This window comes from Lethenteron reissneri, chromosome 7, assembly GCF_015708825.2.
Source record: "Lethenteron reissneri isolate LAM-NWPU_2019-01 chromosome 7, ASM1570882v1, whole genome shotgun sequence".
Lineage (NCBI taxonomy): Eukaryota > Metazoa > Chordata > Hyperoartia > Petromyzontiformes > Petromyzontidae > Lethenteron > Lethenteron reissneri.
The window spans coordinates 1,073,167-1,128,402 of NC_083785.1; the positions used below are offsets into that span (position 1 = coordinate 1,073,167).

The window sequence follows — 55,236 nt, forward strand, 5'->3', positions numbered from 1 at the left end:
GAAAAAAAAAAACATTTTTCTCTCTGCATACACATTTATTGCTGTCACTCGCCGGATTGTACATATTGTTCTTGCTGTTGTAGTGGGCCTTTGCTGATTTTTGCGGATGGCGGTGTTCGTGTTGTGTTGTGTTGTTATGTTGTTCTTGTGTTACGGGGCACACATGGGGGGGAGGGGGTGTTGTATATTTTTATAGCAGCCGGGTCGGCTGCGAGCTATGTGGTAGGGGGTGATGTAGTGGTGGTGTTGACGTGCGCCGACAGTGATGGATCACGGGGCGGCACGGCGTGCGGGGTTGGGCACGCGATGTGGGCGTGGTTTGGACGCGCGCGCCGGTGGTGAGGCGCGCTGACACGAGGTGGGAAAAGAGGATCGTAGCCAGCGCCCAGTGATTGGTCAAATGGGATGGGTGCTCTCAGCGACGTCCGCAGGAGGTGCTTAAAGGGTGACGCGCGAGAGCACTCGGGGTTGTTGTTAACCAGTTGAAGATCGAAGACGGAGTGGAGGAGGTAGTGGCCCGAGACCCTTAGTCCCGCCGTCCTTGTCAGGACCGGGGCCCTGTGTGGCTCGGAGCCGAGACTGTGGGACCCGTGGTCCGACGCCCGTGTGGGTCGGGACGGTGGGACCCAGAGTCGAGACGGACACCCCGGCCGGGTGTGTTCCGAGAGGCTACGGGGCGTAAGAGCCCGTGTCGGTGTAGCCAGGAGAACCGTGAGGGTTAGGCTGGTGTTAGCCACCCGTGTAACTAAGTAGGTGTTAGTCACCCGTGTAACTATAGTTGGTGAAATAAAAGAGTGTGCTACCCGTGAAGTCGTCTCCCGCCGAGTTACTACTTTACACATGCATGTGGGCATGTAGTTGTGTATGCATGTGGGCATGTAGTTGTGCATGCATGTGGGCATGTAGTTGTGTATGCATGTGGGCATGTAGTTGTGCATGCATGTGGGCATGTAGTTGTGTACGCATGTGGGCATGTAGTTGTGTATGGATGTGGGCATGTAGTTGTGTATGCATGTGGGCATGTAGTTGTGCATGCATGTGGGCATGTAGTTGTGTATGCATGTGGGCATGTAGTTGTGTATGGATGTGGGCATGTAGTTGTGTATGGATGTGGGCATGTAGTTGTGTATGCATGTGGGCATGTAGTTGTGCATGCATGTGGGCATGTAGTTGTGTATGCATGTGGGCATGTAGTTGTGTATGGATGTGGGCATGTAGTTGTGTATGGATGTGGGCATGTAATTGTGTATGCATGTGGGCATATAGTTGTGTATGCATGTGGGCATATAGTTGTGTATGCATGTGGGCATGTAGTTGTGTATGGATGTGGGCATGTAGTTGTGTATGCATGTGGGCATGTAGTTGTGTATGCATGTGGGCATGTAGTTGTGTATGGATGTGGGCATGTAGTTGTGTATGCATGTGGGCATGTAGTTGTGTATGCATGTGGGCATGTAGTTGTGTATGGATGTGGGCATGTAGTTGTGTATGGATGTGGGGTGGAGCCGCAGTGTAGCGGTGAGTGCGCTAAGAACCCGGCGACCCGAGTTCGATTCCCGCTCGCGGCCACCAACACCAGTGACGATTATCTGAACCGGTCCTGGGCCTCCCCCTATTAGGTCGACTCAGCCTCAAATGCGTACCTGGTGCGGTGTGTAAAAACATCGCCACTGGGGAGACAAAGGCGGTCGGGCGTGATGCTGGCCACCCACCCCCTCATGTGCCGTGCCGGCCTTCATATGTGCTCGCTAACAGCACTTGTCCCAACAGTCCGTTAAGGCTATACTGGGGAATCGTTGCATTTGTAGGGTGTGTGTGTGGCACTCATCAGGGGAGGTGAAGGCCTATGGCAGGGTTAACGTTTTCACGCAGCAACTGCGTCCCTCCCCGCTACGTGGCTTGCTCTGGAGTTCCCTCGCGTCGCCGTGGCAGGCACGACGTGGGGGTTACGCTGGAAGCCGTGCCACCACATCCACTCCTAACCCTGTCAGGGTCATGTGACCTCCTGAGCTCTGGTCTCGTCCTCCTGCCATCTGAGGCAGGAGTACGGGAACAGCCATTTGTTATTGTGCAGTCTGTTCTCCTATAATGCGGTAGTTTCCTTCCTGAAGAACACCGCGTTATGGAAAAATCGCGTTCGAAAGCTCAGTCTGCGATTGCACGTGAGATGCGGAGGCAGGATGCGCGTGGGTAGCATCTAGAAGCATCTAGCAGCATCCCAATGCCTCGTGCGATGCTACGCCGAGGCAGCCGTACAACCGCTTTATTCCGACTCGCGCGACGCAGTTCGGTTCACTCGATCGCATTATATCCAATTTGCACCCGCGTTATAATGGAATGTGTGTCCCTAATACATTCATCACGTTACATCTAATTGGCGTTTTGAAAACACGCGGCGCTCTCGCAGAACAGACTAATTACACTTGCATACCAAGCAAAGACGATATCTCAGGAGGCTCCTGCTACGTTTGTTTCAGTAGGGGGCGACGATTGCTATGTGTTCCCCAACAGTGGCGCATCCACCGACGTCAACGCGGCAAAGCGAGATCCGACTGTGGGCCCCCCTCCTTTTCTCCCAGCTCAATTTTTACTGATGTAGCTACTACGGATGTTTTTAGCCCGTATACAATAATATGTTAGGCTACCACTATAGATGTTATTTTAGTTGCACCGTGTATTGGGTTTAGAGGAAGGCAGTCTCCCAGTGACAGTTATTAATAAAAAAAAATGTTTAAAGGTACAATACGACTCACAATTAAGTTATCGTGCGTCTTGCTTTCATGCCGGCCCCATCGGTCTAGGATATCCTCAAAGGGGGTGGATCGTGCAACTTCACGCTGCTCTGTTAACACGATAGTCAGATGCGCTAGTTGGGCTAGGTCCATGGTAGACCGCAGGTCATTTTTTACGAATATTTTTTTCTTAACATGTGTTCACTCGTTTATCTGTTGATTCGGGGGCTCCTTGTGGCCGACTGGGTCCCTATGCATCGCAGGCTTTCACCTCCCCTGAGGAGCGCCACACACATCCTTGAAATACAAAGATTTTTCCGTATAGCCTATTAAGGCCGGCACGATACACGAGGGGGTGTGTGGCCAGCACCACGCCCGACCGCCTTTGTCTCCCCAGTGGCCACATACCATGCAACCATAGCTTCCCATTTACGCGAAGGCGTCTCTCACAGCACGCTCGATGTGCGTTCCTGAAGAACAGCGCGGAAGTCGAATTGTGCCGTATGAAGCCTATTTTCTTACAGAAATTCGACACGTTACACATCGTGTCAACCCATACGGTTTACCAGTATTCTTGTACAGGGAGATTGCGTTTTCAGGTCCATACGGCTTACAGCCGTTTCGATACGGACACAACTTTTTTTTGTCTATTTGTTTGTGTGTTTCTCCCTTGTGATGGGACTTTGTAGGATGAATGTAGAGATTTATAAGAGCACGGGGTGATCAATAAGGTCTGAATTGGTCTGTAATAAGGTCGGCGCTGAAGAAAAATTAAGTATAATTTCAAGTATCAAATTAAGTATCATTTCATTATCTTCGCCCTGGATTTACAATATACGTATACATGTAACACTTAATTATAATATCAAGAACATTACAAAAAAGTATTTAATCGGGAGCTTCATCGCAAGTAATAATAATTAAGATGTAAAAGATGACTTAATAAGGAGTAACTTCAGGGCTTCTTGAGCGCTTCGGTGGGCTGCTTGCAGCAGCAGCATCATCAGGCGTGATGCAGACAAAGTGGACATGCAGTGGGTCCAACTGAGTCGCACACGTTGTTCCTTTTAGAGGCAACACTTTTATTTGTAACACCGTAACACCGTAACACACAGGGGTAACTGCCCCTTTACCAGATTACAGCGAGTTACTGGTAAGAAGGGTCGATCCCTCACTCGGGTCTCCGACCACGTGGTTGCCTCGTGAGAGCTTCCCGCTTGTAGATGTTGAGCTTCCAGCTTGTAGATGTTGAGCTTCCAGCTTGTAGATGTTGAGCTTCCAGCTTGTAGATGTTGAGCTTCCAGCTTGTAGATATAGAGCTTCCAGCTTGTTGAATGCAGCGACCCCGGTCCCTCTCAGGGACCCGCCTTATATCCCTCTCCGGTCGGGGCCGCTCCGCCCTCGGCCCCGCCTGCCTTCCCGAACATTCTCGTTCTTTCTCGATCCTTTTCAAGAGCTCTCCCCGGACACGTGATCACCCACCAGTCCCTCCACTCGGGGCCCCTGTATGGACACTCCGGATCACGTGTCCACGGGGTCAACCAGAGTGCCATGGCCCTGGGCTACCCTGCCCCTGGGCTGACGCTCACCCCCTCCCCCTCGGTGAAGCCCCCACCACACGCTGTGCACGGTGCCCGCACTATCCCAGTGCTCGCCAAGCCCTGCTAGGCCTGGTGTTACACACAGCCACCCACACGGTGCTGTCCACGGCACCATACAGTGACATCCCCGATGTCCCCGATGTCACTACAGACAGATCTAAGACGGCTAAACCCCTGACACTGGGGCGCTGGAACGACGCGATGATGCCATCAGACATATCAGGTTTTTTTGTTACTTTGATTTTTATCATTGACAAATATGTTTTAGTATTTTGTTCGTTCGTTTCTCAATCTGCTTGTCCTGGTGAGGGTCGCGGCTGTATTTGTATTTCGGAAAAGTGAAATTTTACGAAAAAAATTCGTTTCTCGTGGGCGCATAACTGTGAAACGACAAGCGGTGTGTGTCCCTTAAAATATGAATTGCGTAACTGTACATTCACCTAACTGTACATTCACGGTATGGGGGTAGGTGGGGGGGGCGTCACGACGCTTGTAATTGGCGAGTCGCTTTAACACATTTGGCCAAGGTGGAACCTGACGCTTTGCACATAATTGGGCGACTCTTCTTCGACGGACGTCACGGATTCTTTGACATCCACAGGGGAACTTTGAAGCAGTTGGTGCGCAGTGCATAGTTTCATAAACCCCAGCGTGATTAACCAGGGTAGCCTGCCGGTTTCGAACAGCCGTTCGTGAATAGCGAATGGGGTGGTGGTGGGGGATTGGACCATAATTTGTCTGTCCTCAGACAATCTCGAACGATGGGCGGTGACAAACATATGCCGTTAAACGCACATGGATCACTCGCCTAGGCTCGTAAAAAAAGCAGCTACAAATTAATCTTCTGCCATTTCACGGCATGACGTGATCACAAACTTTGAAGGTCAGGATATAACTTTCCAAGAAAATGGTGTAGATTTAATTAGGAAGAGGACGTTTCCATGGGTGGGACACACGTGCACGAGGGAGGACACTCGGAGGTCGGTGGCACTCATGGGTCAGATGCCAAGGGTCATTTGTAATCCGTGTGATGGGATAATGGAAGAACATACTTCGGATGATGGGTTTCGACTTTTAAATGGCTCTGAGATCCAGCAGTGAAAGTGCAGCGATTGCAAGGCACGGTGACATCATTGGCAGTGTCTGAATAATGACGTCGTGACCTTGAACATTTGGATCCTCAACATTTGTATGTGACTGATTAATTCAGCATGGCATTTGGCAATGAAACACCCATGCTGACTTATTCATTACTGCTTTAAGTGTTTAGTTTGTTGTCCTTCCCCGCACCTCCGATTAGCATGGTTGGCTACGTACGGTGCGAAAGAAGGTCAACATACATGACGATCTACGGAGGCTGTTTGTACAACTCTGCAGCACTCTGCTGAACGTGACCAGAGGCTTCACCCCGTGTGCTAATTGCTCTTGTCTGTCACACCGAGCCACTGTCAGGTAATATTTGTGAAATGGCCGACCCCATGCTGATTCGACTTCAAGGTCTCAACTAAAAGAAAATCTGTTTGGAAACATTTGTCCGGAAGGTCCATTTGTCAATGGAACTAAATATTATTATTATTATATAGGGTGGCTCCACAGCCAGGACACTCAGGGTTACTTCATATAATTCCACGACTGGCATTAAAACATGATCATTGTAAATTCCTTTAAAGTTAATATTTGATATATTATCATTATTAATATCTATTTGTCGTATTCCTTTTCAGATCAGATTTAGAAAACTCAACCTAGTACCCTGAATGAATTGATATGAAACGTAATTGATTAATGTTGAAAGATTACACCGATTTTCTCTTTTTTTAAGTCCTATAATTAATTTAAAAATAGAATGAATGCATCATACATTAATGTTAATGAAAAGTCAGTTTGAACATTTTAACGTCTTGGTGGTACACCGGTGGTGAGCGGTATTAAAAAAGTACATTTTTCGCAATATAGTAATTATTCATTTTCCTGCGATTGGCAACCCCGGTCAGAAAATCTTGCGGGGTGGTGGTCATGGTGGTTGTGGTGGTGGTTGGTGGTGGTTGTGGTGGTGGTGATGATGGTGGTTGTGGTAGTGATGGTAGTAACAAACGGCACTTACTGATTGGAGGGAATTCCAAAGTCGAGAAAATAACTGGAACACAACGAATGTATCAGCTAGTGTTGTAACGCGAGTCTATTGTATTGAACACACAGTGGGCGTTACGTAATGCTTCCTGCTGCTGGAGGGGGGTGCTGGGAGGTGGATGGGGTGAAATGGAGCTGTGGGAGAGAGAGAAAGACGTGCGGCTCCACAGTGCCAGGTGGGACATCCATAGGCAGCCTTCCCAATGTACGTGTGGGTATGTTGAACTTCGGATACTCCATCTAAGCTGGACCCCAAAGAGTGACCAACGTAGAAGTAAAGAAAAGTTTGCGCATAGAAGACGACCTCATGGTGCAGGCAGTGGTGAGAAAGAAGCTGCCACCATTTGCACACATATGTAGGATGGACAACAACAGGGAAATTCTAAGTGTGTTGTTCATAAAAATGGAAGGAACGAGAAAGAGAGGAAGACCTCACATAGAATGGCTTAAGAATGACATAATCAGAAATTGGTGCCAGAAAGATGTGGCACTACTTGAGCATATTGGCACAAGACAGAGGGAAGTGGAAACCAGTGACGAAATGTGCAGTGGTCACTTAGGGCTATCTTTATGTGGATCAGTGATGGTGATGTTGAACTGGATTTCCACCGTACATAACCAACCGTGTTTATCTAAGGTGCGGGGGAAGGACAACAAACTAAACAGAAAAATCTGTTCTAAAGAAATACGTTTTCAATTTAGGACGACTCAGAAGCGCAAGGAGGAACCGTAGACAAGCAGGGAAGCAGCGACGTAATGAGCCAATGCCAACAATGGATTGCCCTGGCTCTGCGGTCCGCTATATATTAAGATATCGGTTAAGTTATTTAGTGTTAATATGTCGGTAGCTGTCTCACTCGAATATACTCGACATGTTTCAAATGCCCCATGTCGACCATTGCTCAGTTTTCACAGCGATATTTGATATTTATAATGCTATAGCGGTATAGTATCTAATATCAGTATAGCACAACAATTGCAACTGCACGAGTGAATCGCCTATTATATTTGGTTCTCACTACACACGCATGGAAAGACTCATTCTCCCACACACGCAGAAAATTATCACATTTTGCCAACCACGATTTCATATTTGAAAGAAGTGCAACACACACACACATACACACACGTCCTGAGTAAAGCGATTGTAAATTGACACATTAGAATGGTTACAACGTAGTAAAATCATTTCCGCGAGAGGGAAAAAATGTCCGTTGCATATTCAAGCGCATCGAAATAATAAATTGTAACGACGAGGCGAGAGCCATTGCGCGCTGCGCTGTTCGGTGCGACGATTCACCCGCGACCGGAATTCTCCGCGGCGTTCGCATTTTCTGACGTCAACAGCTGGCAGATTCCCGCAGTATTATTTATGGCACAACACCCACTTTGCCGGCCTTCCAAACAAAGGCACGTGGAACAAAGTGGTCCCGCTGAGTCCCGCGGGGAGACTGGCACGTGTTTCGGTCACTCAACGCTTTTTATTAAGGGAGGGCTGGCGAGGCCCCCCCCCCCACCGCAGAGACAATGCGAGGAGAGCGGCTTATGCCCCGGCAAGTTTAGAGTGAGCCAACCTTCCCAGGCATGTGTTAGGTTAATTTTGTATGCGCGCCCTTCATAGGGGTCACCGTGCTCGATGGGCACTCGAATTCGCGGTGCGTTGGTACAAAGGGGATACTCGTTGGGAGTTTGTACGTACGGACGAACGGTCGTACGTTGAACCTCTTTCGCACCGCACGTAGCCAACTGTGCGAATCGGAGTTTGTTCTGCCTAAATTGACTTTGATTGCAGATACTTTGCTCAGCAAAATTCACTTGTCACCAATATGTGGGTTGTGTATCGACTTTTATCGTAATTGCGACCGCAGTGCTTGCATGTACAGGTGAATGTTGATTGAAATTATTAAAATTTGGCATAATTGAGTTAACTTATCATTTGGAGGTCGCATATGGAATCATGCACTGATTGAAAACCGTTCTCTTCACACACATCGCTATCGTCTGTCTCATGATCAAGATGACTTTTCAAATAGACTACAACATCCTCCTTGTGGTATTTTTATTTTATCGTGCTGTTGGTCTGCCTTCAATAATTGCAAAATATATAGATGTATGTTGAACTTCCTTCGCCCCGTACATAACCAACCGTGTGAATTGGAGGTGCGGGGGAAAGTTAAACAAACTATGGGTCTCTGCTGTGTGAGTCTATGGGTCTCTGCTGTGTGAGTCTATGGGTCTCTGCTGTGTGAGTCTATGGGTCTCTGCTGTGTGAGTCTATGGGTCTCTGCTGTGTGAGTCTATGGGTCTCTGCTGTGTGAGTCTATGGGTCTCTGCTGTGTGAGTCTATGGGTCTCTGCTGTGTGAGTCTATGGGTCTCTGCTGTGTGAGTCTATGGGTCTCTGCTGTGTGAGTCTATGGGTCTCTGCTGTGTGAGTCTATGGGTCTCTGCTGTGTGAGTCTATGGGTCTCTGCTGTGTGAGTCTATGGGTCTCTGCTGTGTGAGTCTATGGGTCTCTGCTGTGTGAGTCTATGGGTCTCTGCTGTGTTGAGTCTATGGGTCTCTGCTGTGTGAGTCTATGGGTCTCTGCTGTGTGAGTCTATGGGTCTCTGCTGTGTGAGTCTATGGGTCTCTGCTGTGTGAGTCTATGGGTCTCTGCTGTGTGAGTCTATGGGTCTCTGCTGTGTGAGTCTATGGGTCTCTGCTGTGTGAGTCTATGGGTCTCTGCTGTGTGAGTCTATGGGTCTCTGCTGTGTGAGTCTATGGGTCTCTGCTGTGTGAGTCTATGGGTCTCTGCTGTGTGAGTCTATGGGTCTCTGCTGTGTGAGTCTATGGGTCTCTGCTGTGTGAGTCTATGGGTCTCTGCTGTGTGAGTCTATGGGTCTCTGCTGTGTGAGTCTATGGGTCTCTGCTGTGTGAGTCTATGGGTCTCTGCTGTGTGAGTCTATGGGTCTCTGCTGTGTGAGTCTATGGGTCTCTGCTGTGTGAGTCTATGGGTCTCTGCTGTGTGAGTCTATGGGTCTCTGCTGTGTGAGTCTATGGGTCTCTGCTGTGTGAGTCTATGGGTCTCTGTTTGAGTCAATGGGTCTCTGCTGTGTGAGTCTATGGGTCTCTGCTGTGTGAGTCTATGGGTCTCTGCTGTGTGAGTCTATGGGTCTCTGCTGTGTGAGTCTATGGGTCTCTGCTGTGTGAGTCTATGGGTCTCTGCTGTGTGAGTCTATGGGTCTCTGCTGTGTGAGTCTATGGGTCTCTGCTGTGTGAGTCTATGGGTCTCTGCTGTGTGAGTCTATGGGTCCTCTGTGTGAGTCTGTGTCTCTGCTGTGTGAGTCTATGGGTCTCTGCTGTGTGAGTCTATGGGTCTCTGCTGTGTGAGTCTATGGGTCTCTGCTGTGTGAGTCTATGGGTCTCTGCTGTGTGAGTCTATGGGTCTCTGCTGTGTGAGTCTATGGGTCTCTGCTGTGTGAGTCTATGGGTCTCTGCTGTGTGAGTCTATGGGTCTCTGCTGTGTGAGTCTATGGGTCTCTGCTGTGTGAGTCTATGGGTCTCTGCTGTGTGAGTCTATGGGTCTCTGCTGTGTGAGTCTATGGGTCTCTGCTGTGTGAGTCTATGGGTCTCTGCTGTGTGAGTCTATGGGTCTCTGCTGTGTGAGTCTATGGGTCTCTGCTGTGTGAGTCTATGGGTCTCTGCTGTGTGAGTCTATGGGTCTCTGCTGTGTGAGTCTATGGGTCTCTGCTGTGTGAGTCTATGGGTCTCTGCTGTGTGAGTCTATGGGTCCTGCTGTGTGAGTCTATGGGTCTCTGCTGTGTGAGTCTGGGTTTCTGTGTGAGTCTATGGGTCTCTGCTGTGTGAGTCTATGGGTCTCTGCTGTGTGAGTCTATGGGTCTCTGGTGGTGAGTCTATGGGTCTCTGCTGTGTGAGTCTATGGGTCTCTGCTGTGTGAGTCTATGGGTCTCTGCTGTGAGTCTATGGGTCTCTGCTGTGTGAGTCTATGGGTCTCTGCTGTGTGAGTCTATGGGTCTGCTGTGTGAGTCTATGGGTCTCTGCTGTGTGAGTCTATGGGTCTCTGCTGTGTGAGTCTATGGGTCTCTGCTGTGTGAGTCTATGGGTCTCTGCTGTGTGAGTCTATGGGTCTCTGCTGTGTGAGTCTATGGGTCTCTGCTGTGTGAGTCTATGGGTCTCTGTGTGAGTCAATATGGGTCTCTGCTGTGTGAGTCTATGGGTCTCTGCTGTGTGAGTCTATGGGTCTGCTGTGGAGTCTATGCTATGGGTCTCGCTGTGTGAGTCTATGGGTCTCTGCTGTGTGAGTCTATGGGGTCTCTGCTGTGTGAGTCTATGGGTCTCTGCTGTGTGAGTCTATGGGTCTCTGCTGTGTGAGTCTATGGGTCTCTGCTGTGTGAGTCTATGGGTCTCTGCTTGTGTCAGAGTCTATGGGTCTCTGCTGTGTGAGTCTATGGGTCGCTGCTGTGTGGTTCTAGGGGTCTCTGCTGTGTGAGGTCTATGGGTCTCTGCTGTGTGAGTCTATGGGTCTCTGCTGTGTGAGTCTATGGGTCTTGCTGTGTGAGTCTATGGGTCTCTGCTGTGTGAGTCTATGGGTCTCTGCTGTGTGAGTCTATGGGTCTCTGCTGTGTGAGTTGGGTCTCTGCTGTGTGAGTCTATGGGTCTCTGCTGTGTGAGTCTATGGGTCTCTGCTGTGTGAGTCTATGGGTCTCTGCTGTGTGAGTCTATGGGTCTCTGCTGTGTGAGTCTATGGGTCTCTGCTGTGTGAGTCTATGGGTCTTCTGCTGTGTGAGTCTATGGGTTCTTGCTGTGTGAGTCTATGGGTCTCTGCTGTGTGAGTCTATGGGTCTCTGCTGTGTGAGTCTATGGGTCTCTGCTGTGTGAGTCTATGGGTCTCTGCTGTGTGAGTCTATGGGTCTCTGCTGTGTGAGTCTATGGGTCTCTGCTGTGTGAGTCTATGGGTCTCTGCTGTGTGAGTCTATGGGTCTCTGCTGTGTGAGTCTATGGGTCTCTGCTGTGTGAGTCTATGGGTCTCTGCTGTGTGAGTCTCATGGGTCTCTGCTGTGTGAGTCTATGGGTCTCTGCTGTGTGAGTCTATGGGTCTCTGCTGTGTGAGTCTATGGGTCTCTGCTGTGTGAGTCTATGGGTCTCTGCTGTGTGAGTCTATGGGTCTCTGCTGTGTGAGTCTATGGGTCTCTGCTGTGTGAGTCTATGGGTCTCTGCTGTGTGAGTCTATGGGTCTCTGCTGTGTGAGTCTATGGGTCTCTGCTGTGTGAGTCTATGGGTCTCTGCTGTGTGAGTCTATGGGTCTCTGCTGTGTGAGTCTATGGGTCTCTGCTGTGTGAGTCTATGGGTCTCTGCTGTGTGAGTCTATGGGTCTCTGCTGTGTGAGTCTATGGGTCTCTGCTGTGTGAGTCTATGGGTCTCTGCTGTGTGAGTCTATGGGTCTCTGCTGTGTGAGTCTATGGGTCTCTGCTGTGTGAGTCTATGGGTCTCTGCTGTGTGAGTCTATGGGTCTCTGCTGTGTGAGTCTATGGGTCTCTGCTGTGTGAGTCTATGGGTCTCTGCTGTGTGAGTCTATGGGTCTCTGCTGTGTGAGTCTATGGGTCTCTGCTGTGTGAGTCTATGGGTCTCTGCTGTGTGAGTCTATGGGTCTCTGCTGTGTGAGTCTATGGGTCTCTGCTGTGTGAGTCTATGGGTCTCTGCTGTGTGAGTCTATGGGTCTCTGCTGTGTGAGTCTATGGGTCTCTGCTGTGTGAGTCTATGGGTCTCTGCTGTGTGAGTCTATGGGTCTCTGCTGTGTGAGTCTATGGGTCTCTGCTGTGTGAGTCTATGGGTCTCTGCTGTGTGAGTCTATGGGTCTCTGCTGTGTGAGTCTATGGGTCTCTGTGTGAGTCTATGGGTCTCTGCTGTGTGAGTCTATGGGTCTCTGCTGTGTGAGTCTATGGGTCTCTGCTGTGTGAGTCTATGGGTCTCTGCTGTGTGAGTCTATGGGTCTCTGCTGTGTGAGTCTATGGGTCTCTGCTGTGTGAGTCTATGGGTCTCTGCTGTGTGAGTCTATGGGTCTCTGCTGTGTGAGTCTATGGGTCTCTGCTGTGTGAGTCTATGGGTCTCTGCTGTGTGAGTCTATGGGTCTCTGCTGTGTGAGTCTATGGGTCTCTGCTGTGTGAGTCTATGGGTCTCTGCTGTGTGAGTCTATGGGTCTCTGCTGTGTGAGTCTATGGGTCTCTGCTGTGTGAGTAGGTCTATGGGTCTATGGGTCTGTGTGTGAGTCTATGGGTCTCTGCTGTGTGAGTCTATGGGTCTCTGCTGTGTGAGTCTATGGGTCTCTGCTGTGTGAGTCTATGGGTCTCTGCTGTGTGAGTCTATGGGTCTCTGGTTGTGTGAGTCTATGGGTCTCTGCTGTGTGAGTCTATGGGTCTCTGCTGTGTGAGTCTATGGGTCTCTGCTGTGTGAGTCTATGGGTCTCTGCTGTGTGAGTCTATGTATGTATGTATGTTGAACTTCTTTCGCACCGTACGTAGCCAACCGTGCGAATCGGTGGTGTGGGGGGAGGACAACAGCACATATCCATGGATGCTGCTGTGTTCTCTCGTTGTGTCCCTCCCAGAACGTAATTTTGCATCGCAGATTATTTCTTGATGCTGCTGCATTGGCAGCGGCGCTCGAGAACAATGCACGCACAATCTCAACGCACAGTGCGGACTTTAAAATAAGAAAAAGAGACAACAGGTGACGTTTTAGGCAAATTAGCCGTCTTCATAGCACACGGAGAGGCTGCAGAGAGCACGTGAATAAGAGTTGGAGATTGCACTAGACTTATTTTACCTTGAATACTAATTAAGTTAATGTCGTAATACACGTTAAGAATTTATCTGCATGTAAATATCTATTTATAGATAACTCTTCATATGCCAATGTAAAACTGTTGATCGGAGAAACATCTTTAATTCAATTCTTTACAGCCCCATGGTATATAGTGCAGTCTCCAACTCTTGTTCAGTATATCTCTTTTGCCGTTCTATCTATATGCTGAAAATAATGACCATTGCCCTAAACATCACCGATTATACATATGTAATGACAGGGTGACCCCTGCCGGCCTGAAGCGGTAACTACGGTTATGGCTGCATTACATAATGCCTTATTATAAGGGGGCCGTATCGGGGGTAACGGTGTAGGTAGGAGTCAGTCGAGAAGTTCCAGGAACCATCCCGAAGGTTCTGGGAAGGGGGCGTGGCCAGAGGTGGAGCTTGGCCGCGCCAGGCAGATATAAGGAGCACCGAACCAGAGCTTCGGGCTGTGAGTGTGGGCTCTGGGTCCTGGCTGCGTCGCTGCCGTCGTTATCTCTTCGTCTTCGACCACGTGGCTGTTCTTCTGCAAGAGCAGCTCCGTCGCGGCCGCTACGCTCATCAACCAGCCAGCGTAGCGCAGGACGGAGAGGGGCTGCGTGTTTGGGTAGCCTGGGATGTAGCCGCGTTACGAAGTATATCTCACCCTGTGTGCTCTTAATAAATAAGAAGCCTTCTACTAGACGTGTGTCGGAATAAAAACGGAAAATTGTGCAAAAAAAGTCAGTGATCTGCTCCAATAAGCATAGTGGTGGCGCTTACCTGCTGGTTGAAACGTAAAACAACGGCAATCATTGCCAAGTCATTATTTCCCAAGGAAAAGCAATACCTGATTAAACCAAGGACATCAAAACCACCAAGACTTTATGGGCTACCAAAAATTCACAAACCTGATGTCCCATTAAGACCCATAGTAAAATAGGCTCTGCCACGTACACATTAGCACAATACGTAACTAAACAAATACAGCCCTTCATTGGTTTTAGTGTGCTTGAAGCAATAGCTTCAAGCACACTAAAACCATCTGCTTGGTTTAGATATGTGGATGACACATTGGTGGTCTGGCTACATGGCAAAGATACAATGAACGCATTTCTAAATCATCTCAACTCGCAAAACCCATCCATCCAGTTCACCATGGAAGTGGAAGCTGACAGAACTCTACCATTTCTGGATATTCTGCTCGGACGGGGTAGAAGTGGTAAAATAACAGACAGTGTTTACCGAAAAACAACGCACCCTGACGCCTATCTGAATGCAGTCACACCATCACCCTGCACAGAAATCTGCTCTTATCAAGACGCTCATTCATTGAGCTAAGAAAATGTCAAATGATGACAGTCTGAGAAGTGAAATTCAACATGTTAAAGAAGCGCTGTAAATGAACTGTTAAAATGATGCACAAATCTACAGGGCATTGAATACCAAACCAAATCAAATAACAAGAGCATTGAAACTGCCCAAGTAATTAAAACGAAAAAAATACCGTACATTGCGGGAGTAGCTGATAAACTAGCCAAATGTTTGGAAAAACAAAACATCCGAGTCAGATTTGGCACGGTACATAAAATACAGAATTTAATATCTGGTACAAAAGATGTATTACCGAAGCTATCAACAGAAGGCATGTACAGGATTAACTGCACGTGTGGTAAATGTGATGTTGGGCAAACAGGACGAATAATCAGCACGAGACTAAAAGAACATCAGAGAAATAGTAAATTCTCCCAAATGCAACTGTCAGCAGTAGCAGAACACGCGTGCCAACAAGGACACTCAATTGATTTTGATAATGTTGAAGTTTTGTGCACAACTGGCTACTACTGGCCAATACTAATTAGATAATCTATCGAAATTGAAAGTAATCAAAATAACGTTAACCGTTCGGATAGCTACCGCCTTAGTGCTGCGTGGAAGCGAATCATCAAATAATACATTATTAAAATGCATTCCTACAAACGGCAGCGTACTTCAATAGGGATTACCGTTGGTACAGCTATTTTATTAAACACAATAGACAGGACGGACAAGTTCAAGGGGCTCGCATAATACACACGCATAATGGACGTTGCCTCAGTAATCCCCCCCCCACCCCCACATTGTGCAAGAGCGCAGAAGGGTGGTCACGATATCTACGCCTCTATATAAAGAACGAAACAGGTGGACTTCTGCACAAATATGGCTGTCGCCTGATGAAGCTGGTTGTAATTACTGGCGAAACGTCGTTCTCAGATTGTAAATGTTGTGGCTTGGCTCTCCAACGCACCGGTGTGCTGTACTAGTGACGAATTGGCATGTTCTGTTTACGTGACAACCCTTACTAGTTGGCTGTGTCGGGTGGTGGTGGGTTTTAATGACACATTTATATCTTGATTTGAAGCTTTCATGACTGCAGGAATCCATACTCTTTGGTTCTTTCGGTAAAGTCACGTAGGTAGAAATAAAATGAAAATAAAACAAATCACGACGTTTGATCACAACACAAGCGGTCGTCATCAGGCAAAAGATGATGGTGACTGCTTGTGTTGTGATCGAAACGTCGTGATTTGTTTTATTTTATTTCTAACTACGTGACTTTACCGAAAGAACCAAAGATTATGGACACATTTATATATTTACGTGATCTAACCCAAAAACCTCTATTATGAAGTTCAAAATACTTACATAAATGTTCATATGGCAGGGGTGAGTATAACCATAGGACCACTGTTGACTTCTTCACAAAGTTTATTTATTTTATCAATCCCAGAAGCATGATGGTCTGAGTGAACCCCCACCCGCAATCTCAACTCGCAACTCTACCATCAAGGCACCTGGCTGCATCAGAAATGATCAAGTGTCATATATCGGTAGTACGGACAATACATTTATAGATAGTGCGTGGGCTGATGACTAAAAATGTGTTTTACCCTATCCGGCAAGAATACAGGAGTGTTAACATGTTCAACCAGCAAATAGACACACATTGCAAGGCATCAAGTCTGCATTCACCACATCATGCTCGTGGTAAAGCAAGCAGACAAATGAGCTTTGATAATGTTTGCATTCTAGATTTGAAGCTTTCGTGACTGCAAGGATTCATATTCTTAGGTTTTTTTCTTTTTTTTTACGTGACTTTACCGAAAAAACCTAAGAAAATGTTTGCATTGTCCTTGAAACTGATTGGCCTACACCAGAGACAGCCTTCTTTATGGCCCTGTCTCTTTTCTGAACAGCCCATGCATACATGATACGTGTATAGGACACGTGACTAGATTACTGAGGAATGAGACTGATGCAGAAATGGCTGCCAGAGGATTGAACATTCCCGTCAGGGCGACTACCAGAGATGGAGCAATGAAATCAGCTGATGGGCAGGGGCGAGATGGATTGTAACGGCGCAGGGCTACGAGGGATGATTCCGGCATGGGGAGGCCTTCATCCAGCAGCGGAGAGATAATGGCTGATAATGAAGATGTCCATGTGCATCTTTTACTAGGTGGCTATATTTATAGTTGCTCATGCACTAATATGGTCCGATCTAAGTTGTGTACGCAATACCCAGGAGAACAAAAAGTCAGAGGATTTGCGGCGTATAAATAGGCAATTTTACGCATGCCCCCATGTCGAGACAGGCATGGCAGCTCAATGTTGGATGGTCATAAATGATTTATTTGTCATCTGCACACACCTGCCATCTCACTCTCCCAGTGCGACAGAATCCCCCGCGAGAACAATAGAGAATGACCTGCCACTGCAGCTGTGGCTGGATATTTGTTATGTTATTAATGTATTATATATTTTTGTTTTGCAGACACAATCATTTTGTAACACGAATCGGGTGTACATTTTTACTATTTAAAAGAACGCCCCGTTAAAACGCAATATATACGACTGCATCGTGCTAACGATAGCCAACGAGTTGGCCATCACAATATTCACGTTTGCAATGGAAGTACATTTCCACACATTGGACCTACACGAAGCATTTTCGGTGCGTGTAGTGATAGCAGGACTGCGTCTGGAAGACCAGGTCAAAGGGACACATCACTTGGCAGCCACCATCTTACTTAATCGCATTCGCTTGACGTCAATGGAACAGTCCTTTTGTAAATGGAAAGTGTAAATGCGAACCGAGGTGGACTGGGTGAGGGCAAGCCAAGGTAAGTGTAACTGTCTGGAGAGTGTAAAGTTACACCCGATACATGCCCAGTTGCCCCCACCTCATTCATTCCACTCATGTCCCTCCCGTACATGTCATCCTGCCTCACTTCGACACCTCTCGGCCCTCTCACCCACATTTATCGTGGAGGGCGAATGGATAAATCATGTCGATTTTAAGTTTGTAAGAAAAAAATAACAAATCCAGGTTTAATTGTAATGTAACAATCGCTTAATGTTTCTCGTGGAAATAAAAGGTTGGCAGCAATGGCGGAGCCAGGATTTTCAAGTCGGGGGGCAACCCCTCCAGCAATGAAAAATTATAGGAGTTGTTAGTAAGATAGGAGATGTTAGTAAGTAAGGAGTTGTTAGTAAGGACTTGTCCCTTGCTTTTTATTCGACGCGTGTGCGGCGATAGCGCAGCCATCGATCGAGGGTCGAATTCAAACCGCGTCGTGTGATCGGCATCGCGCTCGCTGAAGGTGATAGATAGCCTTCAGGGAAGTCGTGGACTCTGTGTACGCAACTGCGCACAATTCTGAGTCACTTTTACTGCTTTGCCGTTACTTATTGCCAATTATGGACTCAGACTATTGTCCTATCATCTCATAGAGTCCCTTGCATGTAATAATATGCTACACAGTGGCAGTGGGGGTCGCGAAATGCCGATTTATTATTAGTAAACCTCAATGATCCGATCTAAATTAGGGATTTCGATCGGATCATTGGGGGGGGAGCATGTGCCGCCCCCACCCCCCCCAATGGCTCCGCCAGTGGTTGGCAGCAGTGCGTGAAACAATGTAAAGTACACGAAGTGAAACTTTGGTTATCAGCGGCGGAAAGGCTGGCAGATAAGAGAGCTCGCAAACAAGTTGCCCCACTCGTGGGACAACTGGTGTAGTTGGAGGGGCTTTGCTGCCAGGCGAGCAGCATGTTTGGGTTGCCCTGCGCGACATCACGCGTCTACCCCCGCACAGAGCGACCACACAACTACATGCATCACCCCGAATGTGTGTGTGTGTTAAACAGTGGCGGCTCCTGCAAAATCTCTCAGGGGGGGCAAATGTCTGGATGATTGATAAGGATAAGGTCCACCCATGCAATGAATAAAATAACAGCTTAAGCATGTAAAGGCAACTTCACTTCTTTAATATTAATGAAAAATAAAGTGACTCTTACAATACATCTTGTTTGTTTATATACTCACTATTAAAACAAACCACTCAAGTTTATTTTATTAAAGATTCCACTAGGTAGCGATAAATTATATTGTTGGATGAAACGTGCTTACGTATGATGACGTAAGCACGTATGATGACGTAAGCACGTAAGGGCTTGCCCTTCCGGAAGCCATAGATAATGCATTGGAGCGCCCCCGTTCGAAAAAAAACATCTTTCAATGTAAGTCTATGGGGCCACTCGGGGCAATTCTCAGCCGGAGTGAAATTGCCCCAAAAGAGGCGGTACTCCACAGAACGTGACATGACGCTGATTGGACTATATCCAGAGGCTGCACAGTGACGGCTAGCGTGATTGTGGTTGAATGACATTGGTGGTGCGTCGCCCAATCGCCCTAATGAAGAAACCGCCCCTGGTGTTAAACTCATTTTGCACCGTACGTATCCAACCGTGCTCATCGGAGGTGCGGGTGAAGGACAAATTAAACACAAAGCAGTTCTAAATAAATTCGTTGTCAATCTACATTTAAAAATGCACAGCTCCAGTGGCTTTCTAATATCGGAAGGGAGAGCTTTCCAGACGGCCGCAGAAACGCTTCTGAAAGCGCGCGATGCGGTGATCGTCTTTGTTCGTTGGGAAGCCAGACGTCGCTGCGAGGATGATCGGAGGTCGCGTGATGGTTTATGTTTCTTGACGAGATCAGCGGGGTATTGTAGTTCATCTGAGGAAAGCACTTTGTGTGTGATGAGTGCGACTGCTCATTTAGGTAGGCATCAGTACACGGCTTCTTACGTCCAACATTGTGTGCTATCTTAACCTTGTGGATTATGTCCAAGCAGACACTGACAATTACCAGTGATTTCTGTCATGTGGCCGAAGCGGTTCCTGCATTCGCTCCTGGCGTGAGACTTAAAATAATATGCAATGTATTGATTATGCATTTTTCTCGTGGGGTTTAGCCCGCCTTCCCCTAAATACCAGCCATGCACCACTCTTAGCTAGCAATTCCATCTCTGACCTCTCATAGCAGTTTCACCAGATATATATTTTACAAAATATGACACTGCATCAGTCGTCATAGTAGCCGCAGTGATCACAGGCATGATCATTTTGGCATAAGAACAGTTATATGTCGAATATTAGCTGGAGGTCATAGCCACCTTTATTGCATCAACAGGATACTGTAGGGCATCGCAGTACTGGGGTTTTTGTTTGTTACAAATAATAAACACGAAGCATGGGTAAGGTGCAGGGGCTCTAGTCATATCATCTCTCCACTTTGTCGCCCATGAGATAACGCAAGTATTGTTACAGCAGTTGCAGAACCTCACGAGTGGCACCCAACTTGCGGGCCACCGCCTCGCACACGAGGTAGCACTCGCACAGTCGCCCTCGCAGGTGCGTGGGGAGACATCGAGTGAGCGAGCCCCAGTGACCCGAGCCCCAGTGACCACAGGCACCCACATAATTACACCACGTGTCCTTTGTTTCAACGCACACTTTTCATCAGCAAGAGGTTTTTGTTGTTGTTGCGTGAGATCGCGTAAATATGTTGTGAAACCCGCCACCACCCGACACAGCTAATGAGTGGCGTTTGTCACGTAAACAAAACGTGCCAATTAGTTACTGGTTCGGGTGGTGGCGGGTCTAACGACACATTTATATTCACGCGATCTAACAGAAAAAAACCTGTTATGGGTATTGGTCGCGAAAGCCCACGACATGTTAAACACGATTTTCATTGTTCGCATTTCCCTTCTACAATTTGTGGCATTATTTTTGCTTACATTGTTTAGACTGCCAATTTCATGTGGTGTGCCACAGTCGAGGATCGTCATGCCCTGAAACACTCAGCAAGCAATCCATCACGGTAGGTGCCCGCTTGCAGGCACCACCCCCCGTGGTGGCGCCCCTCCGTGGTCGCCCCCATCCACCCCTATGATTGCCCCCCCCTGTGGTTGCCCCCCCCCCTGTGGTTGCCCCTCTCCACCACCTGTGGTTGCTCCTCTCATGGTCGCCCCCCCCTTCCCCCCCACTCAAGTCGCTCCTTTCCACCCCCCGTGGTTGGCCCACGTGGTCGCCCCTCTCCCCATGGTCGCCCCCCCTCATGATCGCCCCCCGTGCTCCCCCCTTGTGCTCACCAGCCCCCTCCATCCCCCGTGGTTGCCCCCCCTCCCTACGCCCGTACCACCCCCACACCGTGGCCGCCCCCCCTCGTGATCCATGGATCAAACAAATCGCCCGAGACGCCTTTTCACGGAATCAAGAAGTCGCACGTTTGGTGCAACGCTCCTTCGTCGACGGTGCGCGATGAATGACTGTGTAGTGGCATACAATAGTAATGTAGCAGCATAGCGCTGGCTGCTGGCAGGGAAAGGGGTCTGCGGCTTACGGCAGCCCTGACGTGAGCAGGCCACGTGACACACCAGAGGGGGATCTAGGGGAAGGGTCACAGAAGGGGCACACCAAGAACCCGCTGGCAGGTTCTGGAAAGGGGGCGTGGCCGGGGGCGGAGCGAGGCCAGGCTGAGAGTATAAAAGCGGCCCTTGTCGGGGACCTCAGGGCTGTCGTGTGGAGTGGGAACCCCGCCATGCTGCTGAAGTCTTGGTCACTATTCTTCCCGTCGTTTTCACCCTCCTTCTTGTCATCGTCTCCGTCTTCACCATCTCGGGGCGTCACCAGTCAGGCAGCCTACCAACTGTCCTGAGTAACGTCGCCAACAATAGATGGACGAATCATTAAGAGTGTTAACCCCGACGGTGCTTGTTAATAAAGAAGTGCCTCCAACTCTTATCGTCTCTGAGTTATTCACTACAAACGAATGGTACCCAGAGCCTAGATGGTCTTGGCCGAGCGGCGTTTCTCCATAGCTGCACCACTGCACATTGGCTAAATACGAGCATCATCTAACTTCAAGCATCTTCTCAAGATTCTAGATTTGAAGCTTTCGTGACTGCAAGGATTCATACTCTTAGTTTTTTCGGTAAAGGCACGTAGGTAAAACATGAAATTAAAATAAATAAAATTAAAAAATCACGACGTTTCGGAGGCAACACAAGTCTCCGTCATCAGGTGGGACCGTCACAGCCAGATATGCTGCATCAAGTGAGGCAGGGATTCAAGATGCAAGCTCTTAAATACAAGTTAAGGGGGAGGAGAGGGGGGGGGAGCTTATCAGAATGTGGTAGCCAATGAATGGAACGTATCGGGAGGGGGGGGGGGGGGGCTAAAAGAGGGCACGAGGTGCTCGTGGGCGTGGACGTGTTTGTGCGCAAGTCACTGTTGTTGCTCATAACGTATTGGAAGGGTGGGGGCGGGGCTAAAAGAGAGCACGGGATGCATGTGTACATGGACATGCCTGTGCACAAGCACCTGTTGATGCACATGTTAGAAAAGAACGAAAATGCCCATGTTTATACCAGTGTTGGCTGACAATAAAGAGAGTACTGTTAAACGCTGGGGATGTTAACACTCGGTAAAGTAAAATAGTGCCTGTCAGAAAAGATGGTCCAAAAATGTAAATCTTTTTTGCATGGTTAATAACATCTTTCCAATGATTACTAAGTTTGTACCCATCATCACGGTTGAAATTATGTCTGTGTTTGTATATCTGAATGGCTTCGTGTACAAACCTTTGATGGTAGCCAGAGGGTTTGCAGAGCACCTTAGTCTCGGAAAAAAACAATATCATGAGAGCCCACCGCGTTGTAGCAATGATCGGCAACGGCGGAAGACTCAATTTTGCCGTGTTTCAAATCTGACTTGTGCTCACGGACACGATCAGAGACATGACGTTTCGTTTCCCCAATGTAACAGTCAATACAGCTGCAACTCAGTTTATAGACTCCAGGGTATTGCAAGTCAGGGATGACATCCTTCACAGATGGAATTGGTGCGTTGTCTTTGAACTGTGCGCCTTTTGGCGTTATCTGGTCGAACACCATATGAGACTAGGCTCTAAAGTAAGCTGTCTCTGGTGTGGACCAATCAGTTTCAAAGACAATGCATAAATTATCAGAGTATTGTTTTTTGTTTGCATTTGACTGCAAGTATTGTGGTTAATGTAAGCATGATTCCTTGCAAAAGGTGTCAATTTTGTTGCCAGAAAAAGGGGAAAAACCCTATTAGTAGATGGAATTAGATCACGGATTTTATGTACTGTACTGAATCGGACTTGGATCTTATTTTTGTTCAGAATTTTGGAGATCTTTTTGGTCACGCCTGCTATGTATGGCAACGTGATAGTTTTTATTGGAGTTTCAAGTGGCTGTTTCTGTATGGTGGGAGAAACAGCTTGGCGGATGGTGCGTTCAGAGTATCCGTTCATCCTGAGGGCCCGATGTACATGTCTTAATTTACTGGCCAGGTGGTGTTGGTCAGAAATGCCATGAGCTCTGTCGTATAGCGTTTTGATGAGAGAATTCTTTTGAGATGGGTGGTGGTGAGAATCCGGTTTCAAGTAGGAATCTGTGTGGGTGGCTTTCCTGTAGACAGAATGTCCCAAGGATCCGTCAGGTCTCCTCTCAAACAGAATATCCAAGAATGGTAGTTTGCCATCTTTCTCTACTTCCGTGGTGAATCTGATGGGTGTCTGGAATTTGTGGTCCAAGAAGTGGTTCAATGCTGGGAGGCCATGTGGCCAAATGACGAAAGTGTCATCCACATACCTCTTCCACAGGGAAGGACGCAGGGTGGACGTCTGGATGGCGTCTGATTCAAACTTTTCCATGAACATGTTGGCTATCACTGGTGACAAGGGGGAGCCCATAGGGGTACCCTCATTCTGTTTGTAGAAGGTGCCATTCCAGGTAAAATAAGTGTTGGTGAGGCAATGCCTAACCAGCGTAGGTACATCCGAATTCAATCCATGTTGGACCAAGTCCTCAATTATTGTTCGGGTGTCAGGCACTGGGACTTTGGTAAACAGAGATACTACATCAAAACTGACGAGGATGTCATCAGGAGATAGTACCATGTCCTTGACCATAGAGACTAATTGGGTTGAGTTGAGTACTGCCGAAGAGGTCTTGCCTGTGAAGGGAGCAGAGTATCTGATAGAAAACGGGCTAGTTTATAGGTAGGGGAGTTGATTGTTGACACGATGGGTCGTAGCGGGGTGCCTTCTTTATGGATCTTGGGAAGACCATAGAGTCTGGGAGATCTAGCCGCCGAGGGTTTTAGAGAGGGACGTTTGGTTGGTTCGATTAGGGAAGTCGAACTCGTGATGATCTTGTTGGTTTTTCAAGACTTATCTGTTCAGGCTCTGCTTTCACCTGTTCAGGCCGTCGCCTGTCCAGTTTCTCACCTGTCAAGGCTCTCGCCAGTTGAGACTCTCACCCGTTCAGGCTCTCACCCGTTCAGACTCTCACCCATGCAGGCTCTCACCTGTTCAGACTCTCACCCATGCAGGCTCTCACCCGTTCAGACTCTCACCCATGCAGGCTCTCACCTGTTCAGACTCTCACCCATGCAGGCTCTCACCTGTTCAGGCACGCTTATGGAGGGACTTTGAGCTCTTTCGCCATGCCTCTGAAATCTCGATCGAATGATGCTTCCAAAATGTGAAATATGCGTGTGTAACAATAAATTGTTATTTATTGTAGACTGCTGCACCTCCACACTGTGAGGTAGATCGCACAGGTCGCTGTGTAACAATGAAATAAAAAGCTCTTTTCTTGAAGACACCTTATACTATGATACGTGTTCAGGACGAGTTAGAACCTACATACGTGAGTACAAATAATTAAAAGCAACAATCACATAATTGTCAGGAATGCCACGGTAGTTTTCTTATGCAACATCAGTGAATTATGACCCCTGTACCTTACACTACATCATTACTTGTGCATGCTGGGAACCGCCCATGTTAAGCCAACGGAGGACCTCCTGTACCAGGAAGATGTGGATCTGTGATGGTAGTGCTGCATCATCGTGGTTCAATGTTGTCCAGGAAATGACATAAAATAGCACCCGTTATTTTGGGACTGTGTCTTTTTAGAGTAATGTTCAAAGTTATTTTTTTTATGATAATAAAAAGTTTGCTTAAAATACAAAGCCAATGTTTAATTTAACTTATGTAGAAACTTCCAGAGACCGTTTTACCCTTAAAACTTTTATTACATTGCAATAAGAATGACAATTTCCACAAAAGACAAATGTTATACGTTTCAATTTAAGTAGTCAATAAAATCATAACTGTGATATAATCAGGGAATATTTAACTGCAATGTAGTCGCTTGAGGCTTCCTTCAAATATAGTTGGATTGTCAAGAGATGCCATGAATAAAACACAAAAAACAACAAATTCAGTGATGATGACACCAGCATGTTTGGTTCAGTAAGAGGACTTGTATGAATTAAACCAAGTCGTGTCCAATTTGTATTGGTGCATCTCCTCCCTGTTAAGTGTTTAACACAAATGATATAAAGTGGTTAAAGTTGTAAATGGACACTAAGCACACGTATTTATAAAACAAAAATCGAATAATCGTGGTCTTGAAATGAACCTTCTTACCCTCGATGCATCACCATGGATTATGTCAGGCTACTCCCACATTCGTATGGTACCATCTGAACCTCCTGAGAAGAGTGTGTCCCCGTCTGGTGAGAAGACGACGGTCTGGACAGCGTCTTCATGGCCACTGAGTGTTTCCACGTGTCCTGTTAACAGATCCACTATCCGTACACAGCCATCATCGCTGGCCACTGCCATTACGTATCCTGTGTAAAGCGGGGACAAAGCGCACAACGTAAGCAAGGAACACACTGCCAATGCAAGCAGGGGAAGTAGGTGGTTAGGATGCTCAGGGGTCAGAGCACTGAGTTGGTACCACTGAGATCCTGCGTTTGAATCTGAGCAGCAAACAATAATATATAGTCGGCTCTAAAATGGACTCGGATCTGATCAGTCCCAATGTGACCGGGTCCCATCAGACCCGAGCCATGCACCCCGAGTGTATTTGCCTTCAATGTGTGGTTTAGAACTACACCTTCACATATACACCATGAACAACCGTAAAAATGTTGTCGGTTGCTAAATGTTAATATTTTCCATTATAAATATTCACAATGGCACCGTTATTGTAAACAGCAGAGTAGCTGACTGGGTGGCATACACGACGAACGTTGAATTATCCAGCGATATGGTTTCAGTCCTGTCTAAAGGTCTTAAATTTGCTGTTGCCCCATGTACAATCTCTGTCAATGAGATCATTGCTGAAGTGGAATCAGCAGTTAGACATCTCCCTCATAATCAAGCTGAGATGACTAGGCACGAGGTTGCCAAAATTATTGAGAACAGCAAAGTGGCAAAAACAAATATTAACTTCAGTGAAGCAAAAGCCTTCAGAGAATTGAGAGCAAATAAAGATATCCACATTCTTGCTGCTGATAAGGGCCTATCGACTGTTGTGATGCCCCGTGAGGACTATGATAATAAAATCTAAGATTTACTCGATGAAGGTACCTTTAAATTAAACGAGACCCAACCAGCACATTGGAACGTAAAACAACGGCAATCATTGCCAAGTCATCAATTGCCAATACCTGATCAAACCAAGGCCATCAAAACCACCAAGACTTTATGGGCTACCAAAAATTCACAAACCTGATGTCCCATTAAGACCCATAGTACAATAGGCTCTGCCATGTACACATTAGCACAATACGTAACGAAACAAATACAGCCCTACATCGGTAGGACCTCTTCTTTCATCAAAAACTCTGAACATCTCGTAATTATAATTAAAGATATTAATCTTAATCCTAATGATATTCTCGTAAGTTTTGATGTGACCTCTCTGTTCACAAGGGTTCAATAAAATTAGTCGACACTGGCAACGAACAACGGTTTAGCCAAAGATATCCCAAGACTAGCTGAACACTATCTAAAGAACACCTCCTCCTTGTGGCAAGGTGATTTCTATAAACAAAAGGAAGGAGCAGCAATCGGCTCTCCTTTGTCGCCTGTGATAGCGAATTTGTACATGGAAGATTTTGAAACAAAATAAATAGCTTCAAGCACACTTAAACCATCTGCTTGGTTTAGATGTGGATGCCACAATGGTGGTCTGGTCACACAGCAAAGATACACTGAACGTATTTCTAAATCATCTCTACTCGCAAAACCCATCCATCCAGTTCACCATGAAAGTGGAAGCTGACAGAACTCTACCATTTCTGGATATTCTGCTCAGACGGTCTAGAAATGGTAAAATAACACGCAGTGTTTACCAAAATAAAACGCATACTGACGCCTATCTGAATGCAGAGTCACACCATCACCCAGCACAGAAATCTGCACTTATCAAGACGCTCATTCATCGAGCTAAGAAAGTGTCAGATGGTGACAGTCTGAGAAGTGGAATTCAATATGTTAAAGAAGCGCTGTAAATGAACTGTTAAAATGATGCACAAATCCACAGGGCATTGAATACCAAAATCAAATCAAATAACAAGAGCATTGAAACTGCCCAAGTAATTAAAACGATCAAAATACCGTACATTGCGAGAGTATCTGATAAACTAGCCAGATGTTTTGAAAAACAAAACATCCGAGTCAGATTTGGCACGGTACATAAAATTCCAAATGTAATACTGTATCTGGTACAAAAGATGTATTACCGAAGCTACAGGATTAACTGCACGTGTGGTAAATGTTATGTTGGGCAAACAGGACCAATGATCAGCACGAGACTAAAAGAACATCAGATAAATATTAAATTCTCCCAAATGCAACTGTCAGCAGTAGCAGAACACGTGTGCCAACAAGGACACGCAATTGATTTTGATGTTGAAGTATTGTGCAAAACTAGCTACTACTGGCCAAGACTAATTAGAGAATCTATCGAATTGAGAGAAATAAAAATAACTTTACTGTTCGGATAGCTACCGTCTTAGTGCTGCGTGGAAGTGAATAATCAAATAATACATTATTTAAATGCATGCTTACGAACGGCAGCGTACTTCAATAGGGATTACCGTTGGTAGGGCTATTTTAATAAACACAATAGACAGGAAGGACAAGTTTAAAGCGCTCCCATAATGCACATGCATAATGTACGTTGCCTCAGCAATCCCCCCCCCTCCATCATTGTGCAAGAGCGCAGAAGGGTGGTCAACACACTCTATATAAGGAACGGAACAGTAAGACTTCTGCACAAATCTGGCTGTCGCCTGATGAAGCTAGTTGTAATTACTGGCGAAACGTCGTGCTCAGTTTGTAAATGTTGTGGCTTGGCTCTCCAACACACCGGTGTGCTGTACTAGTGACGAATTGGCCACGTTCTGTTTACGTGACAACCCTTACTAGTTGGCTGTCGGGTGGTGGCAGGTTTTAACGACACATTTATATATTTACGCGATCTAACCCAAAAACCTCTATTATGGATATATACATAGTGTTGGATATGATGGCCTGATCTTTTTACACAAACAAATGGATGGAGATGAAATGCGAACTGCTATGTCCAGTATGAAAAATGCATCTTACCAGACGGGTGGAAGGAAAGACGGTTGGCTGGATGTGGTCCCAGGTTCAGTGTCATTGTCGCAGTACCTTTACGGACATCCCATACTTTGATCACTCCGTATGAATCGCAGGATGCTACGGTGTCGCCCTACAAAACAATGTACTTCACATTATAAAAAGATACTGAAAGAAGGCTCTCACATGGACCCAACTAGCAGCACTGATATTGTCATGCCATGTGCAGGCCATGAATATTACCTTAAGGTTGAAAGTGCCATGGTTGCAGGAGTGCAAATGTCCATAAAATATCTGTGCGCATCTTCCCTGGAAGAAAAGTTGCACATTATCACGCATTACTGTATGCTATGTAAATGGTTTGTGATTATAACAAATGCAATGCCCTCTCCATCATCGTTAATATTTACGTGCAACGTGCTTCTCAGTAAAAAGTTAATCCAGAAACACAAAGTACATTGATTACATTGCCACATCTTTAGAACAATACGAGAACAATAAAGTCTTTAAAAATAAAGTAAAATGCTGAACGTGAATGCATTACATGTAACTTTACCGTTCGAGCATCCCACAAAGACAGGGTTTTGTCAGCTGAGCTGGTGAGCAGCGTGTTGGAGTAAGGGAGGAACTCCACGCTGTTGACAGAGTCGGTGTGGCCTCGGAGTGTCTGGCGACATCGCTCGCTGCCACAACACAGACGGCAGACTTCAATATCGTGAGGAACACGCAGCAATTGCAGAAGAAGAATTCGCCTATTATGCTCCACTAATTGTACAGGGTTTACATGATCGGAACGGTAAACATCCAATTCATATGTAATGTGAGGTTATATTCGGGTCGTTGACGGATTATAACTCGTCACGATGATTGGCTCTGCCGGTCCTGGTCCATAGCCAATGGGGGGAAGCCTAGGGGCGTGGCCCTGACGTAATGGAAAGGTGATAGCTGCAAGTAGAGGATTGGTTCTGCTGGCTTTAGCCACAGCCAATGGGGAGACGAGTCAGGGGCGTGGTCCCGGGAGCCTACGGTGGAGTCTGGAAGATTCCATAGAGGCTAACCAGGATTGGTGGAAACGTACCACATGACCTGGGTATTAAATAGGGGTGGAGACGAACAACACGTGGTCAGAACTGGAACGAACGGAGGAGGAGGCCACTCGAGAGTGGGGGTCCAAGTTGCCACGTGGCTGCGCGCGTCTCTCTCTCTCTCTATCCCTCTCACGCTGCCTGTCAGCAGCGTGAAGGAAGTGCTGTAATGAAAAGCGAATAAAGACTGGATTCCAGAAGTCGCCTCAACGACCTTTATTACAAATACAAGAGTGGACAACTAGTACATAAAAGAGGCGTTCTTCTTTCGCATTGGCTGATGTAGATGCAGAGTAACAACTACAATTTTACATTCAGGTTGTCAAGCCAGATAACCGTGTAAGGAGCAGTGGAGTGTATCGCTGTGATGTCTCCTTCGTATTTGTAGATCGGGCATTGCATCGTGAGATGTTGTATGGTCTGTTCTGGATGACCACAGTCGCACACTGGAGAGTTTAGTTTTCCATTTGTGCATCAGTTATCTGTATCTGCCATGTTTTGTGAGGATGCAGTTCAGGGTGGACCATGAGCTTCGTGAAAGATAAAAACCCAGGGATCGCATGTGTATCGCTGTAATGTCTAAAGAGGTGATACAGTTGGTTAACAAATAACTACACAAGAACAGCTGAAGAAGCCAGTGTCGCCATCAAAACATTGTACTTCCCAAGTAATAAGACACTGAAAGAGGGCTCAATTTTATCTATTTATATCAGCATTACTACAGTTGTGTCATGTGCAGGCCATGAATACTACCTTAAATATTACCATAAGTCTAGACCGACAATCGGGGCTGTGGAATATTTCCCAAATCCTTCAGCAAATTTATCCGACTATAATATATATTATTTGTCTTTGTATATGTTAGTCATGTTATAAAATGTGTCCTTTGCCAACGAGTCAAAGTGATTTTCTGCTCAAATGAGCATCGAAGCATTGATTCTCATCTCCAGTTGACAGCCCTGAGTCATTGATGGATATTCCACATTCCTATGGCAGGGGAACCTCTCTCCAAAGGACAACTACTGTTGTGTTTGCCCATCAAAACCCAAATTTACAATTATTTTAAATTATCTTATATATTTAATCTCATGCAAATATGCGAAGCACTTGATTTTTTTTCCAAATTTAATTTCAACATTGTTATAATAAAAATACTGAATTGACATTTACATGTAAGATATACATATCTAAACTTTCAAAATCAAAATTTCTATTTTATTCATAATTGTGTTATCTTTTTAACTGAAAAAAATTGGAAGCACTTTGTTGTGAAATCAAAACAAGTGCCACGTTGCGCAATTGCCTGTCTTAATTTTGCCAAAATACAGTGGAACCCTGGCAAATCAGACCCTGGCTAGACAAACCTTGGATAGCTGGATCGCACGAGGTCGGCTAAATAACGAAACAACTTCATAGCCTCCATGCACCTTTGCTCAAACTTATTTTGATGGCCACTTTAGAGGAATAATCTCCACTGCCTCTTTCTGCGCCTCCCTCGCCCTGCACTGCATCACACAGAGCGATCATCTTCACTATAACTTGCAGCTTCCATTCCTCCCTTAAAACAACCCCCAGTGGTAGCAGCATTGGTGACTATCCTGTTCTGATGAGTCCAAATATAAAACGAAAGCAGTCCACAGTTGTCTGTATTACTGCCTTATTTTAATGGTGAACTAACATAAGAGGTTCACAATGCACTTCAGCTGGAGCTGCTGATGTATTCTTTGGATAATGCACCGAGGTCGAGTGCGTTTTACACTTGTATGTGTATCGTTTGAAACGTATGGCCCACAGTGTTTGATGTCCGTACTCCACTATGATTCCACAAGTGGTGGGACAATCTCTGCTGGTGGGACAAGTGGCCAATATTCTAAGTGCTCGCCAGTAGACAGTGGACTTGACAGGCCTGACCCTCACCGGGAAGTGTTTCTCTCAATGTGTGTATATATACATATAGAGGGCTTTCTGGGGAACTAGGTAGGACAATTAGGTAGTTCAGCACAGGGGTTGGGTCGGTGCATGTTGTTATCCATTGAAATTACCTGGAATGTCAAAGCATCTTAAGAGTTCCTGAAAGGTTTTCTCTCCAAAAATCAATCATATTTTCACGTTTGCCTAATAACAAAACAAGCCCAAGGCTCTTGACTATATTCTCTTCACTTTATTCCCAGCTTTGTATTAGTTATTCTCTATCTCCTGACCACTATAGACGACTAAATATTAACAAAAACTATGACTGTGCGAATAACTGATTAAAACAACTTCATATATGAACCTAACTATACACTAATATATATAAATGTTTGAGCTCATCACCAACATAACCAGCTGTGATCAAATCAGAATATTTCCACACGCGAAGACCTCACCTGTTGACATCCCAGACCTTGCTGGAGTTGTCCATGGAGCTGGAAGCGATGAAGTCCCCACACGAATGCCAGCAGCAGCCCCACACGGCGTGACCGTGACCCTCCAGCGTCAGTACGCACGCGCCTTGCGAGAAGTCCCACACCTTCACCGTCGAGTCACCGCCACCTGTTGCCAAGTTGGTTCCACTGAAGCGTGCACAAGTGCGCACGTGAACCGTTAAATTACACAAAGTCGTTTTTTTTTTTTACAATGCTTATAAAAGCACATGTTTCATAAAAGGACTATAAACAGACAACTAGTTTCATCCGAAGTTAAAGCACATTTATTCCATCTGCCAATCGGTAGATCAGAGTATTCGTTAAACCAAGGCACCTTTGGGATCGCTTTAACCTCCCCGAGTCTCATCAGTAGGGTGCAACTTATTAAATAAAAAAACAACTGGGATGTCTGATGTTACAGGCGAGAGACGTGAGCAGAGTGCAGCCCAAAGACTGCCTTACAAATGAGTATTTGATTAATTAACAAAAAATTATTTGCTTCATTGCCAATGTATGCGTTAACTGTTCACGTATTAATAAAACAAATTAGGACATTTTCAAGTTTCTTAAAAGGGATATATGTAAATAATTACAACTGCCTTAGAACTTCCACAGTGAGCAGTCCATCACCTTGCGTCTGAAGGGAACTCCTGGGAGATGATACCGACATATTTACTTGAGAGGACACGTTAACAGAACTCTTTATCCACACGAGGTTAAACACCATCATATGGCCTTCTAAGTCTCACACATTAATATATTGTCTTACTTCTTGGAGCATAATTAGGTGAAAAAGAAAATGTTATGTGTCGAGTCTTATTGTGCAGTCATTGAAGATTATCTCCCTCTATGTACCATGTCCTATTTCAAACACATCGTGGCCTTCAGCTTAGCTGTCCGTAATATTACGTATTTAATTTTCCGCCTTTCCCCACATATTACACCTATAATTTTCCCGGTCAAAATTTAAGATTATATTGAGAATAATACCAAGGGCGGCTGCCCTAATTTGACCCCAGGATCTTGGTAATGCTGAAGTAGTTCCTTTGGAAAAGCAAGCGACAGTGCAAAGTTCATCCATAAAACGACGATTGGCATTTTAAATCTTAAAATGCATTTTAAGTTGATGATCAACTTTTCACTTCAGTTTTAAAATAAGGATACTAAAACATTTACTCATAACAAATGTTGCAAGGATCATGGCTTGGCTTCGCGAACGAAGATCTAGGAAGGACATCCACGTCTTCTGCAGGCACGCTGGTGGCTGAAGAGGCCTATGCGGGACAAGCAGGTCCTGCCACAACAGCTACAAGTATAGGTCTCATCTGGGATGGGTGCTGAGGGATCATGGTTCTTCCTCCTTCTCCTTTTGTCCTCCATACGGGCCCTGCGGGTATCTTCGAAGAAGGATAACCTCAAGTGATTCAGCAATGTTGCGAAATGCTGGGATGTTTTACGTACGTTGGATTGAAATCGCAATCTCCAATCCAATCAGTGTGGCCCTGGCCAGTCATGATGATGTCCCCATTAGGAATGGACCACATCTTCCAAAGTTGATCATCACTGGCTGTGACGAGAATCTCTTTACGAGGGTGTAGCGCCATGCTAGAAGAGAGAAAGAGATGGCATTGTGAGTCCAGCAATCATTTGGCAAAACACAGTAAACTGTCTACCATATAATGTGTTTCCATTCATATGAAATATATCTATTTTTATGCTATGTCAGTAAAATCTGCTTACATTTAATGTGAACTCAAATTGTGTGAACAATGTGATATGGCATGTGCTGGGGTGATTTTTACACTGGAATTTAAAGTTATTAAAAGCGAACGTCACAAACCTAACACTACGTGCAATGTCTTCACACCACTTACAATTGAACGTTACTTTTCGCTAGGGTCACGTGGTGTGTGACGATTGCTTGATCGTCACGTGATTGCTACGATACATTTTTTATAATCGTTGGCCCAGCCCCCATTGCTTCACCTTGACTTTGATTAGCTGCCACTGCACTTAAAGTTTACTTCTTTGCTATAAAGTTATACCCGGCTTATATAGCTATGTGTTAACTTTACATCCCCGTGACGTTACTTAAGTGTGGCTTAAGTAGTCTTCTGTGTTAAATTGCGTGGGTTAAGTGACCCATTGTAAGCCCATCCTGAGACTTAAACGACGGGGATGTCCATGTCAGAGTGAATAAACTTTGTGGAGCTCTTGTTTGAGGGCAGATAATTCTGAAACCATATGGTCTAGCTAACAATTACGACTCATGACATGTGGCCACTTCGTAACAGGGACGTCGCAATATCGCATCTCCAAACCCCTCGCCTCCGCATTTAACTTGCAATATTTCAGTCAGATCTCAGGTTCCAGTTTTTTGTAATGCACAAGAATTCTGATACATGTTCCATGAATCCTGAGTGCATGCGTTTGCAATTTTTTGCACAGTGCACTACAATAAAATTATTTTATTGTGAAAGAAGCTGTGTAATTAAATTCCTCCAATTACAATGCGTCATTCAGAAAAGGCATTATGGTTCTAAACTGTAATAAATTCTAAACTGTAAAAGGAAAACGTTTGCATAAGCACGCATCTCTATCAGGTCATGTGCAGTATGTACCATTACAATAAAGTTATGTTAGGGTAAGGATTAGTTTTATTACTTGCACTTCCAGCTGGCATTGCAAAAATATATGTAGTTTTAACACAAAGGCTTTCACGACCAATATCATTCATAATAAAGGTTTTTGGGTTAGATCGCACAAGTAAAAATACGTCGAAACCCTTCACCACCCGACACAGCCAGTAAGGTTTGTCACGTAAACAAAACGTGGCAATTAGTTACTACTTCAGCCCACCGGTGTGTTGGAAAATAAATCCACAATATTTACAATTTGAGTACGACGTTTCGCTGGTAATTACTATTCTGGCAAATCGCCTGATGACGCTGGATGAAATTACCAGCGAAACATCATACTTCAGATAACCGTTTCAGATAATCGTCACTGGTGTTAGCCGTGAAGGGGAATCGAACCCGGGTCGCCGATTTTTTAGCACAGCGCGCTGACCGCTACACTACCATTCCCCACTTTATACACACACAGACATACGTAATAAGGCTGTATAATGTGCAACGGTTGACGTGAGTGCCAAGCACCTGCTAACAGGCATCTCGTGTGCCTTAAGCGTCTGGGAAATCCTCAGCGAGCCACTGCGCATCGCGTCACTCGGCTGCTTTTGCACCTGGCCCAGGAATGGATTGACCCGGGTATCCACGGGGAATTCTGAATCCTGCAATGTGGGAAATATGCACCGCAAAAGGAGGCTTATTAATCGCGTCTCTAAAAACACAAGTTATAGTCTTTCTTTAACATTTGTTACAGAGACTGTGTTGCCATTAGAGTCACTATACTCTGGGAATGGATGGCTTATAGTAGACCAACGTTTCGTGTTCTGATTAAAAACAAACAAACATAAAATGGCCAGCCTCTCTTGATTATACTAAAAGTGGACTGCATCACTCACTGTGAATAGATCGAGCAATATGGCAGGTCATGTAATGTGACAGAGAATGACTTGATGACGACATAAGAGATTGGTGCCAGAAATATGTGGCCACGACTTGAGCATATTGGCACAAGACGCAAGAAAGTGGAAACAAATGACGAAATGTGCAGTGGACACCTACGGCGCGTGATGACGATGATGATGAGTGGCAACGGTTTTACCGCGTAGTTTTACCTTGGCATGCCGCACTGCAGAGCTCTTCGCCGGCTCGTCGGCTGGTGCGATGCCCTGCTGCCGGGCTTCTCGGAGACGGCGCTGAGACGGGCCTTCCACACCAGTCTCTGTTGCGTCGTGAAAGCCTAGCGCGCGAGGACGCGACAGCCTACGGTTACGTACTGTGCCGCACTAAAGCCACGGGTACAAGTTCTGGATGGCGATGCAATCTCTTATTTGTTGGGTGTGTTAACAATGATGCACTCATGTAATATGGGAACTTGAGGGTAGGGATGGTGAATCGCAGACGTCGCACATGTGATACCCATCTGCAGTGAGACGTGGTGTCAGTGATATCAAATACAAAATATGGAAAGAATGTGCATGATTTGGGTGTGGAGTTGAGGTGTTCTGTACATGTGTGCAATGCATTTAGTCTTGCCAGATTGTGTATTTTTGTATGGGAAAAACCAAAGGATCTGGCAAGAAGGAATCACCTGAAAAAATATGAGATTTAGGGGATTTACAAGGTGAATAAGTAACCATGAATATCCATCTATGGTGGTTCATGATTGCATTTTGAGCTAGCACAACATTCAGTTTTGCTTTGCATTTGTAAGCAGAAAATGCAGCCAGTGCAGTTAAGCCCACAAAATAAGTTAATTTGCTTGAAATTCATGGAAAAAATAGGCAAGTATTTCAATAGCATTGAGATAAAAGATGGGACAGAGTCAAGCAGCTCATCTGGTGAGCAAGTGGAAATAGTACAATGCATGTACATTACACTAAAATATACTTCCAACTGGGAATTGACTTTAAATTATTTTGATGAAAACGGAAAAAAACCCAACATGCAATTATCTCATCCAGCTGGTATATACAGTTGGCGATGGATGCTGGAGCCACATTTCGCAGAAATTATAATTTACATACAATGTGTCTACTTCACTCGTGTTTTTTGTTGTTATTATCTGTAGTTTATAAGTGCGTAAAAGTTACCCTTTGTCAAAATTGTAAAGGTGGTAAAAAAAAATTGAAAAAGTAGTAACACACCTGCAATTATTGGTGTTGGCTCCTCAAGCCCAGACTCTAGACTGTGTAGAGTGGCTTGTAGACCAGCAATCTAAATTGGACAAAAGTAGTATTCAGAAGTTCAATGATCATTGTTCACAGCAGTCACTTATGAATAGGCAGATCAGTGTCCACTGAGAACAAAAACAAACGGATCAATACAATGATGTGGGTATATACAAAAAAAATATAATTTTAAATTATCTCAATACAACAACTTTTAAAATATAATTTAGTCCAGAAAAACTAAGTATTATACTCAAGACACATTTGTATTGTCTGAGTAAAGAACCGAAAAGGGTCATGGAAGACTGACTAGGATGGAATAATTTCCAAATGTCATGCAGACAAAATATTGTCCCAAGTGTGAGGGACGTCAACCGCGAAAGGGACTTATTTAATGTTTTACTTTATTAAGGACTTGGCATACGTAAAGATGTAACATTTGCCGAAGTGCGAGTCGCCAACAAACTTTGTCATACTGACACACAAACAACTACCACATCATGCGAGCTAAACGACGCATTGGACACCGATTGGGGGGAGGAAGCGGCAGTGTCTGATGCACTGCCACGATTATTATGTACAGTAGAACCCCTCTTAACGGCGGTAATTGGTTCCATGAAACAGGTCGTTAAGTGATTTGCGAGTATGGGAAATACATGTTCAAGTCTTCATTATTTCCGATAGCATTGAAAGTTACCATTTTTCATCCAAAAAACGTACCTTATTAGATTTAAACAATGGATATTAATATATAAAGATACTAACACCATTATAGAAAATTCATATTAAAATAAACGTGGTTAATAAATGCATGAATTATTAATTACTGTACCTACAATTTTCCCGTCGTTAACAGGGGAATGATCGGTAAGTGAACACATTGGGCTCGATGGAGGCACTCCACCACTATACCCTACACTACTCTACACTATACACTACACATTGGGCTGTATGGAGGCCCGTCATTAAGTGATTAGTCGTTAACAGGGATGGTCGTTAAGAGGGGTTCTACTGTAGCGTAATGTAATATCTCTGGTAGCATAGTATAAAAGCGTGTCTCAACTCTTGAGGGTTTGCTTGTGGAATCACTTAATGAGTCGACTCTGTGTTGTTACATTTTTGGTAAATGTCAATATCCAATTCCTACTTCAAAATACGAAAATGTTAATAATGAATAACTGTTACAAAACCCAATAAATAACAACCCAAGATTAAAAGTAGTTACTTATTAAAAACATAGGCACAACCAACTCACACTACATTTAACATCAATTACAAAAAGTTATTCACTGAAAGTCGATCAATGGGCTGTCTGATGACCATACAGAAATTAAAGGGTTTTTTTCTACTGAACCAGAGGTAAAGAATCAAAGTCAGAATATTAATTTAGACTGGAGGAGGAATCCGATGAGTTATAAAGCTCTTTTTTTCACAAATCTCCAGTTGGGGTGCGTCAGAAGTACAGGAAAAGTAAGCAAATTGCTAAAACACATACAAATAAAACCGACTGAGCTTTTAGCTTATTTTTCATAAGCGACCTGGCCACAGCATATTCGAAGTGGCTTATTACGTGGAAGTGGCTTATCATACGGAAATGTATAGCAGCAAAATAATATAAACGCATGTTTCTAAATGTGAAGGGAAAAAACGTGAGGACCTGGAGAAAAAAACCCATGCGACCACGGGGAGAACATGTAAACTCCAAATATACAGGTGTCAGGGTTGTCGTACGGGCATCAGGGTCAGGATAAATTAGTGCTATCACACGGTGTATGAATGTATGTATGTTGAACTTTAACACCGTATGTAGGCAACGGTGCTAATGAGAGGTGCCAGGAAGGACAACAAACTAAACGCAAGAAGCATTTTTTTAAGAAAATCAGTTTTAAAGTTAAAAGAAATGAGTTTCTAATCTAGATTTAAAAGTGCATAGCTCCAGCGACTCCTTAATATCGTAAGGAAGATGGTTCCAGACGGCCGCAGAAACGCATGTGAAAGCGCGCGATGCGGTAACCCTCTTTGTCCAATGGGGCTAGCTAAAAGCCGCCGCCGCTGCGAGGATGACAGCAGTTTGCGTGATGAGATCCCGACCTGTCCCACTGCTCGGTCCCGCTCTAGCTTGGTGAGCATCTTCTCCTTCAGGGCAGCCTCATACTTCTCTCTCAGTGACCGGAGAGCTGGCTCGTACGAGGCATAATGCTTTTGCAATCTGAGGGAACAGACAACGAGCATGTTCACGGATTGCTAAATTTGGCTGTGAGAATCATTTCTTAAGTTTACCGGTGAGCTCAAACAACGATGGTTTGCGCCTTAAAATGCTTGTACACGTGGCTATATTTGTTACGTGTTTGGCTATGTCGGGTGAAGGAGGGTTTCACACCGTGAATTGTGCCAGATAGTTACATTACCCAAACATAAAAATCAATGATGTATCATAATACTAGCTGAGAAACGTACATGTTTAGAAGGTTGCTATGAATTAAGAAAACCAGTGAGCAAATTATTAAATAACTTGTGAAGGAATGGATGACTTATAAGCATTATGACTGTCCTGATAATTTATTTTTACAGGCACTTAGGGGAACGACATTCAAAATTATTATCATAGTTTTTTACCCAGTAAAGCCTGCCAAGTTTTTGCAGTCGTGGCAATGTTTGCCATCTACGGTATATTCAAATAGAGTAATTTAGCAAAAGACATTAAGTGATTATAATAAATTAAAAGAGTGTGTTATTAAATATAACTCGCTATCATGCAGTCGATCAGGGCAGCATATATAGGAATAAAGTGAGTAGTGAAAAATAATTTTATCCAGTTCAACATGTTATATATATATATTCAGAGAGGGGGTGAAAGTTTAGTTTGCAATTTTTTTTTATAGACGCGAGGTAAGATTCTGCTGACACAGTAATGAGTTGTCATGATTTTTTTTGCCCAGTGATTTTTTTTTCATAATCTTCATATATTTGGGTAAATTCAGAGCTACCTATTTTGAAAATGTATAGGCATCAGAAGTCCTGGGTGAAAAGGGATGAGAGTCAAAACGTTCAAACAAGAGGTAGAATGCGAGAAGTGAAACACAGAGGGAAGCAAAGAGCCAAACAGCGTCCACGTAGAGGCAGGCAAGAATCATAAAGTGACACGTCTGGCTTCACCAAGGAGATGGGAATCGGCAGCTCGAATGACCAAAGAAAAATAATCACATTAACAAATGGAAATATGAATATAACATGCACATGAAACAATATCAGGTTTTACCCTTTATGGTAAAGATGTTCAAACACCAAATAGATACGTTTTGCATGGCATCAAGTCTGCATTAACCACACATACGTTGACGACAAGTTAATGTTTTGCCACCACTGTTGTGGTTAATGCAGACCTGATGCCTTGCACAAGGTATCTATTTGGTGTTTGAACATCTTAACACGTCATATTTTATTGCCAGAAAGGGTAAAAACCTATTCTCATTGTTTTATCTTCATCCACATGTCCTGCTCAACATAATGACCCACGGGGTAGTTAATGTCCATTTCCAAAGATATTTTGGTAACAGGAGACAAAATTCAAGTGCCCTGCTCAAGTGAGTGTGGGGGGAAAAGCTTGTCTCGAGTGGGAACCCTCAGACAAATGGGGAAATACCACATTTCCATGGTGGGGCTATTCTCCTGCATAGGACATTCCCTTGAAACAATTATGCAGCAATGGCAGGAATGGTTAGGAGCATGACCTATACAGTGGATTATTAATATTATACATAGGCCCGTGTATAATCACATTTTAACCATGTATCTTGTCTAATTTCTAATGCCAATCGTGTTTGTTCTTTTAATCTCAAGAGTGTGTCAGCATATACTTTGCAAATTATATTAATGCCTTCTTACAATCAGGTAATATCTAAAATTTGTGAAAAAATAGTGATTCTAATCATACAAGAGTATGTTCTTAACTATAACTCAACATCAGGCAGATTAATCATTACATACCTATGCCACACCCCGAAAGCTAAGGTACCTACGAGATATTCCTCCGCTACTGGACTACATGACTGCGCACAGGGAGTCTAAACGTAAAACGTGGGTGGGCCGTGCCATCACTTTTATTCAACCACTGATTTCACAAATATAATGAAATCTAGTTTTTGTTGTTGTATAGTTTACCTCTTGAGGTCGTTCAGCAGCCTGTTCTTTTCTTGCAGCACCCTCTGGTGGTGCATGCGGTGGTGATCCCTCTCTTTACGAAGGGTCACCAACGTGTCCTGCGTTTGTCTGCAACGCGCACAATCCAAGTGATTTGTTAAAGCACAGATCATACATACCACGCCATAGACGAGCGAGTGTTTACATTTACTAACAGGGTGGCCCAAAAACGTCAGGATGTCATAGGGTTATGCTTATTTGAACAAATGTTCAAACTGACTCCCATTAACATTAATGCACACATGAATTATATTTTGAAATTAATTTAGGACTTGTTTTTAAAGGTTACAGCTGCCTTCTTTAGCATACGTAAAAATGCAACTCATTCGTCTTTAGACAATTTTCTTTCTATTTAAAAAATGTATCTAAAAATGAAAAATCCTTTTTTATATATATATAATGAAAACAGATAAAATATTAACTTAAAGTAGAAACAATAAAAACTGTTTAATGCCAGTGTTAAAACAAATACAGCACCCTATGTGTCATGACTTTTAGGCCACATTGTATGTTTGAGAATTTTATTTTTCCATGTTAAAATTAATACATTGTAAGTCGTACTTTAAAATGAAATACAGTAAAAGCCATCTCATTCACAATATCAAATTGTTTAACTTAATTTTTACATACAAAACTAACAGATGTGCAAGCAGAACTGCAGCATCCCCAGAGCACTTCATGACAAATCACAAATGTGCTGCTACTCACTAGGGCAGGGGTCAGCAACCTTTTAAAGAAGAAGAGATTTTTGTATTTGACCAAAATAGCTCAAGAGCTGCATCGCACACAGAGCTACTTGTACACAAACATAGCAGCAGCAATACTGCAGATGACAACACACATTCTGAATTAAATAAAAGAAATTGGTGATGGAATAAACTGAGTCTATTAGTGTTTTCCCCCCTTAGTTATTCTTTATCAATACAGTTTGACTGTTGTACAAATCATAGTGACCCATTCCCTGCCATATTTAATTTGCTTCACGTCAAATTAAGTTTAGGATATAAGTAACAAAAACTATGGCTGTCACAAGGGGGCCGCCAAAGGAGTTGCATGCGGCTCCGGAGCTGCAGGTTGCTGACCCCTGAACTAGGTCAGCCGTAAAATACTTCGCGATTTCCAGATACAGTAAAAGTTGTAGAACCCACAGAACCTGTGGATAACAACGATCTTCATATCAGAGGGCCAATGGATATGAGGAATTTCACTGCATAGTATAAACCCTCAAAAGCCAGCAATGTTCATGGTGTTGAAGAAATCGGAGGACCTGGTGGCATCCTGGAACTTGGCGAGGTCTCTGTGTAAGGACGTGAGTTTGTCGTGTAGCTCCTGGTTCTGAATGTAGACATCCGACACCGTTCCTCGCTCGGCCTTGCCAAGCTGTTCCTTCTCCTGCAACTCGTACCTGTCCAAGGGTTAAACACCACAGCGAGGAAACAGACACTGGTGTCACAACCTCACGATAGTTCATTTAACAACAAATGAATAATAATAATACCCCTATTACGCTGTGCGAATACGACGCCACCATAAAAATGCTTCCAGGATTGATAACAGTTCAAAACATTTCCTGCAGGTGCACAATACAGCACACCAGTTTGGAGTTGTATAGCATGTAAAGTATATGCAACCACATCTTAAGATTATGTACAGAGCAGTAGAATGTGGGTATCCTGGGGAAAGGAGGGTTAATAATTTAATTATTGACTTGAAGTTTTAATAACTGCAAGGGTCCATATTCTTAGTTTTTTTCGGTAAAGTCACTTAGGTAAAAAATAAAATAAAAAATAAATTAATATTTTGTTAATAAAGAAAAAGATGGACAGACAGGCACAAAGAGAAAGGTTTTGAACCTGGACTTAAACAGGGGTAGGGAGTCGATAGTTGGGGGAAGGACGTTTCTGACGATAAGGTTAACAGTTCACAGTACCAAAAACACTGGAATAAAGAAGAAAATGTAATAAAAATTTGAATTTTTTTTACCATTCGCTCTGAAAGCAGTCAAGGGTACGGCTCATGCCCATCCGGAACAGAAAATTGCGTACAAAGTCATCAATGGCCTCAAGTTGTCTTGCCACTGGGGGCTTTTCCCCCACGTCCTGCCGACGCACCTGTTGGAGAACCCCCCCCCCATAAAAGTCAGACGTGTCACAAATTCAATCCCATTATTTAAAATCAGGGGGTAGTGGAAATGTTCATGTCAAAATGTAATTCTGACCTACTGCCACAGCGCCCTCGAGTGGCATTACTGGGCTATGGCTTTCCTACCTTAACCAGCTTAAGGACTCGGTACAACATCTTTTGTCACATCAATCAATCCAATATGGTTTACGCGTCACATTGACCATGAAGCTGGAACAAAAGCATGGATCGCACTCAATTAAACTAAACAGAAGCTAAAATAAATGTGTTTCAGCTGCTCTTGAAAGAACCGGTTATCAGGGCTAACTGGACTTCAATTGGCAGACTGTTCCAGACCACCAGGGCTGCAGATGAAAATCTCCGTTCTGCTGTCCTAAGCCGAGTGGATTTCACACACAGCAGGTCAATGGCAAACCGGGCGTAGGTTTGGTGATGGTAGATATGGGCGCATGGCATTGCTCAGATTAATTGGTTGACCAGTTGTCTTTGCTATAGGAGTGAGCACTGCGACATTGAGCTGGACTCTCGCATGCAATGGTAACCAGCGCAGCTCCTTCAAAAGATGTTAAGAGCTTAAGAGGTGGAGCCAGGCAAATGACTTCAGCGAGGGTGTTTTTCAGACGATGGAGACGTTTGTTGAGGCCATCGGCTTTGAGGGGTTGAATTGTAGATTTTCGAGCATCAACCAGTGTCGTGCAGCTGTTGTACATTCTAAGAGCAAGTTTATTGTATTAGGACCAAAGTTTTCAAAGAAATGTGGAGCTGAGTATATATATTTAAGTATGTATGTTGAACTTCTTTCACACTTTACGTAGCCAACCGAGAGTAACATCAGCGTAATTGATGTACGGATACCCAGAAACTCTGTATGAGCTCAGCTACTGGAGACATGTAAGCTGCAATAATGGGTGCCCAGAATGGATTCTTGTGGGATCACGAAAAATATTTGCGCCAATGCGGTGTTCGGCAGATTATGGGAAGAGTCGCGCAATTCCATTAATCCGCAAAAAATGTGGCGAATTACAGAGGAATTGCGGCACGTGACTCACGGCTAAATTAATACGCAATAAACTTGCGGATTACAATGTTGAGATCCAAGTTTAAAAACATGAAACGATCTTACCTCTGTATATCTCTGCCGCTCTGCTCCTGTAGCTCCAAATTAGCCCCGCTCACGTTTACAGAACATGGCTTGTGACTCGCGAAGCATTTTCAATATGCCGCATACTGGATTGCAGATTTTTGTATTTCTGCTTATATATAACTAAAATAAATAAGGCATGTATGTTGAACTCCTTTGACACCATACGCAGACAACGGTACTAATCGTATGTGTATATATATATCTGCATAAAGACTTATAAAACCAGTTTTCTTACTAAATGAATGCATGATATTGCACACAAAGTTATGTCATAGTTTATCTTTGCTTTATTATGATGACCCACATGATCCCATCCGCAAGTCATAGTAACGTTGCATGTGCAAGAAGTAAAATAAAAAGGCATTGAAAAATATTAATTTTGTAGAGCTACATGCAACTGGAGTTAGGAGATATACTCTATACTCCAGGAAGGTTTCACCATTTATCCTCAGATTTCGATATGTGAAAGTGGATGTTGTGATACTCGAAAATCCCTCTCGTATCTCTTTCAATATGTAAAATAGACTTGAGTGATAAATATGGGAAGAAATGCTTACAGTAGCTTGCACATCTTCACTCAGCTCCTGAAGGCTCCTTACGGCAAAGTCAAGGTCTTCATCAGCGTCCTGTGCACTGCCTTCATCAGCAATGGAGACCTATGGACGATTGTAATTGAGGCAAAGTATAATTCACATGTTAGCATGCTTAAACAAAACGAAACGCAAAAAACACTCGGATGTCCCTAAAGAACTGTATTGTGGTCCAATTGTTCAGAAACTGGTGCTTTCTCTATGACGCGCACATTCCAAGTGCTTTTTGTACTCGTGTTTGTGTTGTTTGAAGCTTGCGGTTTAACGCCCTTCACTCTTTATCTATTATGGTGGGTTTTTTCTCATTTGCAGATTTCATAACACTTATCACACTTCGACTTTAAAATAAATTTAACTTTCTGTACAAAAAAAAAATTTCCATGAAAATTTAGTATTTTACTTCGTATTTGATGCTACTTACAGCTAAATAAAATTGTAATTGCAATTAAATGTTTTTATTGTCATTGGTGATTTTGTCCAGGCCATGGACACGTTGTGCATGATTTATTGAATTCTCTACAAGAGTAAAATCCACATTCTCACTTTTGTAAAATAAAAAAACTGGGTCACTGTATATTGATATGGATAATTACTTTTGGGAAGATGTAAACGTGCAATGTTTGCATAATTAATCGATGTTTTCCTTAAAAATACCCATAACATACGAAAGGGTAACTAATTTTAGGATGCATAGGTGGACTGTATCAAATGTAAACAATATTCACTTTTAAACTTTAAAGAGTGCATGTCGCAGTTATAGATTTTTTATACTGAATTGATACCCAAAATTATCTACAATCCAGTGATATGCACCCACCTCTTCATAGCGGTATTGATCTTCAGCATCATCAGTGATTGTAACCTCTGTAATAAGGAGTCAAGGTAATAGAGAAAGCATATCCCATCTCTGTACACGGCACTCTTTTTCTGTTGGTAAACTTGTTAGAAAGATGCTTTCATTTTATTGGCATTAAAAATAAAATCGCGTCGCAGGTTTAATATCAGGATAGACACGCTATCTATTTTGTTGATTACATTTAATCCAATACAGAAAAATACTCTTTAAAACCTTCTACATTGGTCAGTTTTATTTGACAAGGTGGGGTTACGTACATTACCTAGCACCACATACATTGTAATGCACAATGTTGACATCTAACCAAGGAGGCAGGTACAAAGCCTCAAGGTTCAAGTCCCACAAGGCTCCTTGGTTAATACTGCGGGATATTAACCATAACATAATTTCCGTCTGTTTCAGTCGACCTTCAAGATTCCACGATGTCGTTCAGAGGACAGGAGGTGGGTGGTCAGCACCACGCCCGACTGCCTTTGTCTCCCTAGTGGGGTGGTTTACTCACCACACCAGGTACTCATTTGAGATCGAGCAAATCTAGGGGAGGCCCAGGACCAGTTCAGATAATCGTCACTGGTGTTGGCCGTGAATGGGAATCAAACTCTGACAAGAGCAAATAGCAGTGACTAGACCACGTGTGTATGGCCTTACAATCCGTGCACTTATAACACTGGTTGACTTGTGGAGGTATAAATAATAAAAATCCCATACATTAATTAATAAGACTGCCTTAAAAGTTATTATATGTGCTATGAGGAAGAGCCAATATCTGAAACGTCACCTATATATATTCATATTTCCATTTTCAGGCCAATGTAATTGAGTTTTTTTTTACTTTGGGACTTTTTTGCCAGTATCAAAATGATTAAAACTAAGAAAAGTTTTACCTTTCTGGCAATAAAACAGGTATTACCATGTTCAAACACCAAATAGATGCCTTTTGTAAGGCATCAAGTCAGCATTAACAACACGTACTTGTGGTGAAACATATTCAGTTCCAATAAAACAAGGTAACTTTCCCCTTAACAGAATAACAACCCATGGTGGTGACCACCAGGCTAACTACACTAGTTACAACGTAACTGCTACTATGGACCGGGACCAGCAGCTTCGGCCCGGGTCCACGTGTTGGAGACTCGTTGAACGGAGAATGTAGACGAAGGGTTTCTTCCAGGATGAACAACAACCCTGGACCCTCTCGGGACCCGGCTTATATTCTGTGGGGCGTGGCCGGCTCTGCCCCTGGCCACGTCCACCTTCCAGAATCCTCGGGAAGGATCTGGGTCCCAATCACGTGACCACCCCTAGCCTCCTCTTGGGGCCCTTTTGTCAACTTAACTGGTCACGTGTCCTTCCGGGTCAACCAGAGTGCCATGGCCTCACATAACCTCATCCTTCGGTTGGCACCCACACACCGTCCTGTAGGGTCGGCGCTGCACGTAAAGCGTGGTGCCATCTAGCGCGATCAATCAGCGATCACTGGGTCCCTCTAGGGCTGGTACTACACCCACACCATTGTGGTATCCGCGATGTTTATACATCGCACGCCGTGCCCCTGTCGGGCCGGCACTGAACCCAGCATTTTGACATCCAGCGACGTCACTACACATGCAAAAAAACAAGCTATGATAATATGCATGCTCTGATAATATATGCATTGTCTTTGAATTGCATTGTCTTTGAACCTATTCTTATTTTTCATCATTTTGATACTGGTACAAAGGTCCCAAAGATATAACTGCTAGAACCGAGCTAGAAGTGCTCTGCTACTTGTATTGTCTTTGTACTGGTCGTCTTTTGGCGTTCTCTGGTCTGACACTGGTGAGACAAGGGCATACAGAAGGCTGTCTCTGGTGTAGGCCAATCAGTAACAAAGACAATGCAGATAGTATCAGAGCAGGTGTTTGCACGTTCACCACAAGTATGTGTGGTTAATGCAGACATGATTTATTGCAAAATGGATATATTTGGTGTTTAAACATCTCTGCACCTCCTGTTTTATTGCCAGAAAGGTTAAAACCTATTCTTATTTTTCATTACGTGTTTTTATTTGTGTACCACTACCAACGCAGTATCACCAAATCGTTTACTTTTGGAGAAGGTATGAAGATGCGGCGATTAAGCCTGCGATAAATGCAGAATCACGTTAACAATGATCTCGTCATACGTTGCCCAAAACAATCATTAGCGTTGTGGAAAATAAAGAAAATAAGCAACGTCTCTCCACATGAAAAAAGGTTATTTCTGGGAGTACATGATTTCAGCAGCATTAACTCAAGACAAGCAAACTCTGGACCTGCATCAACACGCAGGCTTGCTTGAATCAATGGACGTAGACATGTACATTGTGGCTACGGTGCACATGACACCCGCAGCCACACGAGGTCGCTAGATTCAATGCGATAGTAAATATTGTTAACATAGAGCAGTGGTTCCCTTAGTCTGGTTCCCGGCCCACCGGTGGTCCGCGACGGTCTTCCAGGTGATCCGCGGGGCTGTGATGCAAATGCAGCTTGATCCGGACAATAATGACGTTTATACATTTTGTTCAGATATTAATTAACATTTTACTTCTTGATTTGAAGCTTTCGTGACTGTCGGAATCCACTCTCTTTGATTATTTTAGTGAAGTCACGTAGGTAGAAAAACAAAATATAATATATCACGACGTTTCGATCGCAACACAAGCGGTCGTCAAATTCACCATGGAAGTGGAAAATGATGGCAAGCTACCATTCCTGAATGTTTTGATCGAGAAGAGGCCTGATGGCTCGTTGGGACATTCCGTCTATAGGAAAGCGACCCACACGGATTCCTATCTGAAGCCTGACTCCCACCACCTTCCGGCCCAGAAGAACTCCCTCATAAAAACACTACACCATAGGGCCCGCTGCTTTTTCGACCACCTCCACCTAGCCAGTGAACTGGAGCACGTACAACAAGCCGCCAACATGAATGGATACTTAGACCGCACAATCTGCAAAGCTGTAGCCCCAACATGGGGAGACAACCATCTGAGGACCCAATCAAAACCACCATCTTGCCATACAGAGGTGTTACCAAAAATATTTCCAAAATCTTAAACAAACACAAGATCCAGGTCCGATTCAATACAGTACCCAAAATCCGTGATTTTATCCCATCTGTGAAGGATGTCATTCCTGACATGCAATACCCTGGTGTCTACAAACTAAGTTGTGTCTGCGGCAGCAGTTACATTGGGGAAACGAAACGACATGTCTCGGAAGCGCAAGGAAGAACTGTAGACAAGCAGGGAAGGAAGGATGCAATGAGCCGACGCCATCAATTAATTGCCCCGGCTCTGCGTTCCTCTATATATTAAGATAGGCATATATGTCGAACTTCGGTCAATGAATGACTTAACATGCGGGAGGAAACCGGCGCACACGGCGAATACCCAAGCATGCGAGAGGGGAACACTTTATCCCATACAGATGTAACAGACCCGAGTCCACATTTTTTCTGTACAATACTCCCAGGGAAAGGGAGTTTCACACCGTGTCAACCCACACGGTTCACCCGTATTCTTGTACATGGAAATTTAGTTGTCAGGTCCATACGGCGTACAGCTGTTTCAATACGGGGAAAACATTTATTTTGTCTATATGGGACTTTGTAGGATGAACATTGAGATTTATAAGTGGCACGGGGTGACCAATAAGGTCTGCATTGTTCTGTAGCAAGGTAGGGCACCGACAAGAGGTTGACAGGTTTGGAGTTTCGCAAGATTTTCGTGGATCCACAGCCCATTGCTGCCGCCCGCAGTGCTGGATTCGCTGCGGAAACCACGCGCACAGCACAATCGCGTCGACAAAACAAAACACAAAGCACACAAATTATCTGGTGATGCTGTCGCCTGGCGCGTTGGCAGCGGTGCACAAACACAACTGACACGAAGGGCCCATTGCCCGAAACGTCGCCTGTTATACATTCCACGTTCAGACCGCACACGCGCACGGCGTTGGGGACCGCGCAGCAGCAACTGCTGCTGCTGCTGCTCAGTTTAGTGACGGCCAAACCCCGCGGCGTGGAGGGAGGCCGCGGACGAGGGGGATCAGGGGATGGAATCAGGGGATGGAATCAGGGGATGGAATCAGGGGATGGGATCAGGGGGATGGGATCAGGGGGATGGGGTCAGGGGGGTGGGATCAGGGGGGTGGGATCAGGGGATGGAATCAGGGGATGGGATCAGGGGGATGGGATCAGGGGGATGGGATCAGGGGGGTGGGATCAGGGGGATGGGATCAGGGGATGGGATCAGAGGGATGGGATCAGGGGGATGGGATCAGGGGGATGGGATCAGGGGGATGGGATCAGGGGGATGGGATCAGGGGATGGGATCAGGGGATGGGATCAGAGGGATGGGATCAGGGGGATGGGATCAGGGGGATGGGATCAGGGGGATGGGATCATGGGGATGGGATCAGGGGATGGGATCAGAGGGATGGGATCAGGGGATGGGATCAGGGGGATGGGATCAGGGGGATGGGATCAGAGGGATGGCATCAGGGGATGGGATCAGAGGGATGGGATCAGGGGGATGGGATCAGGGGGATGGGATCAGGGGGATGGGATCAGGGGATGGGATCAGAGGGATGGGATCAGGGGGATGGGATCAGGGGGATGGGATCAGGGGGATGGGATCAGGGGGATGGGATCAGAGGGATGGGATCAGGGGATGGGATCAGGGGATGGGATCAGGGGGGATGGGATCAGGGGGATGGGATCAGGGGGGATGGGATCAGGGGGATGGGATCAGGGGGGTGGGATCAGGGGGGTGGGATCAGGGGGAGGGATCAGGGGGATGGGATCAGGGGGATGGGATCAGGGGGATGGGATCAGGGGGATGGGATCAGAGGGATGGGATCAGGGGATGGGATCAGGGGATGGGATCAGGCGGGGATGGGATCAGGGGGATGGGATCAGGGGGGATGGGATCAGGGGGATGGGATCAGGGGGATGGGATCAGGGGGGTGGGATCAGGGGGATGGGATCAGGGAATGGGATCAGAGGGATGGGATCAGGGGGTATGGGATCAGGGGGATGGGATCAGGGGGATGGGATCAGGGGGGGATGGGATCAGGGGGATGGGATCAGAGGGATGGGATCAGGGGGATGGGATCAGGGGGATGGGATCAGAGGGATGGGATCAGGGGGATGGGATCAGGGGGATGGGATCAGGGGGATGGGATCAGAGGGATGGGATCAGGGGGATGGGATCAGAGGGATGGGATCAGGGGGATGGGATCAGGGGGATGGGATCAGGGGATGGGATCAGAGGGATGGGATCAGGGGGATGGGATCAGGGGATGGGATCAGGGGGATGGGATCAGGGGGGGATGGGATCAGGGGATGGGATCAGAGGGATGGGATCAGGGGGATGGGATCAGGGGGATGGGATCAGGGGGATGGGATCAGGGGGATGGGATCAGAGGGATGGGATCAGGGGATGGGATCAGGGGATGGGATCAGGGGGGGATGGGATCAGGGGGATGGGATCAGGGGGGATGGGATCAGGGGGATGGGATCAGGGGGGTGGGATCAGGGGGGTGGGATCAGGGGGATGGGATCAGGGGGATGGGATCAGGGGGATGGGATCAGAGGGATGGGATCAGGGGATGGGATCAGGGGATGGGATCAGGCGGGGATGGGATCAGGGGGATGGGATCAGGGGGGATGGGATCAGGGGGATGGGATCAGGGGGATGGGATCAGGGGGGTGGGATCAGGGGGATGGGATCAGGGAATGGGATCAGAGGGATGGGATCAGGGGGTATGGGATCAGGGGATGGGATCAGGGGGATGGGATCAGGGGGGATGGGATCAGGGGGATGGGATCAGAGGGATGGGATCAGGGGGATGGGATCAGGGGGATGGGATCAGAGGGATGGATCAGGGGGATGGGATCAGGGGGATGGGATCAGGGGGATGGGATCAGAGGGATGGGATCAGGGGGATGGGATCAGAGGGATGGGATCAGGGGGATGGGATCAGGGGGATGGGATCAGGGGATGGGATCAGAGGGATGGGATCAGGGGGATGGGATCAGGGATGGGATCAGGGGGATGGGATCAGGGGGGGATGGGATCAGGGGATGGGATCAGGGAGGGATGGGATCAGGGGGATGGGATCAGGGGGATGGGATCAGGGGGATGGGATCAGGGGGATGGGATCAGAGGGGTGGGATCAGGGGGGCGGAGAGGATCAGGGAGAGGGGAAGAATCGGGAGGATCTGGGGGTCGGGGGGAATCAGGAGGATCAGGGGGGATCAGGAGGATACGCTCCAGGTAGAAGGCGCCGTTCGCCGCGTCCGCCTCCATCATCACCGCCAGGCCGAGTGGGCCGAGCGCGGTTACCGTGGAGACCGCGTCCAGCGCGAGTCTCGCGAGATTTGTCTGCAGCCAACTCTCCAAGTCTCGCGAGACCTTTGTCAGCCCACTCCCTATGTGAATAAATAAAATCCCAATTCTAAACTTAGTTTTTTATTGTACCAGGTAATGCCCATTGAGCTACGTTGCTCTTTTTTCAGAAGCGACCTGGTCACAAATGATAGCTCAACGAAGTTGGCCTATCACGTGGACATTTACAGCAGCCAAACACTAAACGCGTGGTGACGTTGATTCTAAATGTGAAGGGAAAACCCCGCAGGACCCAGAGACACAGAGAGAGAGACACACACAGACACCGCAAACTCCAAATATACACTAGGCATCGTGGTGGGGATCGAATCCACGACCGCCTGTACACCAGGCGAGGTAGTTAACATCTCCTAGCCACCGCAGCGTCAGTAACAACACGTGCGTTTGTGTGCGCGCCCCCTTAACGGAAACAAAATCAATAATCATGCAACCTTTCGGGCAAAAGTTTTTATTGAAGACGCAGAGAGATAACGCGAATATAGTAAGAGTTCAAGACTGCACTTCAGAATCCGAATATTTATCTATACGGCAGGAGAAATCATATGAGCTGTAAAGCTCTTTTTCACAGGTAGGGGCATGTAAGAATGTTACAACAAGAAACATTACAAACACATGATGGTCGTTAAACAAATCACCCAGAAACATACACATATACCGAAATCATCTCCATTCTAGCAGGCAGAGCCCAACTTATTTTTACACCATGGGTTCTGATGAGAATTACATAAACAAATGTTTCTGATGACCAGTGTTTGAACTGCCATGTGAATAGTTACACGAACAGACGAATAGAACTCTTTGGGTCTTTCGGTAAAGTCACGTAGATAGAACAATTATAAAATCACGTTTCCATCGCAACACAAGCAATTGTCTTCAGGTTAAAACATGCTGGAAGACGATTGCTTGTGTTGCGATCGAAACGTCGTGATTTTTTTTCTATCTACGTGACTTTACCGAAAGACCCAAAGAGTATGGATTCCTGCAGTCACGAAAGCTTTAAGTCAAGACTAATAGTAGTTAATGAATAACAATACCTGCCACAATCACAATGGTAGACGAGTTACGTCTCGCGAGATCAGATTCACCCACTGGTGGTCTGTTTTTGCCACTTTTTCTCCTGTAGACCAGTGCGTCTTAACCCTTACTGCAGCCTTGCACCCTTTTGGTTCTCAACCGTTAAAACATGTACAATGTTAACACATACACGGGTTTGATGACACAAAGTATTTGTTCTTCAAAGCCCGTGCTTAATTTGTTTCGATGATTTACCTTCAAAAAGAGTATGGCCATTTCATTTCTCGTTGCCCCAGAAAGGGCATCTCGCACCTCCGTGCAGGGGGGTGCGTGCAGCCCAGGTTAAAAACCACTGCTGTCGACCAGCTCCAGGCTGAGCACTTTGGCTATGAAAACTGTACGGTTTACTGTGTAATGCAGTTCACCACATAATTGCCGGTACCAGACCTCGCTACAAAAACATTTCTGTCACCTGAAAACAGATGCCAATTTCCGGACTGCCCGGGGTCAAGCCAACACTGAACCCTACTACTTATCCGGGTCTAACCCAGTTAAGTGGCAACTTTAAGCTATCCACTACACTCCTATGCGGTTGTGATTTTAACATGTGACAAAATAAACACGACGCTTCCCGTACTGTGGAAATTGAACGGCGCGCAGAATCAATTGTTTCCGATTCGTATGTTTCACCACCACGCTAACACTCTCCGCGTCCACCAATTAACTCTCCCATTCAAATTCACGTTCACTGCTGCCTTGCGCCCAATGATTGTTAAGCACCTCCCACGCCACGCGCTAATCAATTAACGTTATCTACGTTCATTGAGCCGACTCGCGTTAAGATTGAGATCTCAGTGCGCGTGGTTGCGTCACGCGTGCGTTCCGTGTACTCCACGCGGCACAGACAGCGTGTCGCAATCATCGTGCGCGTGCAGCGTTGAACGAGTTCTGATGTATTTGAATGGGGAGTTAATTGGTGAGAGTTCAGGTGTATTTGAATGGGGAGTTAATTTGTGAACTGGGAAAGACGTCGCGTGGCGGTGGGTCACGAGGACTAGAGTTTGATAAACATTGTTGTAGACGGTTCCAGAAGGAACTGGGAGAGAGACTATACCAGGGGGGCTTACAGAAAAAACGAGGTTAAAACTAAACTATAAACTATGTTTTTATTTTACCAGGCAAGGCCCGCAGAGCAATACAGCTCTTTTTCAGAAGCCATCTGGCCATCACAAATGAGAGCTCAAGGAAGTGGCTTATCATCGTGTGGAAATGGATAGCAGCGAAATACTGTAAACGCGTGTTTCTAAATGTGTGGGGAAAAAATCCACGCGATAACGAGGGGAGAGAAAGAGACACGCAAACTCCAAATACACAGCAGGCATCAGGGTCGGGATCGCACTCACGGCCTTATAACAGGCGAAGTAGTTAACACCTCGCCACCGAGGGCGTTTTGGTATTGAATCCCTGCGAGTGCGTGGCTTAGGTGAGTAGCAATAAAGTTCGCTGACCAGGCAGATTCATGGACTCTCTTTCAACAATCAGAGTGTCCAGGGTGATCCAGAGGTCTTGTGACCCCCCTCCCCCATTTAATTCTCCAAAACATTGTATATTGTATGCAATGAGGTAAATACATAAATATATTAACAGAGGGAAACAAATCATAGGAGTCAATTAATTGGGGGGTCACAATACATTTGGACCACCCTGTACATCTCCACAGACCCACGCCACTGAAATACTCTACATGCAGCTAAAGCAACACTCGACACAATCGTCGTCAACAATGCGGTCTTAAACAGCAAAAACAATAGCAAATAACACAGGCTAGAGACTCAGTAATTTTTTTACTGTTGGCCTAAAGTTTCCATGTTTACTGGGGAGTTAAAATTATTTAGATTTGGACTGCGCAATACATACCATGGTGCCCTGAGAATGATTCAGATGTTAACATGTAGAGGTGGAGTGAGCAACACTGCATTTCGAATACCATTACTAAGTAAGACAAAGCAAATAACTCAAATAATGACAACGCAACGATAATTGTGATAATTGCGAGACGGAATGGACTGATGAAAGCCCTGTAAAGTTATAGAATGTCATGCCCACATAAGTTTATCCTGGCAGTGTTCATGCGGCCAGGATAAACTAATGGAACAGAACTCGACACAGCTGTTACAGCATGGGCTCTGCTCTCACTCACACTCAGCCCATGCGCCAACCCGTGATCTCGCACATACGCCAGGCTGGACACCTTGCTGGAGCGATTTCGATCTAGACCCCATGCTGTAACGCATGCTCTCACTTACACCCACCCCATCCTTTAACCCATGATTTCACTCACAAACACCCCATGCTGTAACCCATGCTATTACAACCCATGCTGGGCCTCATGCTGTACGATGTCGATGCAGACCCATGCTCTCACTCACACCCACCCAATTCTGGACCCCA

At 45.5% G+C, this 55,236-nt stretch overlaps 1 protein-coding gene across 2 annotated transcripts; it reads right to left on the reverse strand.

Annotated features, from left to right (window-relative positions):
• Positions 1-24,691: 24,691 nt before the first annotated feature.
• On the reverse strand, positions 24,692-51,698 carry SPAG16 (sperm associated antigen 16). 2 transcript variants are annotated; one of them, XM_061573035.1, is made up of 17 exons: positions 51,633-51,698; positions 45,297-45,343; positions 44,447-44,545; positions 42,587-42,714; positions 41,871-42,008; positions 40,565-40,672; positions 38,495-38,612; positions 36,380-36,449; positions 35,348-35,472; positions 34,764-34,897; positions 33,067-33,210; positions 31,567-31,752; positions 28,669-28,795; positions 28,356-28,421; positions 28,119-28,245; positions 25,143-25,348; positions 24,692-25,026 (listed from the first exon to the last, which is right to left on the reverse strand). In XM_061573035.1, the coding sequence occupies exons 1-16, from the start codon at positions 51,673-51,675 to the stop codon at positions 25,173-25,175; spliced, it is 1,836 nt and encodes a 611-aa protein (XP_061429019.1). In that variant the 5' UTR covers positions 51,676-51,698; the 3' UTR covers positions 24,692-25,026; positions 25,143-25,172. The 2 variants fall into 2 exon arrangements, with proteins under 2 accessions (XP_061429019.1, XP_061429011.1); XM_061573027.1 differs by having other exon boundaries at positions 24,695-25,348.
• Between the last annotated feature and the right edge of the window lie 3,538 nt (positions 51,699-55,236).

Bases quoted from the DNA above. Each gene is read 5' to 3' on its own strand.
- SPAG16 (XM_061573035.1), bottom strand. From the start codon at position 51,675: ATGATGGAGGCGGACGCGGCGAACGGCGCCTTCTACCTGGAGC. The intron at 34,898-35,347 runs GTAAAACTACGC...CCCACATTGCAG, and splicing joins CTGCAGTGCGGCATGCCAAG to GATTCAGAATTCCCCGTGGA. The intron at 31,753-33,066 runs GTACGTAAAACA...TGCACGCTTCAG, and splicing joins GATTGCGATTTCAATCCAAC to TGGAACCAACTTGGCAACAG.